This window comes from Nicotiana tabacum, chromosome 23, assembly GCF_000715075.1.
Source record: "Nicotiana tabacum cultivar K326 chromosome 23, ASM71507v2, whole genome shotgun sequence".
In the NCBI taxonomy this organism is placed as follows: Eukaryota; Viridiplantae; Streptophyta; class Magnoliopsida; order Solanales; family Solanaceae; genus Nicotiana; species Nicotiana tabacum.
The window spans coordinates 4,414,361-4,486,449 of NC_134102.1; the positions used below are offsets into that span (position 1 = coordinate 4,414,361).

Genomic DNA, 72,089 nt, shown 5'->3' on the forward strand with positions numbered 1-72,089 from the left:
ATTCCACAGGTGGGTTATCTTTTGTGAGCAGGTTAGCGGTTGCGTGATGTTGATTTTGAGAATACTACATGTTACCCGGTAAGAGGTCAAATATGTGATTGTAACTGATGATTCGGAATGTTCATGAAAATCTTAACAAAAGACTTCAAGAAATTTGGCAGGTTAACGGTGTGAGATCATGGTAATTGAGATGGAGGAATGGTTGTGGGCTCTACATTATGTGGTGGTAGTTTAAAGCTAAGTGGAGGAGCCCCGCTGTCTATGATTAGATCACGTGGTTGTCTGCTTGTGCGGTTTTTGATTATCGGTGTATTGGTGGATTATTTATGGCTAAAAAATGAAATGTCAGGAGTAAGTCAAACAAGGAACTCGATGAATTTGTGTTATACTTCTCCTTATCGATTGAGGTGCAGGGTTTGGGAAGACTTAGAGTTTATGCTTCTTGAGGATATAATGTACAAGGAAAAGAATTCAACCGGTTACTTCTTTGAGAGGGTGTTCATATGCTAGTAGAGCGTTGAAGTTTGGTTATATTCGGGATCAGGTCAGAGTGGGTGACTTTCATTAACGGTTCTAGTAGGTTCAAGAATTAAAGTACAGTGCTTAAGGATTTTGAGTTCGTTGTGTGGTTAAGGATCGAGTTTCACAGTGGATTACGAACGGGACTTGGAATATTCTATGTTATCAACGGGTATGTAGTGCTGTATTGGAGGAAATGAAGAAATAGCTTCGGATGCACGGAAGTTCTTGCAGAATGGGTGCACCAGTTGGAGATGCTATTGTGCGCGTAAGGAGGTATGACATGATTCGTGGGTATTGAGACGATGTGGTCTCCTGATTCGAGTCACTCGGGATGAGTGCGGATTGAGTCTGTTGGGTCGGTTAGTAATGGTTAAATCGGCATGATTGTGGCAATGATCAGTTCCTTCAGCATGTGAAGTTATACATGTGGTTGGTGGACGTACGTACGGGCTTGACAGCCACCATAACTTGACTGATTTAGGAGGTATTTGATTCAAATGGCCTTGTTGTGTAAATGGATTCCGGAAGAGTCGTGATGGTATAGATCATGACTTGAGGGTTGTATTTCCTGAGATTTGGGAATTCAGTTGTGTGTTGCATTGGTTATTCTGAAATAAGTTAGGTGATAGTTTTCTAGCCAATGAAGTGTTCATTCTACTAGTAGTTCAGGGGTTATGATGAATTCTTGTACTCTCGTATAGCGGCATAATGGGTGCAGTGCGCGGCGCGGGAATTGGAAGTTGAGGATCAATGTTGTGGTTCAGTGTTGATCAGATTGATTTATGACTCGTGTGCGCAATTTGAAGTCATTCCGGATTGATTTGATATGTTTACAAGATATAGAATTTGGAAATTTGAAAATTTATAAGTTTGATTCGAGGTGTGATTCATGATTTGATGTTGTTTGACGTGGTTTAAGGCTTCGACTAAGTTCGTATTGCATTTTGGGACGTGTTGGTATATTTGGTTAAGATCCCAAGGGCCTCAGGTGGATTCCGGATGGTTGACGGATTGTCTGGAAATTTTTGTAAGAGCTGGTTTGGGCAGCCACTGGTGTCATCGCATCTGCGATGAAATTGATCGCAGATGTGAAAGCGAATAAGCGAAGCAGCGTTCGTAGAAGCGAATTTTGGAAGGACTGGCAGTGGCTGCAGGTGCGAAGATTTTCTAGCATCTGCGTGACCACAAAAGTGGCCCAGTGGTCGTAGAAGCGGTAGGGAGTGAGGCAGGCTAGAGATGCAGGTGCGAGGTTTGTGTCGTACCTGCGAGACCGCAGAAGCGGATTCTTGGTCGCAGGTGTGACTCCGAAGAAGCGGAGTCTTGTCCGCAGATGCGACGATAGGGGGCTGAAGGGGGACCACAAAAGCGGTATTTTGGCCTCACCTGCGGAACCGCGGAAGCGGTCAAGGTACGAGAGGTCGCTGGGCAGTGTGTTCTTTTAAGAACAGGATTTGGCCCATTTGCTTCCATTTTCACTTGGTTGGGGGAATTTTGGAGAGTTTCAAGGAGGGATTTTCATAAAACAATATAAGGTACGTGACTCCCACCTATTACAAGTTAAACACATGGTTTGTATACAGATTTAAACATGAAAATTTGTAGAAACTTGGAATTTTGGTAGAAAACCTAGAATTTGATATTTTTGGATTTTGACCATGAAATTAGACATGGAATTTGGAATAAGTTATACATTTTAGTTCGTGGTGTTATGGATAAAATTTATCTCCGAATATTTTCGAAATCTAGGCACATGGACCCGAGTGTTGATTTTATTGACTTTTGAGCGGAGTTGGAAATTTTTATAAATTGTTAAATGGTAAGCATTGGAGTATATTTTGATTGAATTACACGTGGTTTGACTAGTTTCGAGACGTTGGGCTTTGAGTTGGGATATTAGAGAGGCGTTGGAGCCGGTTATGGAACTTCAGAGCGAGGTAAGTCTCATGTCTAACCCTGTGAGGGGAAATTTACCCCGTAGATGTTATTTTTATGTGCAACTAGTTGTGGGTGCTACGTACGTACGAGGTGACGAGAGTCCGTACGTAGCTATAGCATGTTTATGTCCGGGTAGACTTAGGATCTTATTATGTAATATTTTAATAATTTGAACTCATTTTGCTGGCTTAATTAATTGAAGATATAATTTTAATTGATTACAAATAAATATATATACACTAGGCAAAGCCTTAACACTTTGAGTTGTGGGCGAGTTATTTGAGAAATGGTAATGATTATATTTATCTTATGCATGTGTGATGTATTGTAAACGCGTGTCTCGTAGTTCAGTAACTTTCTTTTTTTTCTTGTGGAGCGGGACGAATGCCTCGGCGGTATATAATGCATTTGTGGTTCGTACCGCTTGACCCTCGGCAGTGTACACATTATTCTAGATCGGGTCGAACGACCTTGGCAGAATCGTGTGTTATATCGCTAGTAGTCCAAATATTTACGAGCTAATCTTTCCATTGATACCTGGCATTTTATATAGTATTCCTTATTTATTTGATATCGACCCTTGGCATGTTCTGAGCCGTTAAGGTAGAATACAATATTTAGAAATTTATGCTTTGAAAGAAGGAATTTGAAGATTATGTAACTTACAGAATAACCCCATCATTTTTGTATGCCTCATATCTATTTATGTTTTATTATATTGCTTTATTGGACCTTTAGTAAGTGTCGATGTCGACCCCTCGTCACTACTTCTCCGGGGTTGGGCTAGATACTTACTAGGTATACGTTGATTTACGTACTCATGCTGCACTTCTGCACTAAATGTGCAGGATCTGACAGGTTCATTTGATGATCATCTTGGCACGTAGGCGCACCTTTTAAGGAGACTTTACGTGAGCTGCATTCCATGCTACGTATCGCAGTCTACCGAGTCTCCATTGTATTATTTATTTTATTCTATCTTATTACATTTGCGACAGACGTTGTATTATTATTGTACTCTTTTGAAATTGCTCATGCACTTGTGACACCGAATTTTGGAAATTTCTACTGGTTATTCGTTATTGTAGATCACGTAATTATAATCATTTTACCCCAGTAAATTCCATTTTATGCTATTTAAGTAATTGATATTATGATCTCAAAAGTAATTAAATGAGTAAATACATTGATAAATCAACGTTGGCATGCCTGACGGCAGCGTTAGGCGCCATCACGACCTATAGTGGATTTTGGGTCATGACATAAACCTTGGTGCCTTGAACATCATTCTCCGGTTGGAGTATCTTTGCAGGCTTATCATCACATTAATGAGCTTTTCATGCATGAGAACAATTCTCAAATTTCTATGCCAGTCATCAAAGTTTGGTCCTACCAACTTGTTGGTCTCAAGTGTTTCACGTAGTGATTTAACAAACATATTGAGAAATCTAAAATATATAAAATAAAAAGTCTATAATATAAGAACATATTAACATATATCATAAAGACATGGACTTTTATCTAAATAATATTTTCACTAATTATTTTAAACTATTTACCCTCATTATAGTTTAAGAAATCATTATTTATGTTAGTAGAGTAAAACAGTCCTTTAACAATATGTATAAGCCCCTTGGAAGTCAAGTCGTTTCTCACATATATTTTAAATGTAGATACTCTTACCAATTGTATCCCCATATAATTTTCTTAAATATCTCTATGTCAAATAGTCCCCGTGTAGTCAGATTAATTAATATCTCATGAACTAATAACAATGAAAATAACAGTAGAATCTAATAACTTATTATAGATTACTGTCATATCTAATATAAAATTTTAAATTTAAGTTACGAACTATCTCAATAGTTTAACTTATATGTATACATATTTTATTCACAATAAAATATATCAATTCATGTGCATTAAAATAATTTTACTATTGCACAAGACACATGTATTATGTTTTGAACTCTTCAAATATATTCTTAAACTTTTAGACACAATAAACCACGGCTCTGATACCACTGAAGGATTGCATATAGATGTTCGTAACACGCAGCGGAAGACAACAACAATCTTAGGCAGAACTTTTCATGTTTAAATTTATTTACATGTCAAAGATCGGATCTAAGATGTACCTAGTGAGAGAGTCTCATTTCAAAATTTCTTCGATAGAGCGAAAACCCTATATGTATCCACACCGATACCGATCCTTGCTATCAACTCTTTGATCAATGAAGCCCGTGAACAAATTGAACAAAATATTGTGTTGAAACTTTTCTCAAAAATCTCAACTCAACGGTAGAAGAACAAGAAACACTTTTCTTGTAATTATATTTTTTCTCTTGGCTTTGCATTGCACTCTCCCTTTCACAAAGTGGGTTTTCTTCTCAAGATTTAATGATGCTGCAACTCTTTCTCCATCACCCTTTATATATCATCACCTATAAACCTTTTTCCTATTTGGTTGAGGTAATGATTTACTTAGGATAAAAGTTTATTCCAAAAATAAACTTTAATGGAATTTTCAATGGACAGTTCGAAATCCAATCCAATGGGTCTCGTGACTGCCAATCTTCATGGACTTTCCAAAAAATCCAATTCCAATTTGGATTATAAAATCCTTATTAGTATTTTAATATAGAAAAATCAAATCCCATTCTCAATGGGTTAAATTAGCCGTTCGTCCTTTCTTGGACTTTATAAGTTAATTCAATTCAAAATTGAATTTAACAAATAATTTACTATTAATATTTTATATACATACTTTACATAAGTAAATATTAGTTATATATAGCACATATATATATTTCAACCAAGAGATGTAATCTAATTATTTATTCCAAATAAAAAACTTCTATTCGTTCACAATATTAATTATATCCTCTATGCTAGCAAAGAATATAATAATATTTTATTTGGACTAATAACTAAATTTATAACGACCCGACCAGTCGTTTTGCGTTCTACAACCCTGTTCCCCTAAATAAGAATACATGTATGTGTTTTTACTGTTTGCGAGGATGGTTAGTTCGGGATTTGGAAGGGTTTGGGTGGAAATCAGAGCACATGGTTCCTTAAGGTTGGCAAAAGGGCTAGGTTTGACTTTGGTCAACATTTTTAGTAAACGACCTCGGAATCGGGATTTGACGGTCCCAATAGGTTTATATGGTTATTTCGAACTTGGGCGTATGTTCGAATAGGGTTTTGGATGACCCGGGAGTGTTTCGGCGCTTAATATCGAAAGTTAGCACATTGAAAGTTTTAGAGTTCTTTAAATTTGGTTTGAAATAGGATTTGGTGTTATGGAGGTCCAATTGGGATTCCGAGCTTGTGAATAGTTCCGTATGGTAATTTAAGACTTGCACGCGAAATTTGGTGTCATTCCGAGTAGTCTAAGTATGTTTTGGCGTGTTCGGAGTAAGTTGGAAGAACTTGAAGTTCCTAAGTTGATTCAATTTGCTTTGGAGTGTGATTCTTAGTTTCGATGTTGCTTTCTGCATTTTGATGGTGAGAGCGAGTTCGTTTTATGATTTCGTACATGTTGGTATGTTTGGACAGGGCCTCGGGGGGCCGGATGCCATTCGGACGAGGCGCGGGAGTCATTTTTGACTTGGTTGATCAACCGAAGCTCTCAGCTTTTGGTGTGATCGCACCTGCGGAGGGCCAGCCGTAGGTGAGAGCTCGCATAAGCGAGCCTACAACCACAGAAGCAGCTCGATGTGGGTTGCACAATGACCACAAAAGCGGGGCAGGTACCGTACCTATGGAGGCACATGTGCGAAGAAGGCCATCGCAGAAGCGAATGGGGTCGCAGGTGTGATGCACGCACTGTAGAAGCGAGCCGTTAGTTGCAGAAGCGAGGGAGCTAGCTGAGGGGAGGACCGCATCTACGAGGCCCTTTCCGCAGATGCAGCTATTGGGCCGTAGAAGCAAATATCGCTGGAGGCATAATGGTTATTTAATGCGGGACTTAGGCTATTTCGCTCATTTTTATTCATCTCGTGGGCGATTTTGGAGCTCTTGGAAGGGGGTTTTCATCTACCACTTTGAGGTAAGTAAATTCTACATAATGTGGGTTAAATACATAGATTATGGGTAGATTTAACATGTAAAATTTGTGAAATCATGGGTTTAGATGAAAAACTTAGGTTTTGATAAAAATGGGATTTAACCACGAAAATGGTTATGGAATTTAGTGAAAATTATTTATTTGAGTTCGTGAGGTTATGAGTAACAACTTTCTTCAAAACAATTTCGGTATGCGGGCACGTGGGCCCGGGAGTGAATTTTAGAAATTCTTCAATTGGGGTTGGGTAATCACTTTAATAGTTAGGATATGAACTTTTGAACATGTATTGATTATTTTATATAACATTTGACTAGTTTCGAGTCGTTTGGCACCGAGTTGAGGGTTTAAAGCACATTTGTGGACCAGAAAGTAAGCTTTGAGACGAGGTAAGTCTCTTTTCTAACCTTATAAGAGGGAATTAATCCAATATATGTGAATTGAATTAATATGTGCTTCTATTTGTAGGGGCTACGTACGCACGAGGTGACGAGAGTCCGTGCGTAGCTACTAATTATGCTTATGTCTAGGTAATTTAGGACCCAAATCAGGTTCATAATATTAATTATATCCTTTGTGCTAGCAAAGAACATAATAATATTTCATTTGAACTAATAACTAAATTTATTTGACTAATTAAATTCTTTAATTTAATTATCAAATAATAAAGTAATTAATCCTTTAGCAAAGATCAGAACACTCGTTAGTGTGCGACTCCATAGGTTCAATACTAAACCGGTAGATAGAATGTAGTATACAATTTACTCTCAAGAACCAATAGAAGAATAATGTATTAGTTTCTTCCGTCCTTATAGCTCAGAGTCACCCTAGGATATGATTCAACTGTCAAATCCTAATAGGCGACCAACTATGTGTTCATGTCAAATATAATCGACCATTGAATGACCTAAGAAACTCTTTTCTTATTTCATTCAATTGCCTTGGCCAAGGTCTTAGTTTGGTCGTTTATAATTCATGACAACATGGAGCTTAAACTCATTACCAAGAGTTTATGGATTCCATCATGATCAATAACTAATTCTACAAGTATTTAATCGTACTCAATATCATTTCAACTATCGCCCTAAGGCCATAGGTATCTAGTATCAAAGCACAATAAATAACTTGTCAATTACAATGATAATCTCAGGTCAAATGAAACTCTTACATCACATTCTTCAAAGGAATATCCATTGACATTTTATATCCTATTTGATATCGAGGTCGGATTTTGATTCCGGAAACTAGAGTAGGTTTGTAATATCATTTGTGACTTGTGTGAAAAATTTAGGGTCAATCAGATGTGTTTTGATAGGATTTGGTTGTTTGTAGAAGTTTACCTTCTTCTCGAACCTCAACAAACCCTTCATGGGTGAAACCTTGAGAAGAACCTTCTCCCCAACCATGTAAGTAACATCACGGACCTTTTTGTCGGCATAACTCTTCTGTCTAGACTGCACCGTGCGAAGGCTCCTGAATCAATTTAACCTTGTCTAAAGCATCCTGAACCAAGTTAGTACCCAATAGCCTAGACTCAGCAGGCTCAAACCAACCCACCAGAGATATACACCGTCTCCCATACAAAGCCTCATACGGAGCCATATAAATGCTCGACTGGTAACTGTTATTGTAGGCAAACTCCACGAGTGGAAGAAACTGCTCACATTAACCCCCAAAATCAATGACACAAGCGCGTAGCCTGTCCTCCAATATCTGAATAGTACGCTCGGACTGTCCGTCCATCTGAGGGTGAAACCTGGGTGCCCAACTTTCGTTGCATGGCTCTCCAAAATTGTGATGTTAACTGCATGCCCCGATCTGAAATGATGGACACTGGCACACCGTGAAGGCGAACAATCTCTCGGATGTAAATCTCAGCCAACCGCTCCAAGGAATAGGTAGTACCAATTGGAATGAAGTACGCGGACTTGGTCAGCCGATCCACAATCACCCAAATAGCATCGAACTTCCTCGAAGTCTGTGGGAGCCCAACTACAAAATCCATGGTGATCCGTTCCCATTTCTACTCTGGAATCTCTATCCTCTAAAGCAATCCACCTGGTCTCTGATGCTCATACTTTGGCCGCTGCTAGTTGAGGCACCGAGCTACAAACCCCACTATATCCTTTTTCATTCTTCTCCACCAATAATGATGCCTCAAGTCCTGATACATCTTCGCAGCACCTGGATGAATGGAATACCGCGAACTGTGGGCCTCCTCAAGAATCAACTCACGTAGCCCATCCACATTAGGCACACAAATCTGACCCTGCATTCTCAATACCCCATTATCCCCAATAGTAGCATCTCTGGCATTACCATGCTGAACTATGTCCTTAAGGACAAGCAAATAGGGATCATCATACCGGCGCTCTCTAATGTGGTCATATAAGGAAGACTGAGAAACCACACAAGCTAGAACCCGACTGGGCTCCGAAATATTTAATCTCACAAACTGGTTGGCCAAGGCCTAAACATCAACTGCAAGAGGCCTCTCACCTACAAGAATGAATGCAAGGTTACCCATACTCACCGCATTTCTACTCAAGGTATCGGCCACCACATTGGCCTTCCCGGGATGATACAAAATAGTGATATCATAGTCCTTTAGCAGATCCAACCATCTCCGTTCCCTCAAATTTAGATCCTTCTATTTGAACAAGTGCTGGAGACTCCGATGATCTGTAAACACCTCACAAGACACACCGTAGAGATAATGCCTCCAAATCTTCAATGCATGAACGATGGCAGCCAACTCCAAATCATGAACATGTTAGTTCTTCTCATGGGGTTTCAACTGACGTGAAGCATAAGCAATCACTCTACCCTCCTGCATCAAAACACATCCAATACCGATACGAGAAGCATCACAATACACTGTATAAGAACCAGAAGTTGAAGGTAGAACTAGAACTGGAGTTGTGGTCAAGGAAGTCTTGAGCTTCTGAAAGCTCACTTCACACTCATCCGACCCTTTGAAAATAGCACCCTTCTGGGTCAATTTGGTCAAAGACGATGGAATGGACGAGAATCCCTCCACGAAGTGACGATAATAGCTGACCAAGCCGAGAAAGCTCTGAATCTCCATAGCTGAGGATGGTCTGGGCCAACTCTGAGCTGCCTCTATCTTTTTTGGATCCACCTGAATCCCCTTACTGGACACCAGGAATGCCACCGAGCTAAGCCAAAACTCACATTTGGAGAACTTGGCCTAAGGCTTCTCCTCCCTCGACTGCTGAAACACAATCCTCAAATGTTGGGAATGCTCCTCCTGGCTACGGGAGTACACCAGGATGTCATCAATGAACACTATGACAAACGAGTCAAGATAAGGCTGAAATACATTGTTCATCAAATGCATGAAAGTTGTTGGTGCTTGGTCAGCCCAAAAGACATCACGAGGAACTCATAATGACCATAATAGGTCCTGGATGTTGTCTTTAGAATATCCGAGTCCCGAATCTTCAACTGGTGATACCCAGACCTCAAGTCTATCTTAGAGAACACCCTCGCTCCCTGAAGCTGGTCAAAGAGATCATCAATGAGCGGCAAAGGATACTTGTTCTTGATTATAACATTGTTCAACTGCATGTAATCAATGCACATCCTCATAGTACCATCCTTCTTTTTCACAAACAGGACCGGTGCACCCAAAGGCGACACAATAGGACTAATAAATCCCTTATTAAGAAGTTCCTGAAGTTGCTCCTTTAAATACTTCAACTCAACCGGTGCCATACGATACAGTGGAATATAAATGGGTTGAGTGCCCGGCACCAAGTCAATACCAAAGTCAATATCCCTGCCGGGCAGCATGCCGAGTAGGTCTGCAGGAAACGCATCCGAAAAATCTCGCACCACCAGAATAGAATCAATAGTAGGAGTATCAGCACCAACATCCCTCACAAAGTCCAAATAAGATAAACAACCCTTCCCAATCATCTGGTGGGCCTTCAAATATGAAATCACTCTACTAGGAATGTAGTCCAGAGAACCTCTCCACTAAATCCTTGGCAATCCCGACATTGCCAATGTCATGGTCTTAGTGTGACAATTCAGAATAGTATGACATGGAGACAACCAATCCATACCCAAGATCACGTCGAAGTCCATCATACTAAGAAATAAGAGATCGACTCTCATCTCCAATCCCCCAATAGTCACTACACACGATTGATATACACGGTCCATAAAAATAGTGTCGCCCAGTGGCATAGATACATGAACAGATGAAACTAAGGACTCACGGGGAATATCCTAAAAATGAGCAAAATACGATGATACATACGAATAAGTGGAACCAGGGTCTAATAATACAGAGGCATCTCTGTGGCATACTGAGTCAATACCTATGATCACTGCATCTGAAGCAACAACATTCGGCCTCATAGGAATAGCATAGAATCAGGCCTGGCCTCCGCCTGATCGACCTCCCCCTCTCGGGTGACCCCAAGTTGATTAAGCCCCACCCCAAGATGGCTGGGGCAGGTGGCGAAGTAACTGGTGCGGAAGTCGTAGTGTGACTCCTCTACTGCACTGGACCTCCCTAACGACAAGGGAACTTTCTCCACATGTGCCCAAACTCTCCACAATCAAAGAAAATCCCTGGTGCTGATGGTTGTAGGGACTGAATCGGGCCCGAGAACCAGAATAACTGCTAGAAGCACCCGGTGCAGATGAACCCTGAACTAAAGGAGCACAGGACAAACTCTGAGCTGGAAGGGCACTTAGAGATGATTGACCCTGATGAGAACTGTACGAACCATGGCTGGATGATGCACCACGGTGAACTGGACGAGCCATCTGAGCGTGCCTATAAGGACGACCCCTGCTGTGGTTGAACTGACCTCCAGAAGGAACACCGTTGAAACCACCCGATTCACGACGCCTCTTGGCCTCCCTCTCTCTATGCTCCTGGCTGCGGTTCATCTCTATCTGTCGAGCAATGTCAACCACCTCGTCAAAAGTAGAACCAGATACCCTCCCCCGAGTCATAAACAACCGCAATTGATAACTGCTTAAATTTTTTACGCAGATCCTCCCTACAAAACTGCTGCACTAACTTCTCCAAAAAGAGAACGGAGAACTCCTTCCATGTAAGTGGTGTTGCACTGACCGGCCTGCACCTCTCATAAGCCTCCCACCATCTGAAGGCAGCCCCAGTGAACTAAAACGTAGTGAACAAGACCCCGCTGGTCTCCAAAATACCAGTCGTGCGAAGCATCCGCGGGCACTTATTCGCTAAATGATGGAGCCTGAAGCCTCCCAAATCTCTCAAGTCTCCTCTGCTCATCTTCAGCCATAACGGGGACCACCTGGGCCTGAGCAGCTGCAACTGACTGGGCTGGTAGTAGCCATGGTGTCTAGAATCCCTGGATTACCTACTTTGGAGTACAGGCGGCGGGGGTATGAGTACCTCCCCCAGTCTAAGAAGTGGCTGGTGCGGCCTGAGCCGAAACCACCTGAGCAAGGCCCGTGCAAACAGTCAATATCTGGGCCAAGGCCTCTTGAAGGCCTGGAATCACAATGGGCATAGTTGGTGCCTGAACTGGCCTCACTGGCTCCACTACTTTCAGGACCTTCTCCAGATCTGGAGCAGCTTGTGGGGTTGAAGGTGCTGCTCTAACTGTTGTACGAGTTGCACTTTTGCCTCTACCGTGGCCCCTTCCATGACCTCAGCCTCTCGTGGCCCTAATTGGTGGTATTGGTGGATGTCCATCCTGTACAGTAGCACGTGTCCTCATCATCTGTGATAGAATAGAATATAGAAGTTTAGTTACCGGAATCAACAAATCCGCGAGATAAGAAAAGAAGAATGTGAAATTTGCCAAGTGTTCGGCACCCTCTCGAAGATAAGTACAGACGTCTTTGTACCGATCCGCAAGACTCTACTAAACCTTCTCATGACTCATGAGACCTATGTAACCTAGGCTCTTATACCAACTTGTCACGATCCAACACCCTAACCTGTCGTGATGGAGCCTATCGTGGTACTACGCAAGCCATCATTACAAAATAATCCCAACACTTTTAACAGAAAATGAATTAAAGCAGTTTAAATAACAAAAAATCTCATAAATAGGGATAGAAACCCAAAACTCAACGTGAAATTCCCAACTATCGGGGTGTCACATAGTACATGATCTTCTATACATCATAAGACTAGAAAACACGGTCTATAATAGTCTGAAACTAAATACAATAAGCAAGAAGATAGGGAAGGAAATACAAGGTCTGTGAAGCGCCATGCAGCTACCTTGGAATATCCAAAAGATCAACTGTGCGAAGAAATCAGCACCCACTATGTCCGGGAACACCTGGATCTGCACACGAAGTGCAGGGTGTAGCGTGAGTACAACCAACTCAGTAAGTAACAATACTAAATAAAGAACTGAAAGTAGTGACGAGCTTCACATCTAAGTTCAATTATAGTAATTCCAACATAAGAAGGTAGGCATCCTTTCAAGTTCGATAATTAAGGCCAAAACAGTAATTTCATGTCAAGTTCAACTGAAACAGAAGATAATATCTCTCAAATATTTCCCAAAACAGTGATATATGACAACTGAAGTACAACAATAATGAAATCAATGCATCCTCTTAGAGCAACAGTCACTCAGTCCTCCCATTTACCCCAACCTCACAATCACTCTTTCCTCATAGTCACTCATTCCTCTGAATCAATCAGCACTCGGCACTCGTACTCAATAGGTATCTGCACTCACTAAGGGTGTGTACAGACTTCAAAGGGGCTCCTTCAGCCCAAACTCTATAACAAGCCAATCATGGCATATAACAATGAAATATGTTGCGGCGTGCAGCCCGATCCCATAAATATCCTCACAATCAGGCCCTCAGCCGCACTCGGTCATCAACTTCTCCAGTCTCTCAGGCTCTCAAAAATAATGATAAGTAGCCCAAACAACAATGATATAATGCATCAATAATGAACAATAGAGACTGAGATGTCATATGCAAGTAAAAATTATGACTGAGTACAAGACATCAATGTAGTAGATAATTCAATATGTACACGCCATTTGTGGGTCCCTACAGTATCAACATATGGTCTAAACATAATATCTTAGAACATTTGCAGTTCGATTTCTCTAATACGTGGGAAATGTATGGATAACAATATATTATTCAACTACACAGTTTCATGGAATTGACCGAGTCATGATTCCTACGGTGCACACCCATACGCCCGTCACCTAGAATAAGCGTCACCTCAAAACCAATCACATGACACATAATCTGGGGTTTCATACCCTCAGAACCAAATTTAGAACTGTTACTTACCTCAATCCAAGCAAATCTCTACTCCAACATACCATTGCCTCGCGAAACGGCCTCTAAATGCCTGGAAGCTAGCCAAAAATAATTCGATATAACCAATACGAGCTAAAGGAATCATCTCCATAAGAAAATGCTCAATTATTAATCAAAAGTCTAGAAATCGACCCCCGGGCCCACGTCTCAAAATTTTATAAAAGTTACAAAACCCGAAATCCCATTCATCCACGAGTCCAACATACCAAATTTATTAAAATCCGACACTAAATCATCACCCAAATCCCCAAATCAAACCATCCAAATCACTAGCCTCAAACTCCAAATTTACACCTTAAATACACACCAACTAGGTAGGAACATCAGTTGGGATGCAAGATTATTGATCAAAAATGACCACAAGAGACTTACCTCAAGAATCCCCTCGAAATCCCTCTCAAGACTCGCCCAAACCGTGCTAGAAATGTTTGAAATGAAGCCAAAATTGCAAACCCTTATTTTAATAATCTTCCCAGCACTTCCACTTCTGCGGGAACTTAACTGCTTCCGCGGCGTAGCAGAAGCGACATCACACACGCATTTGCGGCTCTTTCCGCTCCTGCGTTCCCTCACTTCGCTTCTGCGGACCCGCGTATGCGAGCAACCAAGCCTCTTTTGCGGTCACGAAAAGCTGCAAGCTCGCACCTGTGATTAACGCTCTGTAGATGTGGTTACATCAGCAAAGGCCAACTTCAGCAATCTCACAACTCCAACTTTTTGATCCGTTAACCATTTGGAATCAACCTGAGGCCACCGGGACCTCAACCAAACATACCAACAAGTCTTAAAACCCCATACAAACTTAGTCGAGCCCTCAAGTCACATCAAAAAACATCAAACACACGAATCGCACCTCAATTCAAGCCTATTGAAGTGTTAAGGTTCGAGAAAAGGGCAAGTTGAGCCCTCGGTATATTGGGTCATTTGAGGTACTTCAGAGGATTAGGGAGGTGGCTTACAAGCTTGCCTTGCCACCTAGTTTGTCGAGTATGCATCTAGTATTTCATGTTTCTATGCTCTGAAAGTATGTCGGTGATCTGTCTCATGTTTTGGATTTTAGCACAGTTCAGTTGGATAGTGATATGACTTATGATGTGAAGCTGGTGGCCATTTTGGATCGGCAGGTTCAAAAGTTGAGGTCAAAGGACAGAGCTTCAGTGAAGGTGCAGTGGAGAGGTCGTCCAGTTGAGGAGGCTACTTTTGAAACCAAGCGGGAGATGCGGAGCATATATCCACACCTAATTGAGACTCCAGGTACGTTTCTAGACCCATTCGAGGATGAATGTTTATTTAAGAGGGAGAGAATATAATGACCCGACCGGTCATTTTGAGAGTTGTAGCCCCATTTCCCCATTTACTGCTCATTTTGTACTTTATATCTGTTGTGTGACTTGCCGAGGGTAGTCGGTTCGAGTCTTGAGAGATTTCAGAGTAAATTGAGACATTTAGTCTCGTGGTTAAAAGTTTAAGTTGAAATAGTTTACTGGATGTTGACTTATGTGTAAACGACTCCAGAATAGAGTTTTTATGGTTCCCTTAGCTCCGTTGGGTGATTTTGGACTTAGAAGCGTGTACGGATTGTGATTTGGAGGTCCGTAGTGGAATTAGACTTGAAATGGGAAAGATGGATTTTTGAAAAGTTTGACCGGGAGTGGACTTTTTTGTATCGGGGTTGGATTCTGATTCCGGAAACTGGAGTAGGTCCGTAATGTCATTTGCGACTTGTGTGCAAAATCTGGGATCAATCGGACGTGTTTTGATAGGTTTCGGCGTTGTTTGTAGAAGTTTAATTTCCATAGTTTCAATAGGCTTGAATTGGGGTGTGATTCATGTTTTTAATGTTGTTTGATATGACTTGAGGGCTCGACTATGTTCATATGGGGTTTTAAGACTTGTTGGTATGTTTGGTTGAGCTCTCGAGGGCCTCGGGTTATTTCTGGATGGTTAACGGATCAAAAAGTTGGAGTTGTGAGATTGCTGAAGTTGGACCTCTGCTGGTGTAACTGCACCTACGGAGCTTTGATCGTAGGTGCGAGCTCACAGGTGCGGACTATGATGCACATATGCGGTTTTCGAGGAGGGTGTGCAGTGGTCGCAGGTGCAAAGGAACTATCGCACCTGCATGACCGAAGATGCGGCAGGAGGACAGCAGAAGCGAAAATGGGCAGGTGTGTTGGGACCGTAGAAGCAGCTTGGTTTCTTGCAGACGCGGGTCCGCAGAAGTGGAGTGAGGGACCGCAGGAGCGGAAAAAACTGCATATGTGTGTGTGATGTCACTTCTGCGATGCCGCAGAAGTGGTTAAGTTCCCGCAGAAACGAAAGTGCTGGGTAGATTATTAAAAATAAGGGTTAGTGATTTTAGCTTTATTTCAAACATTTCAAGCACGGTTTGGGCGATTTTTGAGAGGGTGTTTTAGGGGATTCTTGAGGTAAGTCCCTTGTTCTCATTTTTTATCAATAATCTTGTTTTCCCATTGATTTTCCCACCTAGTTGGTGTGTATTTAAGGTGTAAATTTGCAGTTTGAGGCTACTGATTATGAGGGCTTAATTTGGGGATGTGGGTGACGATTTATTGTCGGATTTTGAAAATTTTGGTATGGTTGGACTCGTGGATAAATGAATTTTCAGGTTATGTGACTTTTATCGAATTTCAAGATGTGGGCCAGGAGGGCTGGCTTTTGAGTTGATTTCTCGACTTTTGATTAATAGCTTAGCATTTTCTTATGAAGATGATTCCTTTAGCCCGTATTGATTATATCGAATTTTTTTTGGCTAGATTCGAGGCATTCGAAGGCCGTTTCGCGAGGTAAGGGTGTGTTGGAGTAGAGATTTGCTCGGATTGAGGGAAGTAACAGTTCTAAATTTTGACCTAAGGGTATGAAACCTCGGATTATGTGTCATGTGATTGGTTTTGAGGTGACATACATACTAGGTGACGAGCGTGTGGGCGTGCACTGTAGGAATCATGACTTGTTCAATTCCATGGAACTGTGGTTGAATAATTTGTTGTTATCCGTATATTTTCCACGTATTAGAGAAATCGAACTGCAAATGTTCTAAGATATCATGTTTATACCATGTGTTGACACTGTAGGGACTCACAGAGGTCGTGTACATGTTGAATTATCTGCTACATTGATGTTTTGTACTCAGTCACAGTTTTTACTTGCATAATACATCTTTGTATCTATTGTTCATTATTGATACATTATATCATTGTTGTTTGGGCTGCTTATCATGATTTCTGAGAGCCCGAGAGACTGGAGAGGTTGATGACTGAGTGAGGCCGAGGGCCTGATTGTGAGGATATTTATGGTATCGGGTTGCACGTCATAGCATGTTTCATTGTCATATGCCATGATTGGCTTGTTATAGCGCTTGGGCTGAAGGAGCCCCTCCGAAGTCTGTACAAACCCCCAGTGAGTTCAGGTACCTACTGAGTGTGAGTGCCGAGTGTTGAGTGAATGGGAGGAATGAGTGACTGTTGCTCTGAGAGGATGCATTGATTTCATTATTGTTGTACTTCAACTGTCATATATAACTATTTTGGAAACTTTTTGAGAGATATTATCTTCTGTTTCAATTGAACTTGACATGAAATTACTATTTTAGCCTTATCTCGAACTTGAAAGCATGCCTACCTGCTTATGTTGTAATTACTATAATTGAACTTAGATGTGAAGCTCGTCACTACTTTTAATTTTTTATTTAGTATTGTTACTTACTGAGTTGGTTGTACTCACGCTACACCCTGCACTTCATGTGAAGATCCAGGTGTTCCTGGACACAGTGGGTGTTGATTTCTTCGCACAGTTGATCTTTTGGAGATTCCAAGGTGTTGCCCGGTGCTTCGCAGACCTTGTCTCTCCTTCCCTATCTTCTTGCTTATTGTATTTAGTTTCATACCATTATAGCCCGTGTTTTCCAGACTTGTGATGTATAGATGCTCATGTACTCTGTGACACCCCGATAGTTGGGAATTCCACTTTTAGTTTTGGGTTTCTATCCCTGTTTAAGAGAATTTTTGTTATTTATACTTCTTTAATTCATTTTCTATTAAAAGTGTTGAGATTATTCCGTAATGTCGGCTTGCCTAGTACCACGATAGGCGCCATCACGACAGGTTAGGGTGTTGAGTCGTGACACGGTTCAATGATCATATCTTTATATGCATCATCTATTTATGTGATTTAATTAATGAGATCAACTAATCTTTATCCCAAAAGACGATCACAAAAATATTGATCTAGCCGGATTATTAATGTCCAAAATAATAATCCTATGATCAATAACAAATTTAGATTAAATTGTAAGAGACTTTACTCTCATTATCATGATCTCCATCACGATGACAAATCTCAAAATTTAATCAAGGACCTTATTAAATTAATCAAGCAATTAATAATAACTATGATAAAAGAATATCAAATGCCATATATTTTTTTATCAAATAACATTCACAAAATATGTTCAAATCATCAAATATGAGATTGGATCTAGGGCACATCCATTATATCCCTAACACAGTGAACCCCATCATAGATCTCACCATATCTAATAAGGTTCGATTTCTCCTTTCAGACATACCATTGTGTTGTGGTATTCCAGGAGGTATCCACTGTGAGAGAATCCCATTCTCTTGGAGATATTTAGTAAAATATTCATTAAGATATTCTCCACATCTATATGACCTTATTTCACCAGTCTGTTTTTCAACTTCACTACGGAACCTTTTGAACATTTCAAAAGATTCAAATTTATGTTTCATAAGATACACAAATCCATATCTTGACAAATCATCAGTGAAGGTGATGAAGTAAGAATATCCACCTCTAGCTTGAATTTTTATGGGCCAACAAACATCTGTATGAATTAGTACCAATAAAGCAGAAGCTCTTTCTCCACTTTCAGCAAATGGAGATTTGTTCATTTTTCCTTTGAGACAAGATTCACAAGTTGGATATGGTTCAAAATCATACTTATCAAGGCACCCTTCCTTATACAACTTGTTAATTCTTTTCTCTCCATTATGAGCAAGCCTACAATGCCAAAGGTATGTATGATTTGCTTGATCATCTCTTTTTCTCTTAAGACTAGAAACATGCATAATCAAATTACCATCCACATTAGGGAAGACATAAACATCATGTTGGAAATAGCCATTCACATATAAATCATCGCCATAATAAATAGAGAAAATATCATTGCCTATGTTAATGCGAAACCCACGCTTGTCCAACATGAAAACTGAAATTATGTTCGAAACAAATTTAGGAACATAATAACAATCATCTAGCATAAGTACTTTGCCCGAAGGAATTACTAAAGAAATTGATCATATAACTATGGCTGCAACGTTTGTACCATTCCCATCTTATAGATTAACTTCTCCTTTCTTCAGCCTCCTACTTATCTTGAACCCTTGCAATATATTGCAGATGTTATAACCACTGCCAGTATCTAATACCCACAGTGAAGAATTAGCAGTAGCTAAAGAAACCTTGAAAACATTTTCATCAATGTCTCACCGTGTTTCTTATCCTTTAGAGTTTCAAGATACTCCTTGCAGCTTCTCTTCCAATGCCTTTTCTTCTTACAGTGAAAACATTAAGCATCAAATACTGGCTGCAAGATCAAATCTATAGAAAGTTCTTTACTTGTAACAACCCGGCCGGTCGTTTTGAATATTATAACATCGTTCCCCCATTTACTGCTCAATTTATGTCTTGCAATTGATTTATAACTTATCGGGTTAGTTGGTTCGGGTCCGGAAGGAACTCGGAGTGAAATGAGACACTTAGTCTCATAATTAAAAATTTAAGTTAGAAAAGTGGACCGGATATGGATATATGTGTAAACGACCTCAAATTTTAATTTTGATGATTCCAACAGCTCCGTATGGTGATTTAGGGCTTATGATCGTGTCCGAATTATTATTTGGAAGTCTGTAGAGGAATTAGGCTTGAAATACCGAAAGTTTAATTTTTTGAGAAGTTTGACCGGGGGGTTGACTTTTTGATATGGGGGTCGGAATCTGATTCTTAAAATTGGAATACCTCTGTTATGTCATTTATGACTTGTGTGCAAAATTTGAGGTCAATCGAACGTGATTTGATAGGTTTCGGAGTCGTTTGTAGAAATTAGAAATTTCAAAGTTCATTAGGCTTGAATTGGGGTGTAATTCATGGTTTTAGCATTGTTTTAGGTGATTTGAGGGTTCAACTAAGTTCGTATGATATTTTAGGACTTGTTGGTATATTTGGTTGAGGTCCCGAGGGGCTCGGATGAGTTTCAGATGGCTAATGGGTTGGATTTTGGACTTGGAACTCTGCTGGAATTTTTCTGATGCACCATCTGGTTTCCTTCATCGCGTTCGCGAGTGGAGCCTCGTGTTCGCGAAGAGGAACTGATAGGCTGGAAATACTTGCTCTTCGCGTTCGCGAAGGGTGGACTGGGTGTGCATCGCGAACGCGAGAGGTGTTACGCGTTTACGAAGAAGAGAGGAAGCAGCTGAGGACCCCAGGCAATTGGTCTACGCATTCGCGTAGGGGGTGTCGCGTTCGCGTAGTGAAGGGGAACGAAGCATCGCGTTTGCGATGGGTTGAACGCGTTCACATAGAAGGAATTGAGGCAGAGACATTTTGTGATTCGCGAACACGAGGGTGATGTCGCGTTCGCGAAGGAGGAATTTGGACGGGAGCTATTTTGTGCTTTGAGAACACGAGGCATTGACCGCGTTCGCGAAGAAGAAAAGCATGGGCAGTGAGTTTAAGTTCTGAAAATGAGACGTCAGTTTTTGACGATTTGGAGCTCGGATTAAGGCGATATTTGGGTGATTTTCAGAGAAAACAACGGGATAAGTGTTCTTAACTCAATATTGGTTAAATTACCCGAATCCATGGTTGTTTTTATCATTTAATTGGTGAATTGAGTTGGGAAAGTTTGAAAACCCTTTTGGTTTAAATTGAAGATTTGAGGGTCGAGTTGGGGTCGGATTTTGGTAAAATTGGTATGGTTAGACTCGTGGTTGAATGGGCTTCCAGATTTTGTAACTTTTGTTGAGTTCCGAGACGTGGGCCCCATGGGCGATATTTGAGCTAATTTTCGGATTTTTATGGAAAATCATTATTTTCTTATGGAATTAATTCCAATGAATTTTATTTACGGAAACAAATTATTTATGACCAGATTCGAGGCATTTTGACACCAATTCACGAGGAAAGGACATTGCAGAATAAGAATTTTACGGCTTGATGTAAGTAACAGTTTTAAATCTGGTCCTGAGGGTATGAAACCCCGGATTTTTGGTATCATGCGATTATTTTGGAGGTGACGCACATGTTAGGTGACGGGCGTGTGGGCGTGCACCGAGGGAATTGTGACTTGGTCCGTCCTGGGAAACTGTAAAGTTGAATAATTTGTTGTTAGTTATATGCTCTCTATATGTTGATAAACTTTGACTGTAAATCATATTAGAAATCATGCTTAGGCTATGTGATAGTACTGTTGGGACCCACATAGGTCGCGTACTTGTTGAATTGCCTGCTAAATGTACTTAGTCTCAGTTTTTACTTGAACATTTTATCTCAGTCTCTGTTATTATTATTGATACATCATATCATTGTTGTTTGGGCTGATTTCATGATTATTGAGAGCCCGAGAGACTGGAGATATTTATGACTGAGTGAGGCCGAGGGCCTGATTTTGAGATATTGATACTATAGCACATGAGTTGTCCGTACAGCACGTGAGTTGGCCGTACAGATCATATTTTATTATACAATAGCACGTGAGTTGGCTGTGCGGATCCTTAAATTATACTATAGCACGTGAGTTGGCCATGCGGATCCTTATATTATACTATAGCACGTGAGTTGGCCGTACGGATCCAGATATTTATATTATGGCACGTGAGTTGTCCGTGCAGCACGTGAGTTATCCGTGTAGATAATAGAGCTTAAGTAGTAGGAGCCCCTCTGGAGTCTGTACACCCCCAGTGAGTGCGGGTACCCATTGAGAGTGAGTGATGAGGGCTGGGAGCCCAGTGAGTGGTTGTTGTCCTAAGAGGTTGTACTTGATTTCCATTTGTTGTTGCACTTATTTGCTATCTGTATTTGTTGTGAAATCTCTGAAAGATTGTTGATATACAGATTACATGAACATGAACTGTATAAAAATTGATTTGACATTAAACTGCCAGATTTGATAACATGTCTATTCTTTGCTGGAATTACTAGAAATGAACCATAATTATGTAGCTCGTTACTATCTTCAGTTCCTTATTTATTATTGTTACTTGATGAGTTGTTGTGCTCATACTACATCATGCACTTCGTGTGCAGATCCAGGTGTTCTCGGACATAGCGGGTGTTAATCCTTTCGCGCGGTTGATTTTCAGGAGATTTTGAGGTAGTTGCCGTGTTCCGCAGACTTTGTCTCTCCTTCTCTATTTCTTTGTTCACTGTATTTGGTCTCAGACTATTATAGACAATATTTTCCAGACTTGTATTCACATTAGATGCGCATGTACTTAGTGACACTAGGTTTTGGGGAGTGTTTGTACTGTATTTAAATATTATATTTTCAATCTTGAGAGAAATTGTGGTTTATTGAGATTTTCGGCTTGCCTAGTATTGAGATAGGCGCCATCACGACGAGTGAGATTTTGGGTCGTGACAAGTTGGTATCAGAGCCTAGGTTACATAGGTCTCACGAGTCATGAGCAGGTTTAGTAGAGTCTTGTGAATCGGTACGGAGACGTCTGTACTTATCTTCGAGAGGCTGCAGAACCCTTAGGAAAATTTCACTTTCTTGTATTCTGTCGTGCGAATTTGTTGATTCAGGAAACTATATTTTTGCTATTCTATTCTCTCACAGATGGTGAGAACACGTACTACCGGATCGGACGGTCAGCCACCAGTTAGGGCCGCGAGAGGGCGGGGTCGTGGTAGAGACCGGGGCCGAGGTAGAGGTCGAGGTGTAGATCCTACCATAGTTGGAATAGCACCTATAGTACCACCAGTTTTTCCGGCATAGGAGAACATTCCATATATAGTTGAGCTGACAGGATCAGCTCACGCACCAGCTGTGCCCATTGAGATTGTAGGCATTCAGGAGACTTTGGCCCAGATATTGGCAGCCTGCACTAGCCTTGCTCAGGTGTTTTTCAGCTTAGGCCGCACCTGCCACTTCTCAGGCTGGGGGAGGTACTCATACCCCCATTGCCCGTACTCCAGACCAGGTAGTATAGGGACTTTAGATACCGGGGGCACTACCAGTCCAGCCGGTTGCAGCTGCTCAGGCCCCGGTAGTTCCTGTTATGGCAAATGATGATCAGAAGAGACTTGAGAGATTTGAGAGGCTTCGACCTCCACCATTTAGCGGTACTGAGTCAGAGGATTCTCAGACAGTGGGTATTCTGGAGACCAGTGGGGTCTCATTCACTACTTTTTAGTTTTCTGGGTCTACACTCAGATGGTGGGAGACTTACGAGAGACGTAGGCCTGTTAACGCATCACCACTTGCTTGGCATCAGTTCTCCATGGTCTTTTTGGAGAAGTTCGTACTTCAGTCCTGCAGAGAAAAGCTGCGCAGACAGTTTGAGCAGCTTCGCCAGGGTGATATGTACGTGATACGGTATACGATGAGATTTTTTGAGTTGGCTCGTCACGCAGTCTGGTTGGTTTTCACTGATAGGGAGAGGATTAGGAGGTTCATTGATGGCCTCACATATTATCTGCGATTACTTATGACTAGGGAGAGAGTATCCGATGCTACTTTTGATGAGGTAGTGGACATTGCTCGGCAGATAGAGATGGTTCGTAGCCAGAAACGTGGAGAAAGAGAGGCTGATAGGCCTCGTGGTCCAGGTGATTATAGCGGTATTCCTTCAGAAGGTTACTTTCACCGTGGTAGGGGTCATTCTTATAGGCACCCTCATACGGATCGTTCAGTTCATCGTGGTGTATCAGCTAGTCGTGGTTCTTACAGTTCTCACTCAGGCCAGTCTTTATTCAGTGCACTACCAGCGCAGAGTTCTCATCATGCCTCATCCACACAGGCTTCTGCAGGTCATCCCTCGGGTTATCAAGAGCAGCAGTTTCGTCAGAGGAAGGGTTGTTTCGAGTGCCGAGAATTTAGTCATTTCAAGAGAGAGTGTTCTAGGCTATTGAGTGGGGTTTCACAGCAGATTTATCGACCGACGGCACCAGCACTAGCAGTTATCCCTCCCGCCCTGCCATCTCAGGCTGGGGATTAGGCAGCTAAGGGTCGCCCAAGTGGGGGAGGTCGATCAGGAGGCGGGAAGGCTCAATTCTATGCTTTTCCTACCAGGCCAGATATTGTTGCCTCTGAAGCAGTGATCACAGGTATTGTTTCAGTGTGCCACAGGGAGGCTTCTTTATTATGCTTCTTTATTATTTGACTCTGGTTCCACCTATTCATATGTATCATCATAGTTTTCTCATTATATGGATATGCCTTGTGAGTCCTTAGTTTCACCTATTTGTGTATCTACACCGGTGTGCAATATTATTATTGTGGATCATGTGTATCGGTCGTGTGTAGTAACTATTGGGGAACTGGAGACTAGAATTGATCTCTTATTACTCGGTATGGTTGATTTCGATGTAATCCTGGGTATGGATTCGTTGTCTCCATGTCATGCTATTCTGGACTGTCACGCAAAAATCGTGACGTTGACGATGCCGGGGTTTCCAAAGGTTGAATGGAGGGGTTCTCTAGATCTTGTTCCTAGCAGGGTAATTTCTTATTTGAAGGCCCAACGTATAGTTGGAAAGGGATGCTTGTCATATTTGGCCTTTGTGAGAGATGTTGATGCAGATGCTCCTATTATTAATTCAGTACCGGTCGTGCGAGACTTTCCGGATATATTTCCTGCAGACCTGCCGGGTATGCCACCCGACAGGGATATTAATTTTGGTATTGACTTGGTGCAGGGCACTCAGCCCATTTCTATTCCTCTGTATCGTATGGCACCATCTGAGTTAAAAGAATTGAAAGAGCAACTTCAGGAACTCCTTTAAAAGGGGTTTATTAGGCCTAGTGTGTCACCTTGGGGTGCACCGGTTCTGTTTGGGAAAACGAAAGATGGTACTATGTGGATGTGCATTGATTATAGGTAGTTGAACAAAGTTACAATCAAGAATAAATATCCATTATCGCGTATTGATGATTTATTTGACCAGCTTCAGGGAGCGAGTGTGTTCTCGAAAATTTATTTGAGGGTATGGGTATCACCAATTAAAAATTTGAGATTCGGATATTCTAAAGACGGCATTCAGGACTCGTTATGGCCACTATGAATTTCTTGTGATGTCTTTTGGGCTAACCAATGCCTTATCAGCATTTATGCATTTGATGAATAGTGTATTTCAGCCATATCTTGATTTATTTGTCGTGGTATTCATTGATGATATTCTGGTGTACTCATGTAGCCAGGAGGAGCATGCACAACACTTGGGTATTGTATTACAGAGGTTGAGAGAGGAGAAACTTTATGCCAAATTCTCTAAGTGTGAGTTCTGGCTTAGTTCGGTGGAGTTCTTGGGACATATAGTGTCCAGTGAAGGTATTAAGGTGGATCCAAATAAAATAGAGGCAGTTCAGAATTGGCCCAGACCATCCTCAGTTACTGAGATTCGGAGTTTTCTCGACTTGGCCAATTATTATCATCATTTTGTGGAGGGTTTCTCGTCTATTGCACCGCCTATGACTAAATTGACTTAGAAAGGTGCTCCGTTCAAGTGGTCGGATAAATGTGAAGAGAGCTTTCAGAAGCTCAAGACAGCTTTGACTACAGCTCCAGTATTGGTGTTGCTTACGGGTTCAGAGTCTTATACTGTGTATTGTGATGCGTCGCGGATTGGTCTCGGCGCAGTACTTATGCAAGACGGTAGGGTGATTGCCTATGCGTCCAGAAAGTTAAAGGTACATGAGAAGAATTATCCAGTCCACGATCTTGAGTTAGCATCTATTGTTCATGCCTTGAAAATTTGGCGGCATTACTTGTACGGTGTCCAGTGTGAGGTATATACCGATCATTGGAGTCTACAACATTTTTCTAAACAGAAGGATCTTAACTTGCGGCAGTGAAGGTGGTTGGAGTTGCTTAAGGATTATGATATCACCATTCTCTATCATCCCGGAAAGGCCAATGTGGTGGCCGATGCCTTGAATCGTAAGGAAGAGATTTTGGGCAGCTTAGCATACTTACCGGTAGAAGAGAGGCCTTTAGCCTTGGAGGTTCAGTCCTTGGCTAATCAGTTTGTTAGATTGGATGTTTCCGAGCCGAATAGAGTTTTGGCCTGTGTGGTTTCTCGGTCTTTTTTATATGATTGCATCAAAGAGCACCACTATGATGATCCACATCTGTTTGTCCTTAAGGACACGGTTCAGCACGGTGATGCTAAGGAAGTCACTATTGGAGATGATGGTGTCTTACAGATGTAGGGCAAGCTATGTGTACCTAATATAGATGGGTTGCGTGAGCTGATTCTCCGGGAAGCTCACAATTTGCGGTACTCTATTCATCCAGGCGCCGCGAAGATGTATAAGGATTTGAGACAGCACTATTGGTAGAGGCGAATGAAGAAATATATAGTTGGGTTTTTATCTCGGTGTTTAAATTATCAATAGGTAAAGTACGAGCACCAGAGACCGAGCGGATTGCTACAGAGACTTGAAATTCCAGAGTGGAAGTGGGAGCGTATTACCATGGACTTCGTAGTTAGACTCTCATGGACTTTGAGAAAGTTTGATGTTGTTAGGGTGATAGTAGATCGGTTGACCAAGTCCACACATTTTATTCCAGTCGGTACTAATTATTATTCGAAGCGGTTGGTTGGGATTTATATTCGTGAGATTTTTCGCCTACACGATGTACCGGTGTCCATTATTTTAGATCGGGGTACGCAGTTTACCTCACAGTTTTGGAGGGCAGTGGAGCAAGAATTGGGCACACAGGTTCAGTTGAGTACAGCATTTCACCATCAGATGGACGAATAGTCCGAGCGCACTATTCAGATATTGGAGGATATGCTACGCACTTGTGTCATTGACTTTGGGGTTCATGGGATCAATTTCTGCCACTCGTAGAGTTTGCTTACAATAATAACTACCAGTCAAGCATTCAGATGGCTCCGTATGAAGCTTTATATGGAGACGGTGTCGGTCTCCGGTGGGTTGGTTTGAGCTGGGTGAGGTTAGGCTATTGGGTACTAACTTGGTTCAGGATTCTTTAGAGAAGGTCAAAGTGATTTAGGAATGGCTTCGCACGGCACAGTCTAGACAGAAGAGTTATACCGACAGAAAGGTTCGTGATGTTGTTCACATGGTTGGGGAGAAGGTTCTGCTCAAGATTTCATCCATTAAAGGTGTGTTGAGGTTCGGGAAAAAGGGCAAGTTGAGCCCTCGATATATTGGGGCTTTTGAGATACTTAAGAAAATTGGGGAGGTGGCTTATGAACTTGCTTTGCCACCTAGTCTATCAGGTGTTCATCCAGTGTTCCATGTATCCATGCTCTGAAAGTATGTCGAGGATCCATCTCACATTCTGGATTTCAGTATAGTACAGTTGGACGGTACTTTGACTTATGATGTGGAGCCGGTGGCTATTTTAGACCGGCAGGTTCGAAAGCTGAGATCAAAGAGCATAACATTAGTGAAGGTGCGGTGGAAAGGCCAGCCAGTCGAAGAAGCTACTTGGGAGACTGAGCAGGAGATGTGGAACAAATATCCACACTTATTTGAGACTCCGGGTATTATTCTAAACCCGTTCGAGGACAAACGTTTGTTTAAGAGGGGGAGAATGTAACGACCCGGCCGGTCGTTTTGAATATTATAAACTCGTTCCCCCATTTACTGCTCAATTTAAGTCTTGCAATTAATTTATGACTTATCGGGTTAGTTGGTTCGACTCTGGAAGGAACTCGAAGTGAAATGAGACACTTAGTCTCATAATTAAAAATTTAAGTTAGAAAAGTAGACCGGATATGGACCTATGTGTAAATGACCACGGATTTGAATTTTGATGATTCCAATAGCTCCATATGGTAATTTTGGGCCTAGGAGCGTGTCCGGAATATTATTTGGAAGTCCGTAAAGGAATTAGGCTTGAAATGCCGAAAGTTTAATTTTTTTAAAAGCTTGACCGGGTGGTTGACTTTTTGATATCGGGGTAGGAATCCGATTCTGAAAATTGGAATACCTCTGTTATGTCATTTATGACTTGTATGCAAAATTTGAGGTCAATTAGACGTTATTTGATAGGTTCCGAAGTCGTTTATAGAAATTAGAAATTTCAAAGTTCATTAGGCTTGAATTGGGTGTAATTCATGGTTTTAGCGTTGTTTTAGGTTATTTGAGGGATCGACTAAGTTCGTATGATGTTTTAGAACTTGTTGGTATATTTGGTTGAGGTCCCGAGGGGCTCGGGTGAGTTTCGGATGGTTAACGGGTTGGATTTTGGACTTGGAACTTTGCTGAAAATTTTCTGATGCATCATCTGGTTTCCTTCATCGCGTTCGCGAGTGGAGCCTCGCGTTCGCGAAGAGGAACTGAGAGGCTGGCAATATTTGCTCTTCACATTCGCGTAGTGAGGGGGTGTCGCGTTCGCGTAGGGAGGGGGAATGAAGCATCGCGTTCACAATGGGTTGAACGCGTTCACGTAGAAGGCATTGAGGCAAAGGCATTTTGTGCTTCGCGAACGCGAGGGTGATGTCACGTTCGCGAAGGAGGAATTTGGACGGGAGCTATTTTGTGCTTCGCGAATGCGAGGCACTGACCGCATTCACGAAGAAGAAAAGCCTGGGCAGTGAGTTTAAGTTATTTGGAGCTCGGATTGAGGCGATATTTGGGTGATTTTAAGAGGAAACAACGGGGTAAGTGTTCTTAACTCAATATTGGTTAAATTACCCAAATCCATGGTCGTTTTTATCATTTAATTGGTGAATTGAGTTGGGAAAGTTTGAAAACCCTCTTGGTTTAAATTGAAGATTTGAGGGTCGAGTTGGGGTCGGATTTTGGTAAAATTGGTATGGTTAGACTCGTGGTTGAATGATCTTCCGGATTTTGTAACCTTTGTCGAGTTTTGAGACGTGGGCCCCACGGGCAATGTTTGAGCTAATTTTCGGATTTTGATGAAAAATCATTATTTTCTTATGGAATTAATTCCACTGAATTTTATTTACGGAAACAAATTATTTATGACCAGATTCGAGGCGTTTGGAGACCAATTCATGAGGAAAGGACATTGCAGAATAAGAATTTCACGGCTTGATGTAAGTAACAGTTTTAAATCTGGTCCTGAGGGTATGAAACCCCGGATTTTTGGTATCATGCGATTATTTTGGAGGTGACGCACATGTTAGGTGACAGGCGTGTGGGCTCGCACCGAGGGGATTGTGACTTGGTCCGTCCCGAAAAACTGTAAAGTTGAATAATTTGTTGTTAGCTATATGCTCTCTATGTGTTGATAAAATTTAACTGTAAATCATGTTAGAAATCATGCTTAGGCTATGTGATAGTACTGTTGGGACTCCCAGAGGTCGCGTACTCTTTGAATTGCCTGCTAAATGTACTTAGTCTCAGTTTTTACTTGCACATTTTATCTCAGTCTCTGTTATTATTATTGATACATCATATCATTGTTGTTTGGGCTGATTTCATGATTTTTGAGAGCCCGGGAGACTGGAGATATTTATGACTGAGTAAGGCCGAGGGCCTGATTTTGAGATATTGATACTATAACATGTGAGTTGTCCATGCAGCACGTGAGTTGGCCGTGCAGATCCTTATATTATACTATAGCACGTGAGTTGACTGTGCGGATCCTTATATTATACTATAGCACGTGAGTTGGCCGTGCGGATCCTTATATTATACTATAGCACGTGAGTTGTCCGTGCGGATCCAGATATTTATATTATGGCACGTGAGTTGTCCGTGCAACACGTGAGTTGTCCGTGCAGATTATAGCGCTTGGGTTGTAGGAGCCCCTCCGGAGTCGGTACACCCCCAGTGAGCGCAGGTACCCATTGAGAGAGTGATGAGGGCTGGGAGCCCAGTGAGTGATTGTTGTCCTAAGAGGTTGTACTTGATTTCCATTTGTTGTTGCACTTAGTTGCTATCTGTCATTGTTGTGAAATCTCTGAAAGATTGTTGATATACGGATTACATGAACAGGAACTGTATAAAAATTGATTTGACATTAAACTGCCAGATTTGATAGCATGTCTATTCTTTGCTGGAATTACTGGAAATGAACCATAACTGTGTAGCTCGTTACTATCTTCAGTTCCTTATTTATTATTGTTACTTGCTGAGTTGGTTGTACTCATACTACACCCTGCACTTCGTGTGCAGATCCAGGTATTCCCGGACTTAGCGGGTGTTGATCCTTTTCGCGCGGTTGATTTTCAGGAGATTTTGAGGTAGTTGCCGTGTTTTGCAGACCTTGTCTCTCCTTCTTAATTTCTTTGTTCACTGTATTTGGTCTCAGACTATTATAGACTATATTTTCCAGACTTGTATTCATATTAGATGCTCATGTACTCAGTGACACTAGGTTTTGGGGAGTGTTTGTATTGTATTTAAATATTATATTTTCAATATTAAGAGAAATTGTGGTTTATTGAGATTTTCGGCTTGCCTAGTATTGAGATAGGCACCATCACGACGGGTGGGATTTTGGGTCGTGACAAGTTAGTATTAGAGCCTAGGTTACATAGGTCTCACGAGTCATGAGCAAGTTTAGTAGAGTCTTGCGGATCGGTACGGAGACGTTTTTACTTATCTTCGAGAGGCTGCAAAACCCTTAGGAAAATTTCACTTTCTTGTATTTTGTCGTGCGAATTTGTTGATTCTGGAAACTATATTTCTGCTATTCTATTCTCTCATAGATGGTGAGGACACGTACTACCGGATCGGACGGTCAGCCACCAGTTAGGGCCACGAATAGGTCGGGGCCATGGTAGAGGTCGGGGCCGAGGTAGAGGTGTAACTCGTACCATAGTTGGAATAGCAGTTGTAGTACCACATATTGTTCCAGCATAGGAGAAGATTCCAAATGTAGTTGAGCCGACAGGATCAGCTCAGGCACCAGCTGTGCCCATTGAGATTGCAGGCATTCAGGAGACTTTGGCCCAGATATTGGCAGCCTACACTTGCCTTGATCAGGTGGTTTCGGCTCAGGCCGCACCTGCCACTTCTCAGGTTGGGGGAGGTACTCATACCCCCGTTTCCCGTACTCCAGACCAGGTAGTACAGGGACTTCAGATACCGGGGGCACTACCAGCTCAGTCGGTTGTAGCTACTCAGGTCCCGGTAGTTCCTGTTATGGCAGATGATGAGCAGAGGAGACTTGAGAGATTTAAGAGGCTTCGACATCCACCATTTAGTAGTACTGAGTCAGAGGATACTCAGGATTTTCTGGATAGGTGTCAACGGATGCTTCAGACAGCGGATATTCTGGAGACCAGTGGGGTCTCATTCACTACTTTTCAGTTTTCTGGGTCTGCACTCAGATGGTGGGAGACTTATGAGAGACGTAGGCCTGTTGGCGCAGCACCCCTTACTTGGCATCAGTTCTCCGTGGTCTTTTTGGAGAAGTTCGTACTTCAGTCCCGCAGAGAAGAGCTGCGCAGACAGTTTGAGCAGCTTCGCTAGGGTGATATGTCTGTGACGCGGTACGAGATGAGATTTTCTGAGTTGGCTCGTCACGCAGTCTGGTTGGTTCCCACTGATAGGGAGAGGATTAAGAGGTTCATTGATGGCCTCACATATCATCTGCGATTACTTATGACTAGGGAGAGAGTATCCGGTGCTACTTTTGATGAGGTAGTGGACATTGCTCGGCAGATAGAGATGGTTCGTAGCCAGGAACGTGGAGAGAGAGAGGCTGAGAGGCCTCGTGGTTTGAGTGATTACAACGGTGTTCGTTCAGGGGGTCAGTTTCACTGTGGTAGGGGTCGTTCTTACAGACACGCTCAGACGGGTCGTCCAGCTCATCGTGGTGCATCAGCTAGCCATGGTTCTTACAATGCTCACTCAAGCTAGTCTTCATTCAGTTCACTACCAGCGCAGAGTTCTCATCATGCCTCATCCGCACAGGCTTCTGCAGGTCATCCCTCGGATTATCAGGAGCAGCAGTTCCGTTAGAGGAAGGGTTGTTTTGAGTGCAGAGAATTTGATCATTTCAAGAGAGAGTGTCCTAGGTTGTTGAGTGGGGTTTCACAACAGAGTTCTCGACCGACGGCGATAAAAGAATATCAAATTATATCAAATATGATAAAAGAATAATAATAACTATGATAAAAGAATATCAGATGCCATATATATTTATATTAAATAACGTTCACAAAAATATGTTCAAATTATCAAGTATGAGATTGGATCTAGAGCATATCTGCTATATCCCCGACATATGGAATGTCATCAGTTCAGTTGAGCCTCACCAAAATCTTGCAGACTTTCTTATATGGAAACTTTTGGTGAATTGTTGAAAAGGAAAATGAAAGCAGAGAGAACATGTTTAGTAGCCTTCCTAACACTAATTTTATGGCGCAAATCGAACTGTATTGAAGGATTCGGATGAATGCTTCAAAAAGCACATGAATATGTAGTCTGGTGAGAAATTTCATGGGAGTATAGACAAGAGAAGTGACATTTTTGACATCTCCATCTTTATTAGTCAAACAGATTTAAGTAACCAGGATTGCAGTGTAATAAGAAGTTTGAAGAAACCAATAAAGATTAGCTATTTCTTGTTCCTAATAATTGTGTACTCCGTATTTCAAGCTACGTGTGCCTATTGTTTATTGGTCCAATGGCCTCAACGCTGGCTGTCCCTCTATTAAAATGTTGGGTAAGTGGCAGGGAATTACCCGTATTCAGTACGAGCAGAGTGGAAACTGCTCATACCTTTCGGACTTTGACATTCGCCTGACCCCGTAATCCTAAAAGACCGCTAAGTTTGCACTGCATCGTCATATAGTAACAGTAACTGTAGTGGCACTCTGCCCACACACTAACTTCAAATTGTGAATCAGTAAAATGAAAATTCAAACTAGTAAAATTGCAGAGTATCTATGTTAGTAAAATTGCAGATAACTTTTATGAAAATTCTCTTTATAAAATACAAGGGTTTCAATTCCGTTTCCTCCCCACCCCCAAAAAAAAGATGCTCCTTTATTACACAAAAGAGTTGTGATCAACAATGTCCAGTTGTTTGTATTGTTGATTAAATAGTGAATGTATCATTCAATTAACTATGTATTAATATTTGCTGAAATAAACAAGGACTTAAAAGGATTGTTTGTGTTGGTATTTGGAAACTTTGTTTGAAATTTGAGATCATTTAGAACAGATTTAGGAAAACATTTGGGGGTTTTCCTGAACTTTATGTGGGATATTGATGTTTATGTCCATTATATATTTCCAGAGCATTTTGAGTCTGCTATTCAATTATATTCATCGAAGTCTACCCAATTGGCATATATTCAACTCTACAAACCCGATAGATAAATCTCTAAAGAGCAAAAGTATGACAATCGTCTATCGCTTCATAATCAAAAAGACCTTATTCTTTTAGTACCATATTTGGTAATCCAAAGGGGCCTAATACACTAGTAAAATAAGAAAATATAAGTAACAAAACAAACTAAAGTTTAATGCAGTTTATTCTTCCTATAAAAACCATGAATGAATATTTACCCTTTCAGGTTTCATACATGCCTCTTATTGTCTTCTAATACAACTTATTCAACAATCAAAATAGTATTAATGTTACAATGAGTACATTTACTTGTCCAAATCTCTAAGCAATCCATCATCAAATCAGTTGAGCAATTGACACAACTAAATATGAGAACTATTTTGCAGATCAACTGCTCTTTGATGGACTCGCTAACGCAACATATCAACTCCATTCGAGAGGCTTCTCTTGACCATATATAGCATCCAAAGCTGCTATGTTTACCCTCTTACAATCTCACATGACCAAAGCCTCCTTTAAATGAACCAAAAAGAGGTCGAGATCGTCTAAAGCTAAATATGTCTTCTATTTGAACTGCATTTGGTTCGATCTGCTCGTTCTTATGTTCTTGAAATTGAGAAGAATGTGAGCTCCCATAGACTCTGACACTTAAAGCCTTCTTCCGAGGTACACCAGCCCTTATATATTCGTCGAAGAAATCAGTCAGCTCCTTTTGCGTCAGTTGCTTTAGTGCTTCAATCTGTTTCACCAATATCACCAAAATGATTAGATACATTTTTCCCTACGATTATGGGAATGTTCTCAATTTCTTTTTTCCCTACGATTATTGCAGAAGATATTTTTCAGCAACAAATAGGGTCGTATCATTTAGAACTTGGACAGGTTTGACCGTTTTCAGTTTCATTTTGTGCAAAAGCAAAATTAAGGAGATAGGAATATTATTACTTGGCTCATGAAATGAAAGTCGCTTGACGGACAATAATAATCATCATACCTCACGTTCTCTTCTATCAAACTTGAGGGTTGCATCTGAAATCTCCCTCCAGTAAAATCGAGATTCCTCCCGTAAATTCTTGTGTTTCTCAAGCTTCATATCAATAAGTGCATTCACGTTACTCTGTCATAAACGGATAAAAGTTAGGGACAAGAAAGCTATACTGGAAAATTACCGATGTATAATACAAAAAATATTAACGCAGTATGTACTGCAGACATGATACTTTGACAAAACCTACATTGTATTGTATTCTGTTGATTAATAAGCAACCGTAGCTAGCTAGGTACACAATCGGGAATGTTTTAGTTGAATGTCAAAACTAAAAAACAGTACAGAAAAAGATACGACTTGAAAGTTATATGACTTAACAGCTACGGACATATTTACTGACAATAAAAACAGGGAAAAAAGCGAGGTTCACTACATAGGTAAATTAAATAAGACTCCATAAAATTGAGAACTATGGTTTCGAACTTTCCCTGCTATGTCCAGAAACATCTCCTCTATCAGTAATTGTTGAACCAAAAAAAAAAAAACTATGCGAGGATTTAGAGAAGAGAAATGATGTAACGATAACATGATGATTTGAAGAATACAAGTTACACTTATTTATAGGCATCAAACACATTACACATAAGATATTGTCAACATGGGACAATATCCAACTTAAAAGACACTTTGTAATAGAAGACATTTAAATTTGAATGGATTAAAATACAAAAGGAATTTGGATTATGTCCTAAATTCAAATCATATTAGTCCAAGTAAATATTGTTGGGTAATATAATTAGATTAATTATTTATGTCATTATATATTGATTTAAGACAGTCCTATTTCATAGGGTTAGCCCATTTAATTGGGCTATTAATCCAAGGTCTACTGGATGTCATCTTATCCAAAAGGCCCAAGTTAGTACCACGTGTCAAGCGACGTGGCGCCAAGTCAAATGAAGGAGCCAATGAAGTTGTCAACTTTGTGGATAAGGATTATCCTTAAGAACATAGTCTAAACGAGTGACAGACAGATTACTGGATCTTCCTGAGAATACTTGTACTGAATCAGTTGCTACAAGTTCTTTTCATTGGAAAAAAAGTAAAAAGTGTTACTAAGCTCACCTTGAATTCATCACTAGTCATCTCATAAAGTTTGCTCTCAAACATCTTCAGAAATAACTCCACTCTTGAGTCAACGTATTTGGGATCCTGCCAAACAGCCAGTAGATTGATCATAAGCCATACTCAAGAGAAGCAAAATGCCTGATCTCATTTCATGCGACAGTATCTATAATAAAACCCCTTACCTTTGCAGTTGACTGAATGATAAACTGCACCCCATGAACACCAGAGTCACTCCTAGAAAGAGAGTTGTAGTTAAGTTTAGGTAAAATAGAACCTTTAAAGATGAACAGCAAACAACTTGCCGAACAGTATTCAGTAATAAAAACATTATATACCTCTGCATGAGGACGGTGATATAACCAAGTTGCTCAACTGATCTAAGCTGGTGGAAGGCTGGCTGCTTTGCTATGAGAGCAAAAAGCTGGAGTTTGACATTCAGTGTAAAATCATCCTGATGCACCTGGAAACTCAAGCAAAATTGTTTAAGAAGCAAAGAACCAGGAAAAGGTTGATAATACAATTCATTAATAATGCATTGGACATGGTTCTTTTCCATTTAGAAAAGAATAACCATTTGTACCAAAAATCTTGCAGAACAATTGGTAAAGTCTTTACGGGCTTATGTACATATGAGGAATAGCCTCTCATTCCATGCACATTGCATTAACCTAAGATGTACCTGAATATAATGAAGGAGGGAAGAATTTTCATCATTTGGATTTAGGCCCTCTGCACCATAGAAGTAATTTACACCTCTTTCAAGATTAACCACTCTGTTTGTCAGATGTTGAGATGCAAATAGAGGCTTGGATATTGGCTGCGGACCTTTGAAGAACACATCCTCAACAAGTTGCGTCATGGACTCTGCTTCAGCTTGTCCAACATTTCCTGAGAAGAGCAGTGAAATTCACAAGTTAAGAGATACAGAATGAAAATAACTTAAACAGTCATTGAGAAAAGTTACCTGCTACATAGCACTCTAGAAAGGACCTTGCCAGCAAAAGTGGATAGAATTTAACCAGATCGTCCGCTTTAAGATGTGGAAGAACTTCAAGTTCATCAGTCCAAGGCCATGTGTTTGCTTGCAGCAGTAATGAGCAGTAATACATAGCCTGCTGATATGGCTGTTGGAACTTGTAATTCTGAAATTGCTTTGTCACTAATTCCTATAAATAAAAAAAGAGATCAACAAGAAGCAAATAGTGTTGATGCTCTTGATTAGAAAATAGAAAGAGATTAAGGAGGAAGAAATAAAGACAAATAGTAAAATTCATGAGTAAATAAGGACCCTGAACAATAGAAAATCTGAAAGGCTGGCAACATCCTACCTATTATCAAATTATACAACCTAGAGAGAACAGAAAAACCAACATCGCAGGTAATGGTGACCGAAACTTCTCACATCTAGATGACCAAAAGCGAATTCACGTAAAAGGACCCAAAAATAGAAAAGTGACTCGTATAATCTCCTATTTGTTTCTTTTGAATTAACACTGCACGACATAATCACAAGAAAAAGTGAAGGTACAAAAAGAAAGAAAATACTAGCGTTACATCGAGCAATTTGTATGTTACTCCTTCAATCTCAAAAACAATGACCTACTTCCCTCTTTTGGCTCATCCAGGTAAAGATGAGCTCTTTCCTAAAATGGCAAAATTTTGTCTCTAACAATTATAAGAAATATAGATTACATTATTTCAAGCTTGAGGTAACACGTTTTTACTAATTGTTCCACCTTATTAAATTTCAAAGTATTATTTTGAACACTTGTCAAGAAAAAAAGAAAAGAATCAATGCTACAAACCCTCAGGGGTTGGTCTGGTGGCAATTGACTTGAGCCTTGGGGTTTGCTCCCTTTCAAGGTCTCAAGTTCGAAACCCACTGGGTGCAAACAATTTCTGAGGGCCATCGGACTGGGTAAAACCTGAATTAACTGTGGTGCACTTGCGGGAAACTCCTTGCCGAGGGCCTGTGCACCCCCGGGATTAGTCGGGGCTCAAAGAGACTCGGACACCCGGTGCAAATCAAAAAAAAAAATGTTGGCATTTTAAAGAGAAAAGTACGTCATTCATTTCTGGGACAGAGATCTTAAAAATAAAAGGAGAATATTATAAGGTTTTCATTCAACTATTTATTATTTAATGAGACTCTTTTCATGATAAACTTTTTTTATTTGTACAGCTGATTTCTTATACTCCTTACTGATCCTTCAATCTCAAAAACAATGACCTACTTCCCTCTTTTGGCTCATCCAGGCAAAGATGAGCCCTTTCCTAAAATGGCAAAATTTTGTCTCTAACAATTATAAGAAATATAGATTACATTATTTCAAGCTTGAGGTGACACGTTTTTACTAATTGTTCCACCTTATTATATTTCAAAGTATTATTTTGAACACTTGTCTAGCAAGTTCAACATAATAATCTATTCAAACAAGTTAACAGGTCAAAAGTACGTCATTCATTTCTGGGACAGAGATCTTAAAAATAAAAGGAGAATATGATAAGGTTGCCATTCAACTATTTATTATTTAATGAGACTCTTTTCATGATAAACTTTTTTTTATTTGTGCAGCTGATTTCTTATACTCCTTACTGATCCATTTAGGCAATCTGACTTTAGTTTTGATCATGCTAGTATATGTGTGTGCGTGCATTCAAATATATACTAGTGCATACATGGAACAAGACAATTTACAAGTCCGCACGGTAGCAGGTGTTATGTCATTTATAACGTCGTGAGAACATATTAAGCAGCGGGATAAGAAGCCATTGGTCATATAACACAACATTCTCTTGTATAAGGTGACTGAAAAACTTCAGAGTGATACGTCAAATATAAATAATCGCGATTCATTAGTATGTATGGTACAATGAAGACCAATTTAAATTGAAGGTAGAGATAACTGGCAGGCACGTTGATGCACACAATAGTACCAAAAAGCAGACAAGATAGATGCAAATAAACCAATAATTTGACAATAAATTTTCTCTTTAAAAACACTGAATGAAGTGATAAGTGCCCGACTGCAACTCTAACAACACTTTGACACAAGAGAGAGGATTTGATAAGAGAAAAAGTAAGTGAAATGGGGAACTGGATATGAAGAACTTTGCTATTGATTACATGAGGAAATGATTCAGAATTTTTAGCTGTGAACGGCGGAAAAACTATGTTGACAAAATGGATCTTCAGAATTTTCTTACATTCTTCGCTTAAGTTATCATTGTTCATCTAGCCTAGACTACGGCATACTAGGATCCATTATGTTAAAGCTAACTGCCACAGAGTAACAATTTGGCTTGAAGAGTAATGCATTCTTGCAGATGATGTGGATAAGCAGAAAAAAATTGCTGACGCTCACCTTGATCACAGAGAACCTGTCCGGTTTTACTTCAAATTTTGCAATTTTTTCAACAACTGCTTCCAGTAAGACTCTTAACTTGTCGTTGTATCCAAATAATGTCAACTGCAGAAAAGAGAGGATGAGAGGGGGAACAAATGAAGCGAAAATAGATAGTATCATATTCAGGTCTAACTTTAAGAAGTAGTAAAACGCCACAGCAAATGCAAGAAGCTCAACAGACAATCAAGTAGCACTACCAGTTCACTTCGAGAAGACAAGATGAAGCAGATAGTTCATGTTTTCACGGCATCAAAAGATTAACTATCTTTGGGCCAGCACGAAAGAAGTTTAGGAAAGCAAAAAATATGGGTTTAATGGATGTAGCAAGCATTCAATTTATGCATGGAAGAACTAAACTTGAAAAAAGAAAAAGGTTAGACACCCACAAAACAATCAAGATAAACAACGGTCTTCAAAAGTTTGTACACATAGAGACAGGAAACAAGATGATCACCTGAAAACCATTGTTTGTTTTGTTTATACAATAATAAAGACCAGCGACTTGTGCATCATAAGCTGAAAGAAACAAAAGGAGAGATTTACAGAAGTGTTATACCTTACGGAGAAAAAGAGCAAAATTGACATTGCAAATAATATATTGATGACATGAATACTGAAAAATATATTAACACGAAAAGGTTAAGTACAGAGTAATAGTAGAAGAGTTGTCCTGCAGTGCATAACTAGTCAATAATCTTGCAGACATACCGTATTCATTCAAGTAATCCATCAATAGACGTGTAAAGATCTCAGTAAGAACCTCAGCTTCTGGAGAATGTCCACAGTACGGGCAACTAAAATCGATCATAACATAGGCTTTTGGAGATGAAAATGCTGTATCCGGCTTATACCATAACCTTGAATAAGGTGACTTCCGCAGCAGTACTGGAACTTTTGTCTGTTTGACAAGTAACATATAAGAAAAGCCAAGACATCAAAATTATACTCCCTATGTTCTACTTAACATGACGGTCTTTAATCGGGAATGGAGTTTAAAAAAGAAAAAAAAAACTTTTCCCCATATTTAAAGTACAGCTAGAACTTGTGGTTTTACCATGTCATGACATTTCTATAGCTATTAGAAAATGTTATTAAAGGTAAAATGGAAGGTTTAAAGTTAAAGAGTTGTCACATAAAAAGGTATCACTCTTTTGGAACAGACTGAAAAGGAAAGAATGTCATATAAAATGAAATGGATGGAGTAATAAATAAGTTCCAAGTTAGCACCTTCTCAAAGACAGGCTTAAGTGATAAATCAGTTGGTATGAACACATTGGGAGCAGGGAGATGCAGCTCTTCACTGGGGGCTTGCTCCATCCAGTGCTGCAAAAGTAATTGTCATATCAGCAAATGTTCACAGAGAACTATTTGTCTCTGTAATAAAAATATAGCAATCCAAGACTTATTTAATGTGAGAGTGCTGTCATCAAACCTGGATAGTGGCACCACTAACTTTCTCTATAGAATACGCAGTTCCATACCATGGCTCGGTCATGCTAGTATTACCCTCAAACTTTGTTGACTCCCAGAAGATTCTGTTCAGAACCAAATTTCAGTGAGGTCTTTATATACCTTCCACTCTCAGATTTTCCATAAAAAAACTGTGCAAACTGGGAACTTAAATTATATGCAGGCTAACTCTTTGGGCAACAGTAGCTAACCTGACATTGTCTGGATTGAGTTCATTCAAGAAAGACTGAATGATGCTAGGATTAAACTTTGAAGGCAAAGAGGATCCCACCAACCAATCTTCTGGAGGGTAGTGCTGGCAAGTAACGTCACAATTTATTAGGTTGTTCAGGTATTCATCTTTTAATGTCAGTATTCTACCAAAACTTCCCAAGTCAAAACTGAATAACTTAACAACCATTGATTACTGTTATCCAGGTATAATTTAAATGACACGTGTATATAAAGCTAAAAAACGTTTCAAAAAAATATTTTTCACTGCCCAACCAAAAACTGGAAAATAAGTGATTTTCACACTTATTGTCCAGGAAAATATTTTCCATGGAAAATTTCCTGCACACAAAACACATCTGGTAGTTGTCTCTAGATAACTTTAGAGTTCCTTTGCCAAACGTTTACCCATTATGATGGTCTGCCTTCAGCAACAAACTACTAATAACTCCAACAATCAAAGAGTAACTCTAACTGCCAATTCAATCCAAAATCTAATCCACATTAAATCAACCAATTCAAAGATAATAAAAGTATCTTAAAATAAATAAGGGACACTTTGAGGAGCTTGGGGTCGTCCTGCTCCAGGTGGTGCTTTCTCACTGGTCCACATGGTTTGTTGTAGCTTCCTTTATTAGCGTTTATATGTAATTTACTGTGCTGTCACTTTTATTTTACAGACAAACTGCCATGTGTGCAGGACTGTCAACACGTGTAATCTCCTTCTGATCAGATGGGGGACTTTGTATAAAAGCTACCTTATGATTTAATTTCCATTGGGCCCCCCATATTCAGGAGTACATGCTATCCATAGAACTTGTGTGCGGGTACTTGCAACACATTAATGACTTACGGAAAATTCTTAGCACCAACATAATTTTATTAATACAAACAAATTTTTAGTTTTGCTGAAGGTGTGTTTTGAAAAAAAAGCAAAAATTTATTTTATTTGATGTTTTAACCAAATTTTAAAATAAAAAACAAATTTCAAGATAGAATTCTTGAAGGAAAAAAAAAGTAGGAAAGAATAAGACATTGATTACATTGTTTCATTGAGACATAATTAGTTTTCAAAATGGTAGGATACTCCATATTCGGGTTATAGTTAGAAAACATTGAATGATACTAATGTACATAAAGCTCAATAGATTTTTCAATAATTTATCATAGTTACATTTTAAATGAAAGACAACAGATAACAAAATTAATTTTATTGTATTACACTGTATATTAGTATTACTTAGAGTGGACTTTTCACTTGCTTTTCGTATTTTCTACTTGGTAAAATCGCATGAATGATAATGTGATTGTATAAATAGATAGTAAATGGAGAAGCTAATTAAGTGCAAATACATCATGATCCTGTGCTCCATTGAATTACAGTTAGCATATTTAGAAATGTGCACGCATAAGGTGAATTCTTGACGAAACAGATTATGTATATATTGGGTTCTATGTATTTGTGGCTTTCATTCTTTTATCATTTGACGTTAGATGTCAGTTCCAAAGTACTCTGAATTGAGTTGTGATACATATTACTCCAAATGTCTGCTATGAAATTAATTAACTAGCTACAACATACATAAGTGACGATATATTAGCAACTGTATAAGAATCTGGGACTATAATAGGCATTAAATTTATCTTTTTTCCCTCTAATCACACTTCCGGGTAGTTGCCAAAAAGTTATTTGTATGCAAAGTATTAAGCTGTTACAAATTGCACTTGGGCCCATGCTCAGCATGGGCACATCACCGCTAGTCTTAAAATATATGGGAACTTTATCTGATCAAAAAATAAATATGGGAATTTAAACTGCATGTAGTTTTTTTCCCCTTTTGTCTCAATCGAATAAATATACTTGGTGTAGATAAATTAATTAAAATAAAAATAGGAACAGATGTTAAAAAATACCTGCATATTCATTGCAACATTAACCACGTAATCACTTGGTCGAATCTTGTCTTGATAATGGAAGGCGGTCTCACAAATAGCTGAAAGCTTAATAGACAAATTTTAACGCACAATTAATTAGAATAAATAATAACAGATTAAAAAAGACATAAGATCATTAAGAGCAATAATTACTAAGACACAACAAGAAAAAGAAGGCCAGGAAAAAACCTGGTCATATTAAGTGCCAAGACTAACAATGGAAATTTACAAAAGCAAGATTGGAGAAGAGATGAAGTGTTACTGTGTTAGAGAGCATAATCTCTAATTTTTCCGTCAATCATTGATTTATGCAATCTATCATGCTAAAATGGGTAAATGAACAAGAAGGACAATGCAGGATGATCTGATAGGGATCCTAACCACATAGATAACATGCGGAATAGTGTAGATGTAATGTAACAGTATTCCTTTTCGGGACCAACCCGTTACTAACCCTCCATTTTAGAATAAGAAACTCTTCCTTCTCTTTAGAAATCTAACTGAGACAATTCTGGTTCGTGAAATTTTAAGAACTTTGCATAAATTTAAAGACAGTAAGGATAGAGATGTGGTGGTGTGGCCTAAGCTCACTTTAGATGGCAGGTACAAAGTCGAAAGTACGAACTGGGAGTTCATCTTTTCTATTTCCATGCAAAAAAAATAAAGAGACAACGCATAATCTTAAGAACTTTGGTTTCACAAGCTTAAACCAACAAAGAAAAACATCTTCAAATTAAGGATTCATATACACTAAATTATGTAGATTAAACCTATTCATTAAATCATCTATAACAATGCACGTCATTGGCGTAATTGATGCAAATGACATATAATGCAGTCATGAAAACTTATAATGGCATTGACCGGCATGCACGAGGATGCAACTAACACTACCTCTTCAAATATCCATTTGCAGCCACCGGCCTGTTGTAGGAGATGAATATACTTGAATAGCAGACCCATAATGTCTTCAAAATGCTCTGGAAACAAATAATGGACATAAACATCAATATCCCGCATAAAGTTTAGGAAAAATTCCACCTTCAGCTTTACCCAATAAAAACTACTGTTAGTGGAGGGACAAATAGGGGTTTGGTAACATACTAAGGTTCAAGTTTCAACAAAAACAAGTACCTTGACCAGCATCAGTCAAATCAATACCCACTTTAAAGAAAGAGAACTCATCGGTCCAGTCTGATTCCCCAGCAGATAAACTTGTAGCCCAACCTGTGGCAACAACCAAATAAAAGTAGCTTTCTGAATATTAAAATGGTTTGAGAAGAGCACCTTCAGGTACTTGAAGAACTATAATAGCATTAACAAAGATAACATGTAATGAACGCCAGGGCAAGATCCACAAAATGAACTATAGTCACAAAATTGTATGGCGTTTTAGCATCTTAACAAACACACTGATTTCATTATTCAGGCATATGGGACACCACATCCTATCATTCATTGATCAGACAAAATGATCTCCCTGAACTGTTGTATGCATATTCTCTCACAATTGTCCTAAATTATATGGTTGGTTGTAATAGTAAATATGAAGGGCTTAACATCGACATAAGCATGTAGGCACAAATATAGCAACAACCATATCAGCAACTCAAGGATGAAACAAGTTATAAATGTACAGGTTGTCGTTATGTTTGCGGAGTGGCAGATGAACCTACATACTTATTAGAATATTAGGAATTCCTTTATTTTTTTTTTATAATGGTAACAAACTTTATAAAAGAGTAAAATATTTACAAGAGATTGTGTGAGCCACATTCAGACCCCAAAAGATCTGAGACTACGTAGCCTATTCTGTTCGATTACATTTCTTCTAGCAAATCTAGTAAAGAATGTACATCCTCCCTATAGCTCTCTTTGCACCAAAAATGAAATAACAAAAAACAATTAAGCTAGGCCTATCTTAAAAAACTCTGGGATTCCTTTCCTTCCATATGACCCACCAGATGCAAGCAGGAACTACTTTCCACCATTTTTTCTGTTTAATATTTGCACCTCCATTGTTCCAGCTACTTAGAAGAGATGCAGTGTTATTGGACATTGTCCATGAGATTCCAGCCAAATTAAGATAGAAATGCCAAAGTTGAGTAGTGACTGGACAGTGTATAAAGAGATGGGAAACTGACTCCCCATCTTTGCCACAAAGACTACACCTAGCTTGTAGCTGAATTCCTCTTCTTCCATTTCCAACCTTGATACTAGAATGATCAACAATGAACCTCCATTGTCCCCTAATTGTTTTCCATACACCGACTCCATATGGGGATGATACTGGTTTGGTGCACCAAGATACTCCATGGTCATACTTCTCTTGTATCACCCTTCTTCATAAAGTTGTTTCCTCCAAATTATACCTCCATAACCGGAGATTGTTGTTCTGCGCCTTTAGGTTTCTGATACCTAAACAACCTGCCTACTTAGAACACAAAAGAGTATCCCATTTGACTAGGTGAATAGCCTTTTTCTCACTATTTTCTTGCCATATAAAATTTCTTCTTAGGGAATCAATCTTTTTCCTCACCTTACTTGGTATTGGGAATAAGGACATCACATAGGAAGGCAGTGCATCTAAGACACTATTCATCAGTCACCCTGCCTCCAAGTGACAAATATTGACTCTTCCATCTTGAAAGTCTTTTTTCACTCCTTTCAATTACCCCTTGCCAGATTTCTTGCGACTTGTTTTTGGAGCCCAAAGGAAGGCCTAGATATTTAGTAGGTAGGTTCTCTATTCCACATTCCAAGATATTAGTCAAATTCTGTATGTTTGGAACTTCATTTACCTGATATAGCTTACTCTTTCCCCAGATAACATGTAAGCCTGCAGCAGCTTCAAAGGTTGTTAATATCAGTCTGAGATAAAGCATCTCTTCTGGTTGAGTTCCCATGAAAATGATAGAGTCGTCTGCATACAGGAGATGTGAAATCTCTAGGCTACAATTTTGTCTGTTAGACACCTTGAACCCCTTGATCCAGCCATTTGACTTTGCAGTGTTGATCATCTGATTCAGCCCTTCCATTGCCATCAGAAACAAAAGGGGGGATAAAGGATCCCCTTGCCTTAACCCCCTTTCTTGCCTTAACCCCCTTTCTGAAGAAAAAAAACCTTGGGGTGAGCCATTAATCAAGATAGAGAATTTGATCCAGTTAATCCACTTAGTTCCAAAGCCCATATCATACATTAATCTCAGGAGGAACTTCCAGTTGACATGGTCGTAGGCCTTCTCTATATCCAGTTTGCATAAAACACCTAGGATTTTGCTTTTGAGTCTAGAGTCAACCACCTCATTAGCAATAAGAGAAGCATCCATGATTTGTCTTCCTTTTATGAAGGCCATTTGATGACCTCCAATGAGCTTGTTAATTACAGTCTTCAGCCTCTCAGTTAAAGACTTTGGCTATAATCTTGTAAACACTTCCAATCAAGCTAATTGGCCTAAAATCTTAAAGTTCTCTAGCCTCATTCTTCTTTGGGATAAGAGCCACATAGGATGCATTTAAACTCTTCTCAAAGTATTCATTAGAGTGAAAATTCTTTAGGGTCAACATGACATCTTCCTTGACTGTTGGCCAGGAAAAAACCCATGGTGAAGCCATCAGGTCCTGGTGCTTTGTCTGAAGCACAGGACTTGAGGCATTCCACCACTTCCTATTCTTCAAACTCTCTTTGTAACCATAAACGTTCCTACTCTGTTAGAAAGGTCCCCCTATCAAGATTGTAATTTGGCCTCCATATTTCAGGTCAAGAATATTAGGAATTCCTACAGTAAGCATTTCCTAGGACCGAAGAGATTCCCACTCAGGGGTAATGTTTCAGAGTCCTAATGATTAGAATATTTTTCCAGTCAAAAGAAAAGAACAGAACAAGTTTTTACCTATAATTTTTCGTTTCTCTTTCTAAATTTAAAGAAAGGGGAAGGGTGAGTTGAAGCCAAGAAATGAATGAGGTAAGGAATAGGATAGATAAAGCGGATAAACTTTTTTAGTTGAGAACTCACCTAACTTTTTCAAGATATAAAACAACGATCCTTCTCCTTCATGGCCAATCAAGTGGCCCAGGTACCTACTAGGCCCTTCTTTGTAGTGACGTATGCCTGGGGTTACTGGCCACACAATTTTCAACTTGTGACCTTGTTTTATTGGAACAGCTCGAACAAGAATCTGAGAAAAAGACGTAACAAAATAGAAATATTAAATGGACAATGAAACAGTAAATTCAGTTTGATAATCTGCAGAACATGGCACTCGCTAAATGGCCTTCAAATCTCTAAATTATTTAACTGAATTTTTAGTTATTTTTTGAATGTTATCAAATAAGTTGTCTATTTCTATAAATGAATAGGAAATTAATATGTAAAACTTACTAAAGGAAAAACAAAATATACAAGGCATATGCAAAAGACAGAGGTACACAAATATGACTCTATAAGGAGCACCCACGTGTATACTAATTAGAGAGGTACACAAATAAGACTCTACAAGGAGCACCCACGTGCTAATTAGAATCTCATAGTACTCCAAATATAGCAGAAAAAGAAAGTTTAGTTTTTAATCAGTAAAAGGCATTTCATTAATGCCAAAACAGCATTAAGGCCAATTTAGCTGAGGAAGAGCTTTGGTTTTGGCACTCCAGTTCAATAAAAATGAGTTATATCTTCTTTTTTTTTCTTTTTGATAGTAAAAAATGAGTTATATCTTAAAAACATTGAACAAGTAGATTCAGACAATAGACGTCATGAACAGATTACTTGTCGACTTCAAGAGCTCTATTGATAGAAGCCAGTTCAAAACCACCCCAGTAAAAAAAGGAAAAGAAAGGTAAACATCTGCGCGTAGTCACTTGGATACCTGGAGATGTTCCGTGGTGCAAGGCTGACCAGTAAAACGAATTTGATTACGATCAATGTTTGGGATATCCTGAAACTTGCTCCGTACTAGCTGCTCAGCTTTATCAAGACTATCTGAAGTATAATTATACAGACTTAGCAGCTGTTAATTTGGGCCACTGGTAATGTATTTGCAAATAATTATCCATACCTTTTGAATAGATGACCAAGTGCATGAGGTTGGCTGAATAATTTTCTGAATAAAATTTAAGAAGCTCCTGTCTTGTATCTATGCCTCTTTCTTTTGGCCTCACTTCTAATGTATCCCAGCTGCCTATGCACATGATGAGTGACGTGATCATTTCTTTTTCTTGGGATAAGTAAAACTATAATATGCCAATATGGTCATTTTTTTATGTCAGCGGAAAAATCTTCTGTGATATGAGCATATAAAAAACTCCAGTATGCTTAGCTCAAAAGTAATTTCAAGGAAATGATTTTATAAAAGAAAACTAAAAGGGCATCCACAGACTAAACTCTGAAATCTAGCAATTCAAGAAGTATAATTGAGACACTAAAAAATGTCCAAGGGTGAAGAGGAAACAACTTGAACAGAAAATCAGCTGATACTATTCGAAGTGTTCAAAAAGAAGGCAAAAGAACTTGCATGGCTGCACACTAAAGAAGAACACGTATGGAGCAGCGGCCTCCAAAGTGTTCCCAATAGAATGATGATGAGGATACAAAGGAAGGGTTACTGTTGCAGAGATTGCGCCAAAGGGATTGAAGGGTCTAGGTACCAAAATCATTGAAGCTGCGGACTATGAAAAACTTCGGGGATTGAAATCTCTTAGATGAGAAAAAATAACTTATTAGGGGGAAAATGAAGAATAGATATGAGGGGCCAAATACATCCACGAGGGACAAACTCAGAATATATGAAACAAAGAAAGCTCTAGAAAGATAGATTTAGTAGGATGGTTCAAAGTCTTCCGTGCGAAGTTGATTTTACTAATAGAAGAAATATATCACCTTCCAAAATTAGTCTGTTTTCTGTAACATTTGCTTTCAAGGGAACTCTAATGGTTGAAGATATATTTTATTCTTTTTTCAGCCAAAGCAAACTATATCTTGATTTTTCACTTTATTTAACAGTGTTTACTGTGATCAACTCCTTCTGTGGCATTATGATGTGCTTTTCTCCATCTTAGAGAGAACAACTGCAGTTTTATTTCATGAAGGAGAAACTTTCTGACAGGATTTTGTTCAATGTATAGTAAACTAGTCATATTTCTTCATGTATCATAGTAGACAATCACAAAGCAGACATTGAACAAGTAAACCCTGGTATAAATATAAAAATATAAAACTCATGACAAGGCCAAAACCATAAGTGAACCTCTTTTTTAATAAGAAAAGCCATAATAGAATCTAAGAATATGCATCATTGAAAGATGTGCAAACCTGTGCTGAACTTATGGTATGGATAATTTTCCGCACTTAGATGTTTTTGTAGCTGCACAAAATAGTATTTGAAAGTTAAAACCTCTTCACCAAAGAAGACAGTTGCAAAAGAAATAATCCCGACAACTTTGGCATTATGAGACTTCTAATCTCTAGATAATGAAAATTCTCGATATTGTTGTCAAAAGATGTAGTACTCCTTAAAGCTTTTCAATATCAAGGAGAGACTGTATTTACTTGAAAGAGTCGCCACTCTTACTATTTGCTTTAAAAAGATAAATGAAAGTCCAAACCACTACCTATCCTTAGTATAGGCCCATTGTAGTGGAGCTGTCAACCTCGCTTTTGCACTCTATGTATTTTGTTCTATATGCATTTTCTTGACGCCACTAATGACACTACGGACTTCATAAAGGGAAACTGAGTGATGGAACAAAGGTCAAACACATTGGTGAGGGAAACTAAGAAGTCTTCTTTTTTCTTTTTCTTTCTTTTTCAGGCCAAAGAAAACTAAGACTATTCATAACATATGCTCCTGGAATTTATGTAAAAGAATCTTGATTTAATCAGACAGTTTCATTTAGCGCAAAAGTTAGTGAATGATTTAGAATAAACTTCTTACTAAACATCTCACTGTATGCTCGTTGTCCTTATCCATCAAAAAAATAAACATATAAAACAATAAAAAAGAGAAAACTCCTCTCCTAATTACTATCTCTCTTGAATAACTTTCTTTTTCCTTTTATTTAGACGGTAAATGGGACAGGCCTTCTCCAAGAACGAAAGGAGATAAATTCAAATACATGGTTTATCCTAATCAAACAAAAAAGAAAGTCAAATACCTGGTTCATTCTCCAAGCATCAGAGAGTAGATTCTTCTGGTGTTCTGCATTGGCAAAAGAGTTATGTGATGATGAATTACTTAGAACACGTACAGCTAGCAAATCAATTAATATGCATAAAAACACATGTACTAACCAGAATCAACAGCTTTAATTTCTCGAGTGGTAGCATCTGATGACATCAATGGTTTGATAAAGAACTGGGCAAATCTGGAAAAGTAAACCGAATAAATCAGCCGTGGAGTCTTTATAAATACTAACATGATACACTTACCAAAAAAAATATTAACATGAGACATGACACTTAGCCATATATATTAAACAATTAACCTGTCCAATGCTTCTTCAAAACCATCAGCATTTACTTCAAAATAGTAGTTGGTGTCCTCAGAAGATGTAAAAGCATTTGTACTACCTCCATTCTAATCAAGATACAAAAAAAAAGACTTGTAAAATACGACTATTTTGTTGAATGTGCAGAGGCAATGAAGGAACTTATGAAAGAAAGAATTACAGAGTTGTTTACCTCTGTGATGTACTTCGAATAACTGTCCTCTACAGGATACTTCTCACTTGCATAAAACAACATATGCTCTGGCATGTAACAGAAAAAAGGCCAAATGAAAAAGTAAAAGAAGACATATTAGACAACAAAATATTCAAGGAAAGCAACAGAAACCTCTAAGGAAAGAATTAGAGATAAGAGGTGCACAGTAGCACACGCTTAGCAGTTCCTAAAGCCAATAGAAAAAGGTTTTAGTGCTTCCTAGCAATCTACTAATACATATCCTCTATATAGATGATTCATTCTGCAAGTTCGCTTCAATTGCCACAATTCATCATCATTCACCATTTTCTTAAATGAAAAACTATTCTCAAGTCCATAGATATGCATATGTCTGCATGGAAGAGACAATTGAATAGACCCCCCTCCACCCCCCACCCCACCCCCCCAACCCTCACCCCCCAAAAAAAAGTTAGAGCAAGAATTAAGAAATATTTTTTTTAATGATAGAAATATTTACAATGATTTTTTTATAAGGTAAGATTTGATTAGAAAGGTACCAAGATGGTACAAGATACATCAGTCCAACATCAGCCGCTAACATGGCAACTACAAGATACATCAGTCCAATTGTCTCTGCATGGAAGAGACAATTGAATAGACCCCCCCCCCCCCCAAAAAAAAAGTTAGAGCAAGAATTAAGAAATATTTTTTTTAATGATAGAAATATTTACAATGATTTTTTTTATAAGGTAAGATTTGATTAGAAAGGTACCAAGATGGTACAAGATACATCAGTCCAACATCTGCCGCTAACTATTTTTGAACAACTACCTCGCACCAGCACACAATTATCTAAATATTTCATGATAGAAATGTTAACAATGATTAAGCACAATGAAACCAAATCGCCTGCAACTAAATTAATAAATTGGACCTTATCTAATCCATCCAACTACCTAGATGCCATCAGAAACTATCGTGGTTTACTTGACCACACTGGGTTCAAAGAACTGATCCTCCACATGTGACATGTGGCTAATCCACCAACAACCATCAGTATTCTGCAATAGCACTTCCTGGTACCATATATTTTCCTTCTTTTTAGTAACGGTGGTCTCCGAGCCAGCTTGTGCACCTCAGCTATTCCACTTGGTACTTGCTAACTTCCACTAGAACAAGTATCGGGTAACTCTACTCACCAAAGTTTAGGCAAATGGGAAGAAATCACCTTTCCACCGGGTACAACTACCTCGCACCAGCACACGTACCGGGTAACCCTGTCAGCAAAGCTTAAGCAAATGGGAAGAAATCAACTTATCACCTAGTTTTTTTTTTCTTCTGTTGAGATTTGAAACTAAGACCCCATGGTTCTCCTCCACTTACTGGTACCATTTCATTGTATCTCAACTATTTTTCATTGGGAACATAGTCTTCTACAACCTAAATTTAGCAGCTCAAAGATCCCCTACCCATTATTGAACAAAATACATACTCTAGTAATACTGAACCTTGAAACTGACACAGAAAATGAAATTGTGGCATTCAAAATCCGATTTCCATCCTCAAAGACCTCAACCACAGTGGCGGAGCTACCTTTGGTGAAGGGAGTTCAATTGAATCCCCTTCGCCGCCGGAAAATTGTACTGTGCAAAAAAGGTAAAAACATAATTTTGTATATATATAAACTATTGAATCCCCTTGACATAGGTTCATATCGCAGGTGTGATATTTTTTAAATTTTTTTTTTGGATATCCCATTACTCAAATTCCTAGCTCCGCTACAACTCAACCAAGTCTAAGTCTATTGCTGTGAAGATTACAGTGCAGAATGGTATTTCAAAAATTAAATCAAATTACAGTACAACAACTTATTTACTCAATCCTAAGGCTAAAAATAAGGCAAAACAATAGACCCAATAAAGCACATAACGACTGAACCTTTTTGCAAAAACAAATAAATAAATCATACCAAGAAAATGGGCAAGGCCTTCAAGTCCCTCGGGATCGCTAAAAGCACCAACACACACATCCATTGAAGCTGCACACTGATAACAAATACCCCCAAAACAAATAAAAAATGAAATTAATTCGCTTTTAATGAAACCAAATAAATTCAAGCTAAACCCATATTTAAGAAACATAGAAAAATATAATATAAAATGAATAAAAGTAACATACTTTATCAGTTTCTGGGTCACTGATGAGAAGGATTTCAAGATTATTTTGAAGAACAATTCTTCTGTAATCCCTTTTGTCAGTTCGCGGTTTCACTATCTCCACTCCCATACTTTCTTCCTTTCTTCCAACTGCCATGATTTGCTCTGTGTGTGTGAGAGAGAGAGAGAGAGAGATTACCTTGGTATAGAGTTTTGGAATTTGGTTATTATAGGAAGGAGCATGTAAATTGCAGCCTTGGAATATCAGGGATGCTGCTAGTCTTATAGCGTGTTTGACCAATCATCTAAAATATCATTATTTTGAGACGCCTTTTAAGAGCGGACATAACAAATTTTTCCCAATTTTTCAAAACATTTTCACTTTTTTCCGAAAAAACTTTTTTTCCAAATTTTCATTCAAATCACCCGCAAAACTTCAAAAACAACCCAAAATTATATTCATATTCAGACGCAATTCTAAATACCATTTTCACTTGAAAAAAAAAATTCCCTTATTTTAGAATTTTACAATTCCTATATCCAAATGCCCACTAAAAGTAGGCTTTTTGAAAAAATACTTTCGACGAGAATCGATTTGTATTTGGCTTAACTTTTTGAAAACTACTTCTAAACGTACTTTTCTCAAAAATGGTTCTTAGAAAAGTATTTTTCGAGAGAAACTACATTTTTCTGCTTCTTAAAATCTGTTTCTGCTTCTTCTTAAAAGTACTTTTCTTTTATTTGTTTTTAACATATAAATGGAAAAGATAATTGTGTCATTGCCTTATTTCACTTTAAAATAAGTAATTTATTTATAACAATTACTTTATTATTAATTTTCTTATAAATATCGCTATATTATAATCCCCGCATAACAAGTTAGTGAACTTAGGGGTCGTTTGGTTCATGGGATAAGATGGGATAAGGTGTTATAGAATTTGGGATAAAATTTATCCCATGTTTGGTTTAAGGTATTAATTAAGCCCAGTATAATAGTATACTATAAATTGGGATTAAATTATCCCATCTCCTAGGTGGAATAACTTATACCAGGATAACTTATGTCTGCAATGGTCAAGCCAATTGCAGTCTTGCACTCCTTCAGAACCTGCAAAAGTTGTTCTACATGTACATCTAACAAAACAGATGAGATAATAACAGGTAATGTCGAGCTAGGTCCCAAGAAAGCAGTAAGGTCAGACGGTGTCATGACCCAATATCCGCATGTCGTGATGGCGCCTATCTCAATATTAGGCAAGCCGACAACCGCAACAAACCACAATTTATTTTAAGTTTGAAAACATAATATTAAGTTTTAATAGAAAAACCCACACATACAGATACGAATACACTCCCAAAAGCCGGTATCACTCAGTACATGAGTATCTAAATGATAATATAGTCTGACTAATACAAACACTGTTTGGAAATGTAGAACATTACAAAGACTGAAAGGAAAGAGAGTCAAGGTCTGCGGACGTCAAGCAACTACCTCGATAGTTTCCAACATATAATCTTCCAAAAATTAGCAACCGCCGTGTCCGGAAGTACCTGGATCTGCACACGAAGTGCAAAGTATAGTATGGGTACAACCAACCCTTTGTACTCAATAAGTAACAAGACTAACCTTTTGGTTGAAAGTAGTGTTGAGCTCCATAAGTACAGTCCAATATAGAAATAACACTACAGAAATGTAGGTATGCTTTCAAGTTCAACAGTTAACTCAGTACAAATAAAATAGATCAATTCTGAATGATATGAGGAATGTGACATCTCTATATCTACATATCAATGTACATGTTGTGTGTGATGTACCTCTGTGGAAAACCTCGTGCACTCACAAATCTCAAAATACTTAATTACTCACTACTGTATATGGACAATCCAACCCAGGGAAGATCCATATTGTATATATACACATCAAATAAAGCTAAAACCACGAATCATACCCCAATTCAAACTTAATTAAACTAAGAAATTCCAACTTTTACATTCGATGCCGAAACCTATCAAATCAAGTATGATTGACCTCAAATTTTGCACACAAGTAATAAATGACATAATGGACCTATAAAAATTTTCAGAACTGGATTCGACCCCGATATCAAAAAGTCAACTCTCCGGTCAAACTTCCAAACATAAACTTCCTATTTTATCCATTGCAAGCCTAATTTAACTACGGACTTCCAAATAATTTTTTCGGACACACTCTTAAGTACAAAATCACCATACGGAGCTATTGGAATCATCAAAATTCTATTTCGGGGTCGTTTACATATAAGTCAACATTCGATCAAAGTTTTCAACTTAAGTTTGCATCTTTGACACTAAGTGTCTCAATTCATTCTGAAACCTCACCGGACCCGAACCAATTACCTTGACAAGTCACATAATAGTTGTAAAGCACGAAATGAGTAGTAAATGGAGGAACGAGGCTGTAATACTCAAAACGACCGGCCAGGTCGTTACATTCTCCCCCTCTTAAACAAACGTTCGTCCTCGAACGGTTTTAGAATCATACCTGGAGTCTCAAATAGGTATGGATATTTTCTCCGCACTTCCCACTCACTCTCCCAAGTAGCTTCTCGGACTGGCTGGCCTCTCTACTACACTTTCACTGAAGCTATGTTCTTTGACCTTAACTTTCGAACTTGCCGGTCCAAAATGGCCATCGGCTCCACATCATAAGTCAAATTACCATCCAATTGTATTGTACTGAAATCCAAAACATGAGACGGATCTCTGACATACTTTCGGAGCATAGATACATGAAACACTGGATGAACACCCGATAGACTAGGCGGCAATGCAAGTTCATAAGCCACCTCTCCAATCTTCTTAAGTATTTCAAAAGGCCCAATATACCTAAGACTCAACTTGCTTTTCTTCTCGAATCTCATAACACCCTTCATACGCGAAACTCGGAGTAATACCTTCTCTCCTACCATGTAAGCAACATCGCGAACCTTCCAGTCGGCATAACTCTAATGTCTAGACTGCGCCGTGCGAAGTCGTTCCTGAATCAATTTAACCTTTTTCAAAGTATCCTGAACTAAATCAGTACCCAATAACCTAGCCTTAGCCCGCTCAAACCAACCCACCGGAGACCGACATCGTCTCGCATATAAAGCCTCATACGGAGCCATTCGAATGCTCGATTGGTAGCTATTATTATAAACAAACTCTGCAAGTGGCAAAAAGTTAGTGAACTTAGGGGTCGTTTGGTTCATGAGATAAGGTGGGATAAGGTGGTATAGAATTTGGGATAAAATTTATCCCATGTTTCGTTTGAGGTATTAATTAAACCCGGTATAATATTATACCACAAATTGGGATTAAATTATCCCATCTCCTAGATGGAATAACTTATTTCAGGATAACTTATCATGGGATAAAGTTATGAAATTGCCAAATTGGTGTTGTTTTATCCGTCATTTGGACTATTTGAAGCTCAATTGAGTAGCGCAACTTTTCAAATTTTTGGCATGGCTGAATTACGATTTTTGCCTAATTAACTTTTTCGCGAAAAGATCAAAACGTTCAACACACCATTAGTTGGGATTCTAGTGGCAACTGCTATTTTGTTGGTTATTACGTTCCTTACTTGGATTTCGTCTTTAAATTTCTTGTACATATTATTTTTAGTTTAAGGCTGGAGCTTTGCCTCCTTAATTAGGACAATGCTCTTTATTTTCAAAGAATCGAATGAAAAATCTCATTTATGATGCTCTCTGTAAATTAGCATAGATGCATGCTAATTGTCTCATTTACCGACTAATAGAGTAGAAATTAGCATAAGAGCAGGTGAACAATAGTGATTAGAGCCGACATTAATGCTGAGAACAACAACAACAACCCAATATAATCCCACTAGTGGGGTCTGAGGAGGGTAGTGTGTACGCAGACCTTACCCCTACTATGGGGCAGAGAGACTGTTTCCGATAGACCCTCGGCTCCTTCCCTCCAAGAACTACCCACCTTGCTCTTGGGGTGACTCGAACTCACAATTTCTTGGTTGGAAGTAGAGGATATTCACCACTAGAGCAATTCACTAATGTCTAAATGATGAGAACATAATGGTGAAATTGCAAACAATATTTCCTTGTTGTTATGGCAGTTTTTCTAAGCCGGTGGAATATCAAAGGTTAACATTGGAAACAAACAATTATCCCAACTTTAAACAAAACACATATTTTGCACTATACATTGCATATCCCACTTTTAATCCAATGTACCAAACGAAGCATATAGCACTAAATAATTCCGTGATTATTAATCCTAGAATTATATATAATTTTGTCTGTGAACCAAACGGCCCTTTAGAGGTCAACAACAATAACAATAACAATAATATAGTGAAATCCCATGAGTGGGTTTATGGAGGGTAATGTGGATGTAAATATTACCCCTATCCTGGGGAGGTAGAGAGATTATTTTTTAGAAACCCTCCGCTAGAAAGCAGGAATAGAAACAAGTAAATATCAACACTAAGCCAATAAAATGATATCAATAATGTATGAACCGGAAAAAATAGTTGAAAGAAAGCAATAGCAATAGTAAGGTACTAGAAAATCGAAGCAGAAGATAGTAATAAAAATAACCCTAATACTTACACTCTAATTATAAGTCGCATTTAGTAAATGCAATTTATAAATCCCATTAAGCGAATGATGCGACTAATAATCATATTCGTATAATGTGACTTATAAATCGCATTCGTCTAATGCGACTTATAATTGTATTTTGGAATCTTGTCCAAATGGATTGGTAGTGCTCAAAAACGACTTATAAATCGTATTTGTCGAACAAGACTATTCTAGTTGTAGAGCATGTTTGGGTTAAGCTGAATTTAAGTAGCTTTTAAGCATCAAATGCTCAAAACCACTTTTTAAGTGCTAGAGTTGAATTTATAAATAAGTAATTACGTGTTTGTATAGATATGCTTAAACTGAAAATAACTATACTCCAATAACTTTTCTTTTAGTGCCCAGTGTTTAAGATATATCGTACAAAAAGTATGCTCCAGAAAAATTATGTTGATCTCTAAAAGTCAAAAATAATGTTTTATTAACCAAAAACTTATCCAAGTTTGAAGAGCCTAACGTACGGTTTATAATATCAGGTTTGAGCTTCAAACGTAATATTCAAGTCTTATTAGCATTTTCTTGATTGACATGGTAATCATCAATCCAAGTTAAACATATGGAAATGTTAATTTTGTTCTTAAATGATTTCATTCATTCAAATAGAATGTCCACACTCACTAGTTATCCATGATAAAATTATGTTTTTAATAAAATACTCAATCTCAAAAGCTAGTTTATAAGGTGATGAATGCTCAAAATTATATAAAGAGATAATGATCATGCCCAACTATCGCTCGTAAGAGGTCCAGCGGTCGTTGCAAATACAATCCGGTTTGCAAGTTCGGAGTCGAATCCCACAGGGAATTAACCTACTAATTACAACCATTAGTTTCGCACGAACTAAAGTAATCAATCTTTAGAAATATTAAATAACGATTTGAATGTTTACTAACTAAGAGCAAAGTAATTAAAATATAGTAATTTATAACTAACAGAGCAAAAATTGTAGACAAGATTTGGAAAAGTCTAGGGTTATGATTTTTCTTATTGTCGGAATCTCTCCGGCCACGTTTCCTATAAATTCACCTAAGTATTCTCTACCGATGGTGAGTACTTTGGGTGTCGCAGCTCTCTCTCTCGTAACTACCACAATTTACTAGACGTATTCTCTCGAATTACGCTAGCTGACACTAATTCACCACTCACTACAATCGTACCAAGGTTTTGTTATCTCTAATCCCGCCTTTAAAGAGTAATGTTGTTCAACAACTACCTAAATTTGTACTCTCTCTCTCGAGCAATATACACACTAAATAGGCACAGTTAATTGAGAGCTCTTCAATCAACAACAACGAAAATATAGTTGAACAAGTAGAGAAAAATCAAAGACAAATCTATATTAAATGTAGTAGAAAATCATCCTCCAATAGGTTCCATCAAACCCTAGATTAGAAAGTTTAGCTACTCATAATCATACTAACAATCATGATGATAATTGAAAGCATTAAAATACAGATTAAGGGAACATGAAGGGAAATCTCGTTTGATTCTTGATCCACCGTGCTCTGTAGCCTTTTTCTTCTCCGAAATAGTGTCCAACCCTTTCTCAACTCGTTTGGGGAGTATTTATATGTAAGGGCCGAAATCCCTCAGTTCAAATCCGGATCAGAGTCTTTTATCCCACAACTTTTAATTACTGGGCTATAGACCTCGCGAGGCCAGGCTTATATATCGGTCATCCTGGCTACAGAGCTGGCTACGCCTGGCCTGCAGCGCGGTCAAGATGGCTATACTTGGTCTGTAGCACGGTAAAGCAGGCTATAGAGCTGGCTATGCCTGGCATGTAACACGGCTTGGGTACTTGGTGATTTTGTGCTCTTTTCTTGCATTTTCATCCTCTTTTTGTGCAACTTTCATTTGACTATTTATTCTGATGCTCATACACATAAAATAACACAATTTAGCTCAAATATCGCATAATTAATCACTTAACTAACAAAATATAGGGCAAATAATGTACAAAAAGTATATCATTTTGGCCGAACATCACCATCCCATACTTAAACGTTGCTAGTCCTCGAGTCAACCACCAATTCACGGTAACCTAAAGCACTTTATTTTCATTTAGTACATCCGAAGCACACCATACCTATGACTATGGTTGATAACAACAATTAAATTTTGACATATGCCTTCAACGCAAACTTCCCTTTACTTTATGCCATACTTCCAAAAAGTTAATCAACACAAGGCAACATGCTTATAGCAATCCTAGCCTCACAAACTGACTCAATATCACAATGCATCCATGGCTTGAACACTTAATATCACAGAGACATCTAATAACGTCACGTATCCCTTGCGAAATCATGTGCCCTCACAACAAGAACAACAGAGTAAGTCGAATCCATACACTTGAATCAAATGTTCAGATATATTTTAAGGACTCAGATAAATCAAAGAAATTCTTCATTCTCACAAAGAAGTCGCATGCATGCACAAGGTACCATAGGCTTGCCCATTATGTAAACCTCTACTAATGTAGGCTTGCTCAATCTAAAATTAATTAGGACTTTTTCATGGTTGCAATGTGGGCTAAGGTCGGGTAGGATAAATTTAGGAATAGTCACTAACTCTCCTAAGTACTTTAACACATCACAAAATTAACTTTAAGCACATTTTTCTTCAACACCACTTCAATTTCACAAACAATATTACCCCCAAAAATATTTTCTTTTTCTTTTAGCACTACTTCAATTCATACCCACTAGCAAGGACAAGATTTTTTTTTTCTTTTGCTACATTTCTTTTTCTTTTCAACAATAATTTTCTCTTTTTGTTTTCTACTATTTCTGCTAGTGGTGTATTCCTTACAATACAATTGCACATTTATTTTTATACGCTCAAAAGGGTTGACTAGGGATAATTTTTTTTGTGATAGGCATTAAACTCAAAAAGATCAAAAAAGCTTAAAATCATTTTTCAAACCGAGCAAATCCTAAAATTTCGCTTCAACTGACATGCTGGGCAAGTTCTAGACTCTAATGCAATGATACGGACTATAAAATTTCTCACCACACATGGCACATGACTCACTAAGGATGGTTCCATTTCGATTCTCAAACAATTACAAGTATTCACAGAGCTACAAAATATTAAGCATCAAGCACAATGTGACACAAGCCAAAAAAAGAGATATAGGTGTCAATAAACATATTATTTACTCAACAAGGCATCATAAGCATTTTCAAACTATAGGGAAGGTACTACACATGCTGAGCCTAAATATCCTACTATCAAACTAGTCAAAGGTGCCAAGCAAATCTCATTTTTTCCTTCTTTTATACCCTAAATCCTAATCTACTCTAAAAATATAAAAAATAAAAATTACTACCCGGTTCAATTACATCCCGTGGAAAAGAACCGATGCACAAAGAAAAATCACGAGAGATTATTACTACCTAAAATAATAAAAAGACATTTTTTTTTGTTTTTTGGATTTTTCTGTGTTTTCATTTATTTTTGTTAGACTTTAGTCCCTCAAGAAAACTGTTAAGGAGATCCATCGTCGGTAAAGGTTTAATCATTTCAATTTGTTTTTAATTTTTATATTCTATTCTAAAATAGAAAAATATATATATATATATATATATATATATATTATATTTTTTAAGATATTAACTACTAAAGCAATACTAGAAAGTAAAGACTAAAGCTAGAATACTATACTAACTTTTTATAATGCTAAAATAGAAAAGACGAAGCTAAAAAAATAAGAAATAATTAGTTTATCTAACATTTACAATTCATAGAGAATATATAACCTCCTACCCCACACTTAATTCATGCAATGTCTTCAGTGCATATATAAATCCATAATAAAACAAGTAAGGTGGTAGGAAAAATTCCCTGATCAGTCATCATCATCGCCTTCATCTGCGAAGTTCCCATCTACAGTTGTCCACTCTTCATCCTCTGCTCCCTCATCAGCATCCTCCTCCTCCTCCTCGGACTGCTCGGCCTCGGAACACTCCGGCGTGTCTTACGACCCTACACTTAAGAGTTCATCACATGATGTTCATAATTTTGAGGCTATTCAGACTTCACCTCCTAATTATTTTTGCATGAGATCAATCAATGCCACAACGATGTCTACTACAATTAGTATGCATATAGCTACCATCTGGGCTCCGGCGAACCACCCCACACTTATTATTTTAAGGGGTGCAAGACGACATAGCACTAGTATGACAGCCATGCTACGCGTGGTAGTCAGAGAGGTCCAGGGCGCTTTAGAGCGCGCGACGCCAGCTATTTCGCATGATTCTTGCCTCGCTTGGCTCGGTCCGGAGCATATTCAGGTGCTTTTCATTCCGTTTGATGCACTACCCCAAGCGTTATGACCTCCGAACGTGCTCCAATACCTGTTCAAAACCTAAAACTTTACTAAAAACTTGTTAGTACCTAAAAACAAAAACAAAAGTCTAATTAAGCTAAAATAAACTATGAATTGGGTTGCCTCCCAACAAGGGCCTTATTTAACATCACGACATGACGAATACAATATTATAATGGGTTGCCTCCCATGAAGCGCCAGATTTAACGTCACGGTATGACGCAGTCAATCGAACTCATGGTTCACTAAACACTTGAGGCTCCTTCAAATGAATCACCGATACGACCTTTTCCTCATCCATGCCGAGGTAATATTTCAACCTTTACCCACTGACTTTAAACCTGTTCGTTCCATCATCAGATTCAATTTCTACAGCTCCACTTGAGAATACTTGCACAACTCTAAATGGTCCCGACCATCTAGATTTCAGCTTACCCAGAAATAATTTCAATCTTGAGTTATATTTCAACACGATATCTGCGGGTTTGTATATTTTATCATATCATCTTCATCCTTTCTTTGTACATCTTGGTTGTCACGTCCTTAGTCTTGAACTAAGTGCACGTGCGATACTTGACAACTTGCTTACAATCTTACACAACTCAGTCACGATCTTGCTGTGCCAAGTCAGCCTAAAATACTACACTCAATATCGCTAAGGGAATGTTAGATAAGAAAGACAAGAGAAATTTGCCAAAGGAAGCTTTTTAATGTAGAGAACTTGATTATTTTGCTTGGTGAGTTACAAATGAATAACCCCCTTTATATACTAGTTTCATAGGGGCTAGTGAGTAAATAATAATTATTACATAAGGACCTTATTATTTATAAGTAAGTCCCTTCTCTAGAATATTCTACATAGCTAGAATCTTCTAAGGACTTTCCTAGCAATTTCTTAGGGTTCTAAGGTCTTCCACGAGAAATCTCAATATTTCTCTAGAACCTTCCCACATATGCTAGTCTATTTCATATGTAAGCTTCCATATGGTAAAAATATATGCCAAATAGCACCTGCGTGGCATGATGATGTGGAAGGTCATGACACTTGTGCTCTCAAAAGCATAGTAACGAAGCTCATCAAGTTCATGTAGCTCTATGACTCTACTCGTACCAGCAACCTCCGTGTCAAGATTTAATTGCCTTAATGCCCAAAAAGATCGATGCTCTAACTCCACCGGTAAGTGGCACGCCTTTCCAAATACCAATTTGTACGATTACATACCAATCGATGTTTTGAATGCAGTGCGGTAGGCAGATAGTGCATCATTCAATTTTCTCGCCAAATCAGTCTAAGTAGCATTTACAGTCTTGGTCAAATCACTTTTGATTTATCTGTTTGATACCTCCACTTGCCCACTTGTTTATGGCTCATACGAAATAGCAACTTTATGGCGAATTCCATATTTCTCCAACAACTTTGCAAAGGCTCGGTTGCAGAAGTGGGTGCCTCCATCACTGATGATCGCTCTTGGAGTACCAAATCGGGTGAAGATATTTTTTCTCAGGAAACCAATAACTGCCTTCGCATCATTTGTTGGAAGTGTCATGACTTCTACCCATTTCGAGACATAATCTACAGCTACTAGTATGTACTTGTTGCTGTATGAGCTGACAAATGGTCCCATAAAATCGAATCCCCATACATCAAATGCTTCCACCTCTTGAATTGGGTTCATGGGCATCTCATGTCGACGAGAAATATTCCCTGTCCGTTGGCACTCATCACAGCTCTTTACCCAAAAGTGTGTATCTTTCAACAACTGACCAATAAAATCCCGACTCTAACACTTTAGCAATTGTCCTTACTCCTCCAAAATGGCCTCCATAGGAGAAGCAAGACATTCCTGCAAAACATAAGCTTGGTCTAACTCGATAATACATCTCCAGATCATGTTATCCATACAAATACTAAACAAATATGGTTCATCCCAGAAATACATGCGACAATCACGAAAGAACTTTTTCTTCTGCACATAGGAAAAGCCATAGGGAACAATACCGCTCGCCAGGTAGTTCGCAATATCTGCATACCATGGCGCTATCTCAAGGCTCGTGGCTTATAGTTGTTCATCTGGAAAAGTCTCCACGATCTCTTCCACCTCAACCTTCTTTTCAACTCCTTCAAGCCTGGACAAGTGATCGGCAACTTGGTTTTCTGTTCCCTTTCGATCATAGATTTCCAAGTCGAACTCTTGCAGCAGTAGCACCTATCGAATCAAGCGCGGATTTGACTCCTTATTAATTAGGTACATGAGAGCATCATGGTCAGTATAAACAATTATCGTTGAGCCTATCATGTATGACCTGAATTTGTCAAATGCGAACACCACTACTAGCATCTCTTTCTCTATCATTGTGTAATTAAGTTGGGCACCACTCAATGTTCTACTTGCATAGTAGATGGGATGCATGACTTTATCTTTTCTCTGCCCAAGTACTGCTCCCACAACATGGTCACTTGCATCACACATCAACTCAAAAGGTTGTTCCCATTCAGGAGCCACTATGATTAGTGCAGTCACCAGCCTCTTCTTCAACTCCTCCAAAGCTACCCTACAGTCATCAGAAAATACAAAAGGGTGATCTTTTTCAAGCAATTTACACAAAGGGTTAGCAATTTTGGAAAAATCTTTTATAAACCGCATGTAGAAGCCAGCGTGACCAAGGAAACTTTTTATGGCCTTGACGGAAGTGGGTGGATATAACTTCTCAATTATATTAACCTTAGCACGATCCACCTTAATGCCCTTACTTGACACTAGGTGTCCCAAGACTATACCTTCATGTAGAATAAAGTGGCACTTTTCTTAATTCAGTACCAGATTAGTCTCCATACACTTTTTCAATACTCTTTTCAAGTTCATAAGGCAATCATCGAATGAGTTCCCCACCACTGAGAAGTCATCCATGAAAACCTCCTTTATGTTCTTTACCATATCTGTGAAGATGGCCATCATTCACCTTTGGAATGTGGCAGGTGCATTGCATAGGCCAAACGACATTCTCTGAAAGGCATAGATACCATACGGACAGGTGAACGATCTTTTCTCTCTATCCTCCGGGGGCAATAGAGATCTGGTTATACCCTGAGTATCCATCTAGGATGAAAAAGTGGGACCTCCCTGCCAATCTATCTAAGCATCTGATCAATAAATTGCAATGGAAAATGGTCATTTCGGTGGCCTTGTTCAATCTTCTATAATCCATAAATATTCGCCATCCCGTGACTATTCTTGTTGAGATCAACTAGTTGTTCTCATTTTGCACTACAGTCATTCCACCCTTCTTTGGCACACACTAAACTGGGCTAACTCAGCTGCTATCAAAGATGGGGAAGATCATTCACGCATCTAACCACTTGATCACTTCTTTCTTCACCACTTCTTTCATGTTGGGGTTCAGCCTTCTTTGATGTTCTCTGGAAGGTTTGTGCTCATCTTCTAGTAGAATCTTATGCATACATAACGTTGGGCTGATACCCTTTATGTCTGCAATGGTCCACCCAATTGTAGTCTTGTACTCCTTCAGAACCTGTAAAAGTTGTTATACCTGTACATCTAACAAACCAGATGAGATAATAACAGGTAATGTCGAGCTAGGTCCCAAGAAAGCATACCTAAGGTGAGACGGTGTCACGACCCAAAATCCGCATGTCGTGATGGCGCCTATCTTAATATTAGGCAAGATGACAACCACAATAAACCATAATTTATTTTAAGTTTGAAAACATAATATTAAGATTTAATAGAAAAACCCACACATACAGATACAAATATACTCCCAAAACCCGGTGTCACTCAGTACATGAGCATCTAAATGATATTATAGTCTAACTAATACAAACACTTTATGGAAATGTAGGACAACACAAATAACTGAAAGGAAAGTCAGCAACCGTCGTATCCGGAAGTACCTGGATCTGAACACGAAGTGCAGAGTATAGTATAAGTACAACCAACCACATGTACTCAATAAGTAACAAGACTAACCTTTGAGCTGAAAGTAGCGACGAGCTCAACAGGTACAGTACAATATAAAAATAACAGTACAAAAATGTAAGCATTCTTTCAAGTTCAACAGTTAACTCAGTACAAATAAAATAGATCAATTCTGAATGATATGAGGAATGTGACATCTCTATATCTACATGCCAATGTACATGCTATATGTGATGCACCTATGTAGAAAACCTCGTGCACTCACAAATTTCAAAATACTTAATCACTTAGTACTGTATATGGTCAATCCAACCTAGGGAAGATCCATCCCGTATATATACACATCAACTGACAATCAGTCAATCAGTACTGTATAAGGCCAATCAGCCTAGGGTAAGATCCATTCCCAGATATAAATGATTCGGACAAGATCCATGTCTAGGGAAGATCCATCCCTCAATATAAATGATTCAGGCAAGATCCATGCCTCCGGAGGGGTTCCTTCAGCCCAAGCGATAATAACCAAATCCAGACATAAATAAATAAAACATGATGCAGTGTGCAACCCGATCCCATAAATATTACTCAAAATCTCCAGTCTCTCGGGCTCTCAATGACATGAAAATCAACCAACATGATGATATGATGTATCAATGAATGACAACAGAGACTGATATATGATATGCGAATGATGAATGTGACTAAGTACAAAATTACAATTCAAACAAATAATTCAATAGTAACACGACCCTGTAGGTCCCAAAATATCGACAAGTAGCCTAAACATGATCTTTAACATGAGTCTCAGCTCAATTTCCTCTAATACGTGGAGGATATGTGGATAATGACATGATTCTTTAATTATACAACTCCACGGAATTTATTTAAGTCACAATTTCTATGGTGCACGCCCACACACCTGTCACCTAGCATGGGCGTCACCTCCATACAATTCACATAACATGTAATTAAGAGATTTATACCCTCAGAACCAAGTTTAGAAGTGTTACTTACCTCAAACCGTGTAAGTCTTTATTCCAATATGCCTTTGCCTCGCAAATCAACCTCCGAACGCCTCGAATCTAGTCTCAATTAATTTGATTTAGTCAACACAAATTATAGGAATTAATTTCATATAAAAATACAACATTTTCAACAAAATTCGAAACTCCACTCAAAAATTGACAGTGGTGCCCACATCTCGGAACCCGACAAAAGTTACAAAATATGAACTCTCATTCAACCACGAGTCCAACTATACCAAATTTACTAAATTCTGACAACAACTCGACCTTCAAATCCTCAAATCTTATTTTCAAATCCCTAGGCCCAAATCCTTGAATTTCACCTAAAAAAATACGTAATCTAGTCGAAATACTCAATGATAATTCAATATTATTGACTAACAATGATCACAAGTGACTTACCTCAAGTTTTCCCGTGAATTTGTTTTGAAAAATTGCCTCGGCCCGGGTTAGAAATGTCCATAAATTCCAAAATCCCACAACCCCTTTTATTTAATTTTGTCCAGGGGTTTTCGCATCTGCGAGTCACTTGGCCACATCTGCGATCTTGCAAATGCGAGGGATTCGTCGCTTCTGCGGCTCAGAACACTTTTGCGGATAAGAGTCCGCTTCTGCGACGAGGCTGTCATTTCCCCTTTTCTGCTTCTGTGATAGATATGTCGCTTCTGCGGACTCGCTTCTGCAACGTCTCGTCCGCTTCTATGGACCTCACACTTCTGCGAGCTCGTACCTGCTAGAAAATGTCTGCAGGTGTGATTGCATCAGTAGGCAGGATTTTTAGATTTTTCTCTAAGTCCAAATTCGATCCGTTAATCATCTGAAGCTTGCCCGAGGCCCCCGGGATCTCAACCAAATATACCAACAAGTCCTAAAACATCATACGAACTTAGTCGAAACCTCAAATCATATCAAACAATGCTAAAACCATAAACCATACCCCAATTCAAGCTTAATGAAATTAAGAAATTTCAACTTCTACATTCGATGCCGAAACCTATCAAATCATGTACGATTGACCTCAAATTTTGCACACAAGTAATAAATAACATAATGGACCTATGAAAATTTTCAGAATTAGATTCTGACCCCAATATCAAAAAGTCAACTCCCCGGCCAAACTTCCAAACTTAAACTTCCTATTTTAGCCATTTCAAGCCTTATTTAACTACGAACTTCCAAATAATATTTTCGGACACACTCCTAAATCCAAAATCACCATACAGAGCTATTGGAATCATCAAAATTCTATTCCAAGGTCATTTATATATAAGTCAACATCCAGTTAGCCTTTTCAACTTAAGTTTTCATCTTTGAGACTTAGTATCTCAATTCATTTCGAAACCTCACCAGACCCGAACCAATTATCCCGACAAGTCACATAATAGTTGTAAAGCCCAAAAGGAGCAGTAGATTGGGTAACATGGCTATAATACTCAAAATGACCAGCCAGATCATTACAAACGTTCTTCCTCAAACGGGTTTAAAATCATACTTGGAGTCTCAAATAGGTGTGGATATTTGCTCTGCACCTCCCACTCAGTCTCCCAAGTAGCTTCTCGGACTGGCTAGCCTCTCCATTGTACTTTTACTCAAGCTATGTTCTTTGACCTTAACTTTTGAATTTGTCGGTCCAAAATGGCCACCGGCTCCACATCATAAGTCAAATTATCATCCAACTATACTGAAATCCAAAACATGAGACAAATCCCCGACATAATTTTAGAGCATAGATACATGAAACACTGGATGAACACCCGATAGATTAGGTGGCAATGCAAGTTCATAAGACACCTCTCCAATCTTCTTAAGTATTTCAAAAAGCCCAATATACCTAGGACTCAACTTGACATACTTCCCGAATCTCATAACACCCTTCATAGGTGAAACTCGAAGTAGTACCTTATATCCTACCAAGTAAGTAATATCGCGAACCTTCCGGTAGGCATAACTCTTCTGTCTAGATTGTGCCGTGCGAAGTCGTTCTGGAATCAATTTAACCTTTTGCAAAGCATCCTGAACTAAATCAGTACCCAATAGCCTAGCCTCACCCGGCTCAAACCAACCCACCTGAGACCGACATCGTCTCCCATATAAAGCCTCATATAGAGCCATCTGAATGCTCAATTGGTAGATGTTATTGTTAGCAAACTCTGCAAGTGGCAAAAGCTGATCCCAAGAACCCTCAAAATCTATAACACAAGCACGTAACATATCTTCCAATATCTGAATAGTACATTCGGACTGTCCGTTCATCTGAGGGTGAAATGCTATACTCAACTAAACCTGTGTGCCTAATTCTCGCTACATTGCTCTCCAAAACTGTGATGTAAACTGCGTGCCCCAATCTGAAATAATGGACACTGGCACACCGTGTAGGCGAATAATCTCGTAGATATAAATCTCGGCCAACTGCTCTGAAGTATAAGTAGTACCGATTAGAATAAAATGCACGGACTTGGTCAACCGATCTACAATCACTCAAACAACATTAAACTTCCTCAAAGTCTATGGGAGTCCAACTACGAAGTCCATGGTAATACGCTCCCATTTCCACTCCGGAATTTCAAGTGTCTGAAGCAATCCGACCGGTCTCTAATGATCATACTTCATCTATTGACAACTTAAACACCGGGATACAAACCCAACTACATCTTTCTTCATCCTTCTCCACCAATAATGCTGCCTTAAGTCCTGGTACATCTTAGCGGCACCCGGATGAATGGAATACCGCGAACTGTGGGTTTCTTCAAGAATCAACTCACGCAGCCCTCCTACATTTGGCACACAAATCCGACTTTGCATCCTCAACATCCCATCATATCCAATAGTAACATCTTTGGCATCACCGTGCTGAACTGTGTCCTTCAGGACAAGCAAATAGGGATCATCATATTGGCGCTCTCTGATGTGGTCATATAAGGAAGACTGAGTCACCACACAAGCTAGTACCTGACTGGCTCTGAATCATCTAATCTCACGAACTGGTTGGATAAGGCATGAACATTAACTGCAATAGGTCTCTCACCAACATGAATGAATGAAAGGCTACCCATACTCACCGCCTTCCTACTCAAGGCATCAGCCATCACATTGGCCTTCCCGGGATGATACAAAATAGTAATATCATAGTCCTTTAGCATCTCCAACCATCTACGCTGCGTCAAATTTAGATCCTTCTGTTTGACTCCTTTTTCTCAATTAGGTACCTGAGAGCAACATGATCAGTATCAACAATTACCTTCGATCCTATCAGGTATGACCTGAATTTGTCAAATACGAACACTACTGCAAGCATCTCTTTCTCTATCACTGTGTAATTTAGTTGGCCACCACTCAATGTTCTACTTGCATAGTAGATTGGATGCATGACATTATCTTTTCTCTGCCCAAGTAATACTCCCATAACATGGTCACTTACATCACACATCAACTCAAAAGGTTGTTCCCATTCAGAAGCCACTATGATTAGTGCAGTCATCGACCTCTTCTTCAACTCCTCAAAAGCTACCTTGCAGTCATCAAAAAATACAAAAGGGTGATCTTTTTCAAGCAATTTACATAAAGGGTTAGCAATTTTGGAAAAATCTTTTATAAACCGCATGTAGAAGCCAGTGTGACCAAGGAAACTTCTTATGGACTTGATTGAAGTGGGTGGAGGTAACTTCTCAATTATATCAACCTTAACACGGTTCACCTTAATGCCCTTACTTGACACTAAGTGTCCCAAGACTATACCTTCATATACAATGAAATGGCACTTTTCCCAGTTCAGTACCAGATTAGTCTACACACACCTTTTCAATACTCTTTTCAAGTTCATAAGACAATTATCGAATGAGTTCCCCACCACTGAGAAGTCATCCATGAAAACCTCCATTATGTCATCTACCATATATGTGAAGATGGCCATCATGCACATTTGGAATGTGGTGGGTAGATTGCATAGGCCAAACGACTTTCTCCGAAAGGCATAGATACCATACGGATAGGTGAACGACGTTTTCTATCTATCCTCCGGGGCAATAGAGATCTGGTTATACCCCGAGTATCCCTCTAGGAAGCAAAAGTGGGACCTCCCCACCAATCTATCTAGCATCCGATCAATGAATGGCAGCGGAAAATGGTCTTTTTGGTGGCCTTATTCAATCTTCTGTAATCCATACAGATTCGCCATCTCGTGACTATTCTTGTTGAGATCAACTAGTTCTCATTTTTCACTACAGTCATTCCACCCTACTTTGGCACACACTAAACTGAACTAACCCAGTTGCTATCAAATATGGGGAAGATGATTCACACATATAACCACTTGATCACTTCTTTTTCCACCATTTCTTTCATGTTGGGGTTCAACCTTCTTTGATGTTCTTTGGAAGGTTTGTGCTCATCTTCCAGTAGAATCTTATGCATACATAACGTTGGGCTGATACCCTTTATGTCTGCAATGGTCCACCTAATTGCAGTCTTGCACTCCTTCAGAACCTGCAAAAGTTGTTCTACATGTACATCTAACAAACCAGATGAGATAATAACAGGTAATATCGAGCTAGGTCCCAAAAAAGCATACCTGAGGTGAGACGGTGTCACGACCCAAAATCTGCATGTCGTGATGATGCCTATCTCAATATTAGGCAAGTCGACAATTGCAATAAACCACAATTTATTTTAAGTTTGAAAACATAATATTAAGATTTTATAGAAAAACCCACACATACAGATACATATATACTCCCAAAACCCGGTGTCATTGAGTACATTAACATCTAAATGATAATATAGTCTGACTAATACAAATACTTTCTGGAAATGTATGACAGTACAAATAACTTAAAGGAAATAGAGTCAAGGTTTGCAGACGTCAAGCAACTAACTCGATAGTCTCCAACAGATAATCTTCCAGAAACTAGCAACCGTCGTGTCCGGAAATACCTGGATCTGCAATTGAAGTACAGAGTGTAATATGAGTACAACCGACCCCATGTACTCAATAAGTAATAAGACTAACCTTTGGGCTGAAAGCAGTGACGAGCTCCACATCTACAATCCAGTATAGAAATAACAGTACAGAAATGTAGGCATGCTTTCAAGTTCAACAGTTAACTCAGTACAAATAAAATAGATCAATTCTGAATGATATTAGGAATGTGACATCTCTATATCTACATGCCAATGTACATGCTGTATGTGATGCACCTCTGTGGAAAACCTCGTGCACTCACAAATCTCAAAATATTCAATCACTCAATATTGTATATGGATAATCCAACCCAGGGAAGATCTATATCGTATATATACACATCAACTAACAACCAATCAATCAGTATTGTATAAGGCCAATCCAGCCTAGGGGAAGATCCATCCCCAAATATAAATGATTCAGACAAGATCAATGTCTAGGGAAGATCCATCCCTCAATATAAATGAACCGCGCTCACTGTGGTGGGTGCAGACTCCGGAGGGGATCCTTCAACCCAAGCGCTATAATAGCCACATCCAGGCATAAATATATAAAATATGTTGCGGCGTGCAGCCCGATCGCATTAATATTACTCATAATCTCCAGTCTCTCGGGCTCATAATGACATGAAAATCAACCTGACATGATGTATCAATGAATGGCAACAGAAATTGAGATATGATATGCAAATGATGAATGTGACTGAGTACAAAATTATAATTCAAACAAGTAATTCAACAGCAACAAGACCATGTGGGTCCCAAAATATTAGCAAATAGCCTAAACATGATCTTTAACATGAGTCTCAGCTCAATTTCCTCTAATACGTGGAGGATATGTGAATAATGACATGATTCTTTAAT

General features: G+C 38.9%; 1 protein-coding gene across 1 annotated transcript; it reads right to left on the reverse strand.

The window, feature by feature from the left end:
* Positions 1–33,538: 33,538 nt before the first annotated feature.
* LOC107825793 (insulin-degrading enzyme-like 1, peroxisomal) lies at positions 33,539–52,625 on the reverse strand. Its single transcript, XM_075245313.1, has 26 exons — positions 52,347–52,625; positions 52,138–52,213; positions 50,187–50,254; positions 49,991–50,082; positions 49,797–49,870; positions 49,661–49,704; positions 48,819–48,870; positions 47,566–47,688; positions 47,377–47,489; positions 46,527–46,689; positions 43,645–43,737; positions 43,405–43,490; positions 42,490–42,576; positions 40,557–40,660; positions 40,328–40,430; positions 40,123–40,218; positions 39,604–39,793; positions 39,350–39,411; positions 38,854–38,958; positions 36,453–36,654; positions 36,168–36,376; positions 35,824–35,948; positions 35,671–35,722; positions 35,486–35,572; positions 34,367–34,489; positions 33,539–34,111 (listed from the first exon to the last, which is right to left on the reverse strand). Exons 1-26 carry the CDS (start codon positions 52,479–52,481, stop codon positions 33,860–33,862), a joined length of 2,916 nt encoding a protein of 971 aa, XP_075101414.1. The 5' UTR covers positions 52,482–52,625; the 3' UTR covers positions 33,539–33,859.
* Positions 52,626–72,089: the final 19,464 nt, after the last annotated feature.

Excerpts from the sequence above, each read along its gene's own strand:
- LOC107825793 (XM_075245313.1), bottom strand. The coding sequence starts at position 52,481 with ATGGCAGTTGGAAGAAAGGAAGAAAGTATGGGAGTGGAGATAGTGAAA. Across the intron at positions 52,214-52,346 it reads GTGACCCAGAAACTGATAAA|TGTGCAGCTTCAATGGATGT; the intron begins GTATGTTACTTT and ends ATTTGTTATCAG. Across the intron at positions 42,577-43,404 it reads GCAAATGGATATTTGAAGAG|CTTTCAGCTATTTGTGAGAC; the intron begins GTAGTGTTAGTT and ends TTGTCTATTAAG.